Source organism: Tympanuchus pallidicinctus, unplaced genomic scaffold (genome assembly GCF_026119805.1).
Source record: "Tympanuchus pallidicinctus isolate F22 unplaced genomic scaffold, pur_lepc_1.0 scaffold55, whole genome shotgun sequence".
Lineage (NCBI taxonomy): Eukaryota > Metazoa > Chordata > Aves > Galliformes > Phasianidae > Tympanuchus > Tympanuchus pallidicinctus.
Genome location: NW_026294775.1, coordinates 100,115 through 155,678, shown reverse-complemented (window position 1 = coordinate 155,678; position 55,564 = coordinate 100,115). Strand labels below are relative to the sequence as shown.

The 55,564-nt window shown below is 41.2% G+C and overlaps 3 protein-coding genes and 1 long non-coding RNA gene across 8 annotated transcripts in view; 2 read left to right on the top strand and 2 right to left on the bottom strand.

Moving 5' to 3' along the window:
* Positions 1-11,793: 11,793 nt before the first annotated feature.
* Positions 11,794-21,512, bottom strand: LOC128091921 (uncharacterized). Its single transcript, XR_008211541.1, has 3 exons — positions 17,676-21,512; positions 14,650-14,755; positions 11,794-14,063 (listed from the first exon to the last, which is right to left on the bottom strand). It is a non-coding gene; the product is annotated as an uncharacterized LOC128091921 (long non-coding RNA).
* A 55-nt stretch (positions 21,513-21,567) lies between these two features.
* On the top strand, positions 21,568-46,711 carry YBX3 (Y-box binding protein 3). Its single transcript, XM_052705337.1, has 9 exons — positions 21,568-21,872; positions 25,634-25,697; positions 27,590-27,623; positions 32,444-32,533; positions 32,841-32,963; positions 38,586-38,680; positions 44,670-44,841; positions 45,403-45,503; positions 46,184-46,711. The coding sequence occupies exons 1-8, from the start codon at positions 21,635-21,637 to the stop codon at positions 45,466-45,468; spliced, it is 882 nt and encodes a 293-aa protein (XP_052561297.1). The 5' UTR covers positions 21,568-21,634; the 3' UTR covers positions 45,469-45,503; positions 46,184-46,711.
* Positions 46,712-51,808: 5,097 nt separating this feature from the next.
* On the bottom strand, positions 51,809-54,946 carry SYCE3 (synaptonemal complex central element protein 3). 4 transcript variants are annotated; one of them, XM_052705332.1, is made up of 3 exons: positions 54,573-54,946; positions 53,309-53,417; positions 51,809-52,269 (listed from the first exon to the last, which is right to left on the bottom strand). In XM_052705332.1, the coding sequence occupies exons 1-3, from the start codon at positions 54,606-54,608 to the stop codon at positions 52,061-52,063; spliced, it is 354 nt and encodes a 117-aa protein (XP_052561292.1). In that variant the 5' UTR covers positions 54,609-54,946; the 3' UTR covers positions 51,809-52,060. The 4 variants fall into 4 exon arrangements, with proteins under 4 accessions (XP_052561292.1, XP_052561294.1, XP_052561290.1 ...); XM_052705334.1 differs by having other exon boundaries at positions 54,702-54,946; XM_052705330.1 differs by lacking the exon at positions 54,573-54,946 and adding an exon at positions 54,142-54,496.
* The window catches only part of STYK1 (serine/threonine/tyrosine kinase 1), a 22,974-nt gene continuing 22,355 nt past the window's right edge, over positions 54,946-55,564 (top strand). Inside the window, exon 1 of one of the 2 annotated variants that reach the window (XM_052705327.1) lies at positions 54,946-55,060. The gene's annotated coding sequence lies outside the window, so the exon portion shown is untranslated. Of the gene's footprint in view, positions 55,258-55,564 lie in introns of both variants that reach the window. The other variant, XM_052705326.1, reaches the window with a different exon arrangement.

Below are 55,564 nucleotides of genomic sequence, written 5' to 3'. Positions count from 1 at the left end.
TTCTCATTCCTATTTAGAGAATAATACAATAATAACTTCCTTTATTGTTGTTTTGCATCCTTCTTTTCTTTGGGACGTTTTGATGTATTTGAGGTAAACATTTAAAAACATACAAAAATATAAATTAGATGACCCTTGACTGTGTTAAAAGAATTCCAGCATATTGTTGACATATGAGTAACCTGTTTAAAGGTCCACGGTAGCTCTTCTCCTAACATCATATTAAAACCTTTTTAAAATCAATTAATATTTCAATTTGAGATATCCTGTTGCATTCCTCATTAAGAAAAATTCTGATCAAGGAACCTCTTTAACCCTATCCTTAGTAGAGCAGGGCTGGGATTTCTTCTAGTTTTTTTTTTCTTTTAACATTTTCTTGAATGTTTATTTTACATATGGTTTATATATGGATCATCAGTTGGCCCTACAGATCTATGCATAGGATTCCTCTCAACTTTGGGAAAAAAAAATAAAAATTAAATAATAAGATAGAATTATTTTCCCTCCAGACATTATTAGTGGTTTTGTAGCCTATTTGCAAAAGTACACATTAAATTCTACTTTGTTTGCTTGATCTTTTTGCAAAATGGCTTATTATTCTTAAATGTCTACTCTAGCGCGGTACTTGGCCTTTCTGATTTTAAGGTAAAATTTGGGAGATAATTTTTTGTCCTATTTTCCTTGAGTCTTTCTGTGATTCCTTTTTATCACTGTCTGTGTTGCTTTTACTAAATCAGTTTGTTTGCTGGTATTGATTTATTTCTATCTGCTCAGTGTAGTTCCGTAGATATATGAGCCAGCGATGTGCACTCGCAGCCCAGAAGACCAACTGTTTCCTGGGCCGCATTAAAAGAGAGGTAACCACCAGAGCAACTGAGGTGATTGCTCCCTTCTACTCTGCCTTCTAAGGCCCCATCTGGAGTACTGCATTTGGGGCTCTCTGCATTAGAATAATGCAGAGCTACTGGAGCAGGTCCAGAGGAGGGCCACAAAGATTATCAAAGGGCTGGAGCATCTCTCCTATGAAGAAAGGCTGAGGGAGCTTGCTCAGCTTGGAGAAAAGAAGGTGCGAGGAAGGACTTGACTGTGGCCTTCCAATACTTGAAAGCAACTTATAACCAGGAGGGGGATTGACTTTTTACATGGTCTAAAAATGACAGGACAAAGGGAAATAGCTTTATGCTAAAAGAGGGGAAATTTTAGGTTAGATGTTAAGAAGAATTTTTTTTATCAGAGGGTGGTGAGGCACCTGAACAGGTTTGCCCAAAGAAGTTATGGATACTCCAACCTTGGAAGTGTTCAAGGCCAGGTTGGATGTGGTCCTGTGCAAAATGGTCAGAGGTTGGCAACCCTGCCTACAGCAGGGGGTGGAAAGCAACCCTGCCTACAGCAGGGGGTGGAACGAAATGATCATTAAGGTGCCTCACAACATAAGCCATTCTACAATACTTAACATTAATGTGAAGTATTAGGAGGGATGCTGAATTAAAGTATAGTATGGTCATTATTCTAGAGAGACTCTTTAGTGTTGTTAGTTTGAACCATATCTTGAGCATTTCTCAGAACTGCATGAGGTCTTTTCCATCTTGTGGGTATCATGACACATTGCAAAAAGCAGCCATGATGCTATCTGAAATTTCCATCTCTTCATTAGTAAGTTAGAAACATAAACAGACCTTGTAATAGTCATTAACAGTATTAAGGTAGTTCTCAGTGCCCTCAGGCTGAACTGCAAACTTAGCACTTTTCAGCCAGTAACTGTTGCATAAAGGCACAACTGTTGCTGCCCTCCACTGGCTGAGACCTCTGTTCTCTTAGTCCTTTTAATGTAGTTGAGAAAAAAACTGAAGGCACCTCTTTCAGTGCAAGAACTCACTACAGAACTGAAGGTGTTTTTCAGATATTGCATTAATTATTCTCCTTGTCCCTTCAGGAGCCAATTGTGTGGAACCATCTCTTGAAAAGCTCTGCTTTTATTATGTACAACATACTTTCCCTCATTGCTAATGTGAGGCAGTTAATGAAAGGTATTGTTAATGTAAATAAAGATGCATTTGAGCTGTAAGACTGCTAAAGACTAGTTGATAGAGGGTGGTCATTATTATTTTAGAAATTCCAGATTTTTTTCAGCTCTTGGTTTGGAGTTCCCATCTGCGATGGGATGGTAGGGTCCAGTTGTTCCTTTTGGCTATGAGTCGGTAAGTATCTTTGCTCTTGGTTGAATAGGCATCTGGATTACAGAAGAAAACCACTACCTGCTTATCTTTGCCTGCTGAAAAACAAAGCAATGAAAAATAGCTCAAATACTTCATAATCTCTGGGAGAAGTGGCTAAAAAGTAAATATAGTATAATCATTTGGGCAGTATGCCCTCGCAGTCCAGAAAGTCAACTGCATCCTGGACTGCATCAAAAGAAGAGTGGCCAGCAGGTTGAGGGAGGGGATCCTGCCAAGCTACTCTTTGCTGGTGTGGCCTCACCTGGTGTACTGCATCCAGATGTGGAGTCTTCAGTACACGAGAGACATAGGCCTGCAAGGGAACAACTCTCCTACCAGGACAGGTTGAAAGATCTGGGGCTGTTCAGCCTGGAGAATAGAAGACCCTGAGGTGACCTGATAGTGGCCTATTAGTATCTAAAAGGGAGATACAATAAAGAAGGGGACAGACTCTTTAGAACAGTCTGTGGTGATAGGATAAGTAGAAATGGTTTCAAACTTAAAGAGCATAGATTTAGGTTGGACATAAGGAAAAAGTCTTTTGCAGGGAGGGTGGTAAAGGCACTGTCACAGGTTGCTGAGAGATGTGGTGGAAACCCTGTCCCTGAAAACATTCAAGGCCTGGCTGGACCAGGCTCTGAGCATGCTAGTATAGCTGATGGTGTCCCTGTTCACTGCAGGGGAATTGGATTAAATGACCTTTAAAGCTCCCTTCCAACTCCAAGAATTCTTCCAAGAATTTTATGATTCTCAGAGAGTTTCTTAGGGCTATAAAGCTGACATCTTATTATCGGTGTTGTGGGAGTTCATTCACAACATTATATAAACACACTTGGAAAATGTGTGGGATAATAATTATTTTTTTTCTCCTCACAACAGCTTCAGATTAGATGTGTGCCTTTTGGATTGCACAGCTAGGCATTCAAAGTAAGAGTGTCTGAGGGAACTGGGATTGATTAGCCTGGTTGTGCCAGGAGAGATTGAGGTGAGGTTGAATAGTATGATAAATTTCTTCTCAGAAAGAGTAGTCAGGTGCTGGAATGGGCTGCCCAGGGAGGTGGTTGAGTCATTGTCCCTGCAAGTGTTAAGGAATCATGAAGATGTGGTACTGAAGGACATGGTGGGGATGGGTTGTTGTTGGACTTGGTCATCTTAGAGGTATTTTCCAACCTTAATGATTCTATGATTCCAAGGTTTTACACGCTTCATAGTGGGTACTTACACAGTGCTCACATTTTTCTTCACAGTTTCCATAATTTCTATGGTTGTATAGGTAAGACAAAGTAGGCCAACTGTGGAAGAAGGTAGCTGACCCTCCCCATCACTGAAGACAGCTACCCCAGGCAAGAAGCCTTTCAGATGCCGCATGTAATTCTGTCACTCAAAGGGATTAATTTGGGACTGTGAGGAAGGCCGTGTGGGCATCCTCTGTGGTGTTTTAGAGGAGAGGAGAACAGGCTTTGCTATTGCAGACAGAAGACATGGTAAAACTGATCACAAGGTGAAAGATAAAAGAAATGCTGGTGACCTGGACCAAATCTTTTTAACTAGTAATTCATATTTCTGCTTCTCAAAAAATGATCATTTCAGAGTTTTCATAATAAGGATAAATGAAGGAAAACAGACACTTGCCAGCTGTTTTTTCATTCTTTCTTTTATGTTACCGTTATCTTAGGAAAGAAAGCACATGAGATATGTAAACATATCTGATAATTTGAAGCTTAAATGGACTATTTCTAGCTATCCTCAACTGTGGAATGTCTGGATGCTTTCATGAGGAAGCTTCATCCACGGAGTCTTTTCATTTCCAGGGAAAAAACAAACAAACAAACAAACATTGAAACCGAAACTATTGCAGAGTCATTCCCAAGGAGATGAATTATATTGTGACCTTCTCATAAAATCAGTCCTTGTTACTTCATGATTCTCATTTGGCCAACCAGGTAGAATTGACAGTTGGCAGTATTCTGTTTGAGAAGATTTTACAAGGTACATCTGATCCTGCTAAAGCCAGTGACACTTCCGTAAACCAAGACTGCAGTATGTGAAATGACATTGGTGATAAGCAGGATGTCTGCTACTTTTTCTGATCCTGACTCTAGTTCCTGAATTTCCCATGGATTCTAAGAACCAGAAGTCAGTCGAGATAAAAAGAATCAAACTGAACAATAGTAATTAGTGGGGGAAAAATAAAAAGGAAAATATTCTTCATTCGTCACAGAGATGTACTCAACCATCTCTAAACACAACAACTAAACCTTCTAAACACAACAAATATGGTAAGTCATGAGGTAGAAGGATAATACATTTAGGAACAGTAGTAGGAACCCATAGTTTATTAGTTTGCTCTCAGGCCTCACAGGAATCAAGTACTCATCTCACTGGTCAGTCTGAGGAGTATTGCCAGGCAGAGTGTTTATAAACTGAGGCTGAAGCATATACATATGAGAATTTTTTTTTTCTCAATTTACCTGAGAGGAAAAAAATCCTGTGTAGTCCAAAATCCTAGCATATGAATGATACTACCCAAAGTTTAGTAGATTGTAGCTGCCAGAAGGCATATAAAGTGAAAAGAATATAACATATATAACATATAAAGTGAAAGAGAACTGTGGTACATAGAGGATCCCTGTAGGTTGAGGTATTCAGGAACTGCTGAAGAAGGTGATCCATTATGTAAAGATGACAAGGGAGTGAAGTAGGCAATTATTTCCTATTTCGAATGTCTATAGCTGGAGTCTGTGGATAAAGGAAGAGAATATTTATGCAGACTTTGTAAAAAGAGCTGTGTAACAGTGATAGCATATACTTAAAAATCATAGTGAAAAGGATTTATCAGTGAAAGCAATTCCACAATACTTTGGTGATAGGAAGGCAGCTATAATCTACAGAGACCTAGCATTAAGTAACATGAAAAACAGTATCTTGGGGAATATTCAACTGAACTAACTGATAGTCAGGAATATCAGGCTGAGAAATTCACAGTGTATGAATTTCAGTTAGCAAGCACATTATTTGTGCTCTTTCAAAACAAGACTGAATCAGTGAGGAGGGAGCAAGTCTACAGGTAGATCTGCTACAAGGAAGAAGACTATTCAAGTATGGTTTTACTGAACACAAGAGAATTTTGCCAAACCACTTTCAGACTCTGAGATATCTCCCATTTCCTCTCAGCACAATCCCTATTTCTAACACTAACATACAGCCAGAACATACATGAAATTGAAATTACTGTTTTGACCTGTTGTTGTTGTGCTCTGGCTTAGGACCAGATTAGCTGTGCTACAGAAGTCCAGCTATTCCAGATTATAGCAGTGTCACTCATGTTGACTTCAATTTTAAGAAAATTTCAGAATATCCTAGTTACCTAAAGAGTCAGTGGAACATACCTCTGTGTTGTGATGACAGGTTGCATGTGTGTCATTGGGTCTTGTTAAAAAGAAAGTTTGTTTGCATTATAGGAAGGAGAACAGTGGGTTGGAAGACACATAGGTAAATATTTTTCCTGTCAGTTCCTAGGCATGTGTCAGAAGCTGAGTAATGGGATGAGTCAGTATGGAATAGTCATCTGATAAATATAGTTTTAGGACACAGTGCGGTTTGGTAGATGCAAAAACTTGTTTCCGGCCCTTTTATTTTCCCGCTAGGTCTTCTCTACCTATATCACTTAGCAACTTCACTTCAGTCATGGCTGCAGCAAAGGTACAGACAGCCCAGAACAGTTAATCAGGTTCCTATAGATGCCTGAAGTATAAAGCAATAAGCTCCCAGGCTTACAATCCAACTCTCAGCCTTCTAGGTGACCATTTTAACATGGCTACTCAGTGGTGGCCAGAGAGACAGTAATCATGACTGGGTGGCTGCTTTAAGGTGCTGCAAGGTTGAAGCTAGATGGAGGTTAGAAGCAGCAATAGGGCTGAGCACAAAGCCCGCTGAGACTGGATTACTGCAAAATAGTTTATTTCTGAAATTAGCAAACTGATTCCTGAAGACATTACCCTGAAAAAATGGAAAAGTCATATACCGCTTACCAGTGGGGTGCCTAAATATTAATATCTAGAGCCATCTTGTACAACACAAGTGTTCCTTCTTGCTTCTGTCTGCCCTCACAGAAGGAAAAGGCCTCCTGTAGATCCTTTGAAATATCTGCCAGTTCCATATAGGTGTCTTAGAAATAGCGGTCATCCCAGATGAAGTACATGGCTGTATTCAAGCAACTGGACCTATCCACATTTTTTCAGAGATCAACAAAATGGTTCTTAATGTGATCTCTGTGTCTTCTTTTGAAAAAGAACAATTTGAAACAACCTTCTTCAAGTAAATCTTCATGAAAATACCATGATATGAGAAATTAATATGGAGAATTGCATCCCCACAGGAGCAACAGCCTTCCCTGAAGTCCTTGGGACTGTTGCTCTTGGCAGGACAGCCATGGAGCCTCTGGCTAAAGCTGGTGGTGAAAGAATCCCACCATTCTATTTCATTAGCTCTCATTCTGGCTGCTGGTGTTTGCTGGAGGAACAGCCTTGCTACTCATGAAGCTTGCAGTGGGAAGGCTAGATGTACATGAGATGGTCCTGTACCTCTTGCATAGAGAATACCCTTCTTTATTAATCCCATACCTTGCTGTTTTCCAGCCACACTGAAATCATTCTCTCAGAGGAGACAAGCACTAAAGTAAAAGAGGTGAAGCATTTACTACATGCAGATGCTGACAACACATATGCTGTATGCACAGAAGCAGTCCTAGTCCCAAGCAAAGATAAACATACTGAGGGAGTAAGTATCCAGGAGCAGCACAGAAAAAACAGGCTTGCTGCTGCTTTCCATGAAGGATGGCTTGCAAGTTGCTGCTGACAGGATTGTGCCAGTGGGAAGCAGGTGCCATTCTCCCTAGTCAGATGAGCAAGTACAGCCCTGGTGCACTCTAACCCTTACCTTTCCCTCCCACATTCCACATCCAAAGTCAGGAAGAGTCTGGTTCTTGCACTTTATTTTAAGACAACAAAATATGACTTTGCCTGCAGAACTCAGAATATTTGAATTGGCTCTTTGTCTGAAGAAGTTCATTCAGTTTACATAAAAATGTAGATTAGCTCCAGGAGGTTTCTAAATCTGTTCCTTATAACTGTCAAGTCTTTTCTGCAACCATAAGGCTTGTCCAAGGTATTGCTATCACAGCTTTATCAAACTATCCCCAGGCAGATTTTATTCAAACACAAACTTTGTATCATAGGATCCCTGAGGTTGGAAAAGACCTCCAAGATCATCTAGTCTAACAGTCCACATACAACATTAATATTTCCCCATTAAACCATGTTCCTTAATACCACATCTAAATGTTTCTTGAACACCTCCAGATACAGTGACTCAACTACCTCCCTGGGCAGCCCGTTCCAGCACCTGATCACTCTTTCTGAGAAGAAATTTTTCCCAATATTCAACCTGAACTTCCCCTGACACAACTTCGTCCTATCACTGTTACATGGGATAAAAAGCCAATCCCCACCTCACCACAACCTCTTTTCAAAGAGATGGAGAAAGCCGTAAGGTCTCCCCTTAGCCTCCTCTTCTCTTCTCACTAAACAATCCCAGGTCCCTGAGCCACACCTCATAAGAGTTGCGCTCCAGACCCCTCACCAGCTTTATTACCCTTCTCAGGACACACGCTGGGGTCTCAATACCTTTCTTGTAGCGAGGGACCCAAAACTGAACACAGTACTTGAAGTGCAGCCTCATCAGAGCTGAGTACAGAGAGACAATCACTTCCCAGGTCCTTCTGACTACACTGTTTTTCATACAAGCCAGGATGCTTATTGGCCTTCTTGGCTATCTGGGCACACTGCTGGTTCATGTTCAGACAAGCATCAACCAACACCCCCAGGTCCACTTCCTCCACATAGTCTTCCAGCCACTCTGCCCCAAGCCTATATCATTGCCTGGGGATTCTGTGGACAAAGTGCAGGACATGACACTTGATCCTGAATTTCATCCCACTGACCTCAGCCCATTCATCCAACCTGGGCAGGTTCCTCTGTAGGGCCTTTGTATCCTCAGGCAGATTGACACTTCCTCCCAACTGAGAGTGCACTCAACTCCCTCATCCAAAACATCAATCAAGACATTAAACGGGACTGGTCTCAGTACCAACCCCTGGGGAACACCACTCATGATTGCTTGCAGTTTGGATTTAACTCCATTCACCACTACTCTCTGGGTTTTGTCATCCAGACAGTTTTTTACCCACCTAAGAGTGTACCTGTCCAAGCCACAGGCTGCCAGCTTCTCCAGGAAAATACTATGAGAGAAATTTTCAAAAGGTTTGCTGAAGTCTAGGTAGACTTCATCAGCAGCCTTTCTCTTATCCACCAAGTGGGTCTTTTATCATAGAAGATCAGGTTGGTCAAGCAGGACTTACTTTTCATCAACCCATGCTGGCTGGGCCTGATCTTTCAGTTGTTCTGCACATGCCGTGTGATCTCACTCAAGATGATCTGTTCCATACCCTTCCCTGACACCAAGGTCAAGATGAAAGGCCTGTAGTTCTCCAGATACTCCTTATAACCCTTCCTGTAGATGAGAGTCACGCTGGCAAGTCTCCAATCCCCAGGGACCCCTCTGGTTGACTAGGAATACTGATGGTGGAAAGTGGCTTGGCAATCATCTCCACCAGGTCTCTCAACACCCTCAGGTAGGTGTAATTTAACTCCACAAGAGTTCCCCTGTGATTCATTCCTTAATTTGGTATTCAGTTTTAACACTATTCTGGAGGACTACTGACCTCCAGATTTAACTGCAGAATGTACTTGGCAAGACAAAACCACCTCCTCACTAGGCAGCCATCAGAACTTGCTAGCAGCTGTCATGGCATTACACAAGAAAGAAATTATTGCCATCAATAAAGATCTGTCTGGGTGTCTCAGTGCATTACTGCTGCATACACTCTAACTCATATAAGCTTGATGTAAACTCATAGTCTTGTTTAAACAAAACAGGAAGGGGAATCATGCGTAGCTTATGCTGGTTCTTTGCAGAGGCTGAAATGGGAACAAGTAACTATATTAAATAATGGTGTTTCACTGAATGCCTTCAGCTCTGCCTTGAATAAACGACAATTTCCTTGACATTCTATGAGCTTTTCAGTTGACTTACAGAACTGTATTAGATTTCTCAGCTCTACAAGAAAATCTATGTGACTTGATCAAACTTTGAAGTTTGCCCCACTTTAGGCAGGGAGTTGAACTAGATGACCTTTCTCCCACACATATTTTTCTGTGCTTTAAAATGGAGATGGTTGTGAAAAGGAAAGGAAAAGGAACAATAAAAAGTACATTTCAAGGAGAAATTCAAACAAATTGGTACTTACCAAAGTATCTTGTGGAAGTGTCTTCAGAGAACATGTATCCCTCTGGATTTTGGGCTGAAGTCATTAAATTAAATTCAGCCTTCCACAGTGTGTGTAAAGTAGGTTTAACTTAAACCTTTGTAGGGCCATGGACATGAGGAATCTCTCACTCTCAGCAGGGACAGGACCACTATAGAAAACTCAGGAGTCTTTGCAGTAGCTAGTGATTCAACAAAGAATGCTATTTCCTGTGTTATATATAGCTTGTGATTAAATGGCTTTCCCCTGAGAAAACTTTTCTGTGGAGTGAATGCTTCTATTTTCATTGGAAAAGTTTATCTGAAAAGTTTTACCTGTCAAAAAATGTTCATATTTTGAAGCACTCTGAATTAATTTTCCTCTTATTAGAAAAGATGTGAAAAGATGTCAAACTGCTTTCAATCTGAACTGCACATCTTATTATTCAGATTTAGATGTCATTAATTCTGTATTTTCTATACTGTATTAGCATAATTATATCATGTTCCTTGCAGTTTATATGATTATATGTCATAGCTGGAGCAGAGTGCAGCACAGTAGTATGAAACACTACAGGTGGTAATTAAAGGACATTCTGGGGAGGAGGTAAACAAACTAGTTTAAGGGTGCAATGTGTTAAATCTTCCAGAAGTGTAATGTGGTGAGAATACCTGCAAACTCAGGGTAGAACAGCAGGGACCCAGGATTCTCTCCAGGTTTATACACTTATGTTTCATCCCTCTTGCTATGGCAGAAGATAGTCATGTCCCTTATGCCCAGGTGGGAAGGGCTCAGCTATTGCAGAGTGACACCGTAACCAGCACAAGCTACAGTGCTGAGTGTTTCATTCAGTTCACACAATGCATGCCTATGCAGTATTCTGCTGCACAAGGCTTTGCTTTGTATAAAATGCACAGCCTGGGCTTTGACCACTGCACTTGTTTAAGGTCCTGGGATTATTTTTCTTTGCTATACTCAATTTGCTAATCCAAACGCTGACCAGACATTACTGTGGACAAATGGGCTCCCAGTTGCTTCCACTGGCTATCTGTACGTCAGCAGGCTGTAGTCTTCACTTTCTCCATGAGCTGTTGTTCAGTTGATGGACCACACCTACTAGTTACTGGGCCTTTGAGGGGAAGCTGAGTTTCAGCAGTTTGTGGGTGATTCTATCTATAAACTGGTCATTGTGCTTGCGACATTCCTACAGGGAGTCTTGTCTGTGGAGCTAAATTGTTAAATTTATTGTACAGACATGTTGAGGTTTCCTCTGCATCCAAAAAAACCCAAGGAGAAAGATACTAAACATAAGGAAAAATAGCTTAGAGGGAAAGAAACCATGCAATGCAGTCTTCTGGATCTAAGTGAAAACAACAGCGTATCAGGACAGCAGTAAAATCCCTGCACAGAAATAAGAATCCATAAGACATTTCTGGATTACAGGTTTAATCTTCATTATTCCTCAACTTTTACTGCCATCTATTGGCTATGACCAAAAGACTCACTGTTGGCCCTTAAACATCTCTCTTTTGCTCTATGTATGTAAGAGCTACAAGTTTTAACACAAATCATATCTGCTTCACTTAGGAGGTTTGTCTTTCTTTCCCACTTAAATCACTTTGATTCACTGTTAGCTTTTAAGCACAGATACTGAATGGTATCTCTGGCAAAAATGGTGGCAAAAAAAAAAAAAAAAAAAAAAAAAAAAAAAAAAGAATTTTGACAGGTAGAAATTACTGTGAAATGTTTATTTTCAAAATGTGAACAAAAATGTACCTCTGAAATGACACAAAAATAAGAAAACCACTACAGTTTTCCAGCCTCTTAAAGTTTCATAGATGAAAAATATTCTTGCTAAGAGCTAAGCTACTTTTCAAGTAAGTAGATATGATACTTCTGTACTTGTTATCATTACTGGGACATGGCTCCGAGAAATAAGAGAAAAGTTATCTCTGAAGAGCAGCCCATCTAGAGGAGAATCACAGAGCTCAAGTCTGTGGACACCTTGTTCCTTCATACAGAGCCAACAGCTGCCATTCATCCAGTGTTTTTAAAACGGTAAATAAATAAAAAAATATGGAAACAAATCAGCATGACTGTCACCTCACAGTTCAGTGCTTGAGTGAATAGATTCCTCACCTTGATGAAGACCGTCCTTCTGTCATTCTGTGATTCTGTAATTCTGTGATATACTTAATACTCAGAAAAACGTTCTATTGTGAATTCACTTTATGTAACATTAATCCATGTGACACTGCATGAAGTCTTGGCTGGATAAGTGATAAAAGGGAGCATCCAGAGAAAAGAAATGGAGGAGGAAGCCAATGCAGATTTAGGTAGGGTAGAAGGAAAGGATGAGTTCTGTGCCTGCGGCAAGGACAAGATGCTAGAAGTCACAGGTAGGGGAACAGGCTTTCCCTGTGTTAGCTGTACTTAGTAGCTTAGAAAGGAGCCAAAGACACACAAGAAGGTTCAGTGCATGTATGTGCAATTCAGCTGGCTTTAAGGTTCTACTACTAGAAGATTAACACAGAGGCTTCTTTAGTCTGTGCACACTAATGCTTGTACTTTTTTCAACATAATTTGAAAATACTACACTGTAGTGAAGGGTATGAATTATCCTGGAATATAAGCCTCTGCATTGAGAAGAGCTCTCTTCTGAAGGATAGTACAAAGCAGGGAAGCTGAGTGAGGACAATGAGTCAACAGAGGCATCCTGGGCACCAAGTGAGCCTGAGAACAACTCTAGCAAGCTTGTGCTAGATTTCTTCCTCAGTTTCTTCATTAAAAGGCATACTGGCATGGCAGTACAGTATTATATTTTAGCCTTGTCAGCTATCCAGTTTTTGACAGACTTGGGAATTGATCAAAATTTTTTAGATGTAAGTTTGTCAACAGAGAATTTTCCACAGCCTTTGCAGACCATTGGTCTGATCCTTGATCTCTTAGCAAAGAAACTCTTATTCTCTAGAAGCAGCAGCTTTTTCTTGAGTGCATGTCTTTCAACTCTGGCCTGCAAACAGGTTCTTGGTATTTCAGAGCTATCCAAATAGTCAAAATGACATTGCTCATAAGCTTTCCTGCATTTTGTTACACACAAGGCCTGCTGGAAATACTAACAGCCCATTTAAGTCCCTCCATCTGGATTGCATCCAACATTATTTACAGGCAATAATTCTCAGATACTGCAACCAAATTTGAACTACATCTTCTGGTAGAACACATCAGTCCTTTGATCCAACACTTCCTAGCACAGTGTGAAGCTGAGGGCTGTTCTGTGATGGACTGTTCTTCATTTGCCGTGCTGAAGCAGCATAATGGTATGTAGACTACCAACACAACCATTTAGCACATTCAAATGAATTCTTTAACATTTTCGTGTACTTTGTTAATTTTATTTTGGGTAAATACATTGATGAATGCAATCCAATTTCACTGTATTCTCAGATAAATTGTCTACTGAAAAAAAAAGAAGTCCCATGTTCAGCATCAAGTTTCTCAGAGTGGGTTTGGAGATTCTTACAGGGCAACACGAAGATCAATCAAAATGACTGCTGGAGTCTTTTGCTTTCCTACCTATTATATATATATATATATTTCCAAGAGAGACTACCATAGCTTCAAAGTGGAATATTTGTTAGATTAGATTCTTTGTTTCTCTCCTACATCATTACTAAAAATAATGTGTATTCTGAACACAGGCTGGTGGAGCAGCATTTTGCTTTCATCTGCTGTGTCCTGCAGATATTTAATCTATAAACTGTTCTGACTCTTTCTAGATTAAAGGACTTACAAGCTATCAATATTTTACAATAAAGTCAGTGTGAGGTACTTTTTCTTAATAGAAGTCTTCAATAATAAACAAATAAAACAACAACATCACCCCTCCCTCCAAAAAAAAAACAGAACACCAAGATACCACAAAACCAAAGTGGCTGGATTTTGCAAAACGTCAACAAATTGACTTCAAATCAATACTAGGTATTGTGTTTAAGAAATACTTCTCAAATTTCTGTTGGTAACAGAAAACTGTGATGTAAAAGTAATTAAGATCAGTACATCAATCCTATACATTTTAGATCCTATCATACACTTCAGGCTTAATCACAAGTTCATTCTTCCACTGACTCAGTAGATCAAACCTTGCATTTTAATTGTTGTTGTTGTTACATGAATGCCATAACCTTAAATTTTCCATATGGAAGGTAAAGAGAAGAGTTTAAATGACCTGCCTGTGGCAGATCATTGTATTACCAATATTAGGACAACATCAACACATGTACCAGCTGTAGTGAACATAAGGTCCTAAATATGCTAGCATGTATGTAAGAGCATACTGTAGGACAAATTCTATCTTGAATCTGTGGTTTAAATTCATGTTTAAAGCACAAGTAGTCTCTTACATTTCCAACTAGACCAGGGAAGATGGATGTTTTCCATTTTAAAGTCAGTTCTTCAGCTTTGAATGTCTTTATTTTCCAAAACTGGAAGAAAAAGGGATATTTCTTAATTTCTTAATTTTATGATACATGCCCCCAGAAAAATACAGCTTACTATTAAAAGAATATATTTTTTTATTTGTATTACAGAAAATAATTTCTGTTCATGAAATCATTTGGATATGCTGTATTTAAATACTACTTTCTGCAACTGCTGAAACAAAACCATTCCACTTTATTGAAAGTTATCTAATTTTTTTCCAAGAAATACATTACAGAAGTTATTTTATATCTTCAGATATTTCAGTTTCATTTAACATTGCATTTTCTCATTACAAAACTTGTTAGCTTGATCTGTATACCACATACTATGCAAAACCTCCAGAACTCCCCTTTTCCTCTTCAACTCCTCAGTAGAAACAGTGGCCCCTAAAAAGCTACTTTGTAAGTGGAAAATGGTATTTATCTTTAGAAATCATCAAGCAGACTCTATCTATCTGATCTAGAATTCTTATGTCACACCTCTATAAATTCTCATAACTCAAAAATCACTCAGATTGGTTTAAAATCTTTTTTTTTATTTAAGAAATGATTTTTTAATCTCTTTTATTATTTATGTTTAAAGCAGTACCTTTTCCACAGCTAGCACAGAGTAAGCAAGTTCTGTACAAAGGAATGCAATCACAGACTTTCAGGTTATAATAGGACTTGAGAGGCAAAAATAATGAAACAGAGCCCTGTGGGAAAAGTGTAGTATTGGTCATAAAAATCACAAAGTATTTTCTAATCAAATGCAGGTACCTGAGGGATCCAAAACATGGAGTGCAGTTCCCTGAGGAGCTCACATGGAGCACTGGAAGAGTCAGTGACTTGAGGAGAGGAACTCACTGCACACAATGAATCTATGCTCAACAGTGTGGAAGAGCAAGAGAAAAGGTGGGGTTCAATGCCAAACTCAACAAGAAAGACGGGCTTCCAGCCTGACATGGCAGCAAGACATCACTCACTCAGGATCTGCAAAAGCAACCATCCCTGGAGTCAGGATGTAAAACAACCTTTCCTCAGCATACCTAGGGGCTACCCTGCTCTCCTCAGCCTGTGTGCTTCCTGGTGCAGCCAAAACTCTGCTTTGTATAAACAGTATACGTCATTCAGTGCGTAATGACATTGTGCTTTAGGGTATCTTGCCTAACCTCCATCTGAAGGTATGGATCTCCTCTGTTCCTGTTCCACATGTCCCAGCCTCATGCAGGTGTTTCATATCCCACCCAAACTGTAGAAACAGCAAGTGACTTGGAAAATAAATAAATATGTGTTCAAGCAATTACCCAGAATCAGAAGATAGTTTAAAAAAGTAGCAATAGTCTCTTTTTGCCTCAGCTCCCCATTTCCAGAATGGTGGTTAAAATGCATTCAGTAATTCCTGAGAACCATGGATACATAGCAGTAAAAGCCCTGCAGGATCCCAAAGGAAGGTACAAGTAGAATCACAGAATCATAGAATCATGGAATTGCTCAGGATGGAAAAGACCTTGAAGATCATCAAGTCCAACCACAACCTAATCATACTACCCTAACTGTAACAACCCTCTGCTAAATCATGTCCCTGAGCACCACATCCAAGCTGTTTTTAAACACATTTTTCAGGGATGGTGACTCAACCACCTCCCTGGGGAGCCTATTCCAGTGCTTAACAGCCCTTTCTGTAAAGAAATGTTTCCTGATATTCAACCTACACTTACCCTGGTGCAACCTGAGGCCATTTCCCTCGTCCTGTCACCAGTGGGAAGAGACCAACCCCACTCTCACTGTCAGCACCTTGCAGTTATTGGAAGAGAGCAATACTGTCTTCCCTTAGCCTTCTCTTCCCCAGACTAAACATCCCCAGTTCCTTCAGTCACTCCTCATAGGCCATATTCTCCAAGCCCTTCTTAAGCCTTGTTGCCCTTCTTTGGACCTGCTCCAGCACTTCCATGTCCCTTCTCAGTACTCGAGGTGAAGCCTCACCAGGGCCAAGTACAGCGCAGGATGACTTCCCTAGTCCTGCTCACCATTCCATTCCTGATACCAGCCAGGCTGCCATTGGCCTTCTTGGCCACCTGGGCACACTGCTGGCCCGTATTCAGCTGACTGTCCCTCAGTACATCAAGGTCCCTTTCTGTCACTTTCAGCCACTCCTCCCCAAGCCTGTAGGGTTGCCTGGTATTGTTGTGACCAAAATGCAGGATCCAACACTTGGCCCTATTGAAACTCATGCAGTTTAACTTGGCCCATTGATCCAGTCTATCCAGGTCCCTCTGCAGTGCCTTTCTCCCCTCTGACAGACCAACACCTCCCATCTTGTTGTCTGCAAACTTACTGAGAGCGCACTCAATCCCCTCGTCAAGATTGTTAATAAAGATGTTAAATTGAAGTGACCCCAGTAAATTCTGCATCTATTCTAAGGGTTATATAATATGCATTAAATAATAGCTTGATCTGCACATTTAGTGAGGAGGCTGAAAGGGATCGCTGAAAGCTCACTTGCTGAAAAAGGCAGGATTCTGAGAGAAGAGGAAGGTGTGATCATCTAATTAAGAAATGTATAATTATCCCTACACAAAGGGGGGGCTGATCTTCAAGCTTAAAAGTAATCTCAGTTCTAGCATTTCTTAACTTTTCCTTACATAATTTTGCAGCTTCAGTGTCTTTTGTAAAATGTGTTTCAGTTCCCTTCTGAGAGTAAAACCTGAATATACTGGGGAATAGCACTTTTGTCCCACACACAGCCACTCTGACTACAATGTGTGGGAAGCAGAGTCTGGATCTCCAGTGCTTCAGCTCAGAAAGTTTCCACTTGAGGATCTGAACCAACAGCAGGCAAAGCACACAGGACACTAAACCAGGCTGGTGGGCTGCCCCAAGGTGGTAACTGAATCTGCAGCATCCCAAATACTTAGAAGGGTGCTCCTTCTTCCCTGACTTATTCATCATCAACTCATCACGTTCACTCCTCCTTACTCTTTCTTAGTTCCTCCATCTCTTTTTGTTTGCTGCCAGTTCTTTCCCTCTGATCTCTAAGCCTTTGTTTTCTCTTGGCTGCTGCCTTGGTATTTCATCTCCTGCTGACAAACATCATCCTGGATGTTTCAGTCCCTGGCAAGCCCTGTTCTTCAAGCCCTGGAGCCTATGCTCCCCATCCACCTTTTGCTTTTATTGTAACCTGGTCATCAGGAGGCATGTAAAAGGGATAGTATTCTAGCTCCAAAAACTGGTGATGCTACCACATGACGCACAGGAGCTGCAATTGTAAGAATGACCTGCTCAGCTGTAGATGACCCACCAGAGTGTCCTACAGTGATCTTGCATGATTGACGTAGAATTCAAACAGCATAGTCAGTGCACCTCCACACAGCAGCTTCAGGCAATTTTTCAGCTCAACTCCACAAGTTGCTACTGATCATGTTCTAAGTGGCTTTTCAGAAGACAACTACCTGGAGAAATTTAATTGCTAATAATCTGATTGATTTTGTTTTCCTCTCATGAAGGAAATAAAATAAGTACCCCTAACACAGCTAAATTTCAACTTTCCATTCAAAAACGCGGAGTCACTGTAACTTACAAAGATAAGCCTTACATCAATTTAAAATGAGAGAAAGCAAAGTATTTTAACCTCACCTTATTTTCAGAGCTGAGTATCTTCTGCTGAACTTTTCACACAAAAATTATGAATTTCAGTCCAAGCCATTACAGTTTGGTCAAATTATGAGCAACTAAAACTACATGCGTTAGCTTGACATTTCCCCAACTTACAGTGTTAGAAAGATGTTGATGTGCTATGGACCTATGAATTAAGAAAGAGTGGCCTGAAAATAATTTTTAGAAATGTCTAGGGGTTCTTTTCCATAAAAATGCATCATCTGTTCATTTTGAGGTGATGGTCAAGGACTTGGTGATCCTCCATCCTGCCAAAGAGGGAAAACAGTGTGAGGAGGAGGAAGGGACTATATCAACAACTGGTTGCAGAGCTGGTGTTTACAACACGGTTTCGATTTCTTCTATTATTAGATCCCACTGGAAGATAAAAATCCCAATAGACCATTTCTAAGAAATCAGGATATAAGGTGCCACTATGAAATGCTTGCTCAACAATATATGCAGCATGGGGAATAAACACAAGGAATCAGAGATGCGCGATTGCACAGCTATCGTCTCATAGGCATCAGAGACACATGGTAGGTTGCCTCATATGACTAGAGTGTTTCAGTGGAGGGATGCAACTGTTTAGGAAAGGACAGACTGAAAAATGAGGTAGAGTTGCCCTTGATGTGACAGAGGAGTTGGTGTGCCTGGAGTTCTGCCTGGGAATGGATAAGGAACCAACACAAGATGTGAGTAATACAAGAGATAAAGAGCAAACCATTATGGGTGACATTGTAGTTGAAGTCTGCCACTACAGACTGCAACTACAGACAATCTGGCCACCTGACCATCTGCCTGTCTTTACAAATGAATGAGGCCTACAGTTAGTCAGAAGTAGTACCCATTGGCAAGCCCTGGTAATCATGGAGATTTTTAAACACGCCCCATGCCTGTTGGAAGGACAATACAGCAGGGCATAAAGAATTCAGGAGTTCATGGTTATATATGACATGGACATTACTGAGGTACTGAATGCCTTCTTTGCCTCAGCCTTTACCACTAAGAGTGGCCTTGGTTAATCCCAGGCCTGAGTCCAGGAGAAGGCTGGAGCAAGGCATATGTAACCTTTTCAGGGAGAATTAGATCAGGGAATACTTAAGTACACTGGACATAATAACAGGCCATGATGAGATGCAACTACGAGAGACTTGGCAGATGTCACTGCGAGATCTCCTTGATAATCCTTGATTAATAATGGCAATGTGTTGAAGAGCTCAAAGACAGAAGGAAAGCATATATCACTCCTGTCTTCAAGAAGAACAAGAAGGAGTTTTCAGTAAACTACAAGTCAGTCAGATTCAACTCAGTCCCTGGAAAACTGGTGGAGCAGGTAAACCTAGAAACCATTTTCAGGCATGTGAAGGACAAGAGGGTGTCTTTCAGGAATAACCAAAGGGAAGACAAGTTTGACCATTCTGATAACCTTGTATGATGAAATGACTGGCCTAGTAGATGAGGAGAAAGCACTGGATATTGTATTCCTGGACCTCATTTAGTAAGACTTGGACATTGTCTCCAAAAAGATCCATATAGAGAAGTTAATGATATGAGCAGACCAAAGTGAAGTGAAAACTGGCTGAAGGGCCAGGGCTAACAGGGCTAATTCTGCCTTTTGCACCCACCACACACACTCAGTTGTATCAGAATGGCATATGTATCAGTATGGCATATTACGTGTGCTTGTGAACTTGGTAAGTAAAACATTGTGATCACTGATAATAACATTGCAACCTACCTGCACATGTTTGTATCCAAGTTGTATCCACTTTCTGTACATGCAGACACGTATGCTTTCTTATTTAATTATTAAACTACAGCTTGTGTTATTCTGTAAGATAATTTAATAAGTTAACACATTTATTGTGGAAGAAACATCTAGAATAGCTGTGTGGTACCAATACATTTTATAATTTTCAAAGTCTCAACAAGAGTACAAAAAGTACAAAATAATCTGTAATTTTTTTTTGGTGGATTTCACCACTAATTTTAATGAGTTAAACATGCATCTTCATAGTGAAAATCAACTTGTATGTGCTATGTTTCAAACTGTAACAGAGTCTGAAATGAATATTAAATGCTGGCAAGCTCAAGTTCTGGCACATTTTATGCATTTTGAGACATTGGTTGAACACAGTTCTATAAACAGTGAATATGCAGCCATGCTTTCTGTTTTGATAACAGAATTTTAGAATAGATTTCAAGATGCCAAAAAAAATCATCTTTTTTTGGTATATGCACAACTCCATTTTCAGTTGATGTACGTTGCCTGCAATTTTTTTAGTGGAATGTATAGAGTTGCCATCAGATATTCAAGTCAAAAATTTGATGAAGTAAACTTTGATCAGACCCGCCCTATCAGTTGTAAAATATCTCTCACTTCACAATCACACCTTATTTGTGTCATCACTTTTTGGCAGCATGTACATCTGTCAACAGATGTTGTCAAGGCTGAAATGCAGGAAGCACAAAATTTCATCAAAAATCTTTGATGAACACCTCAAGAACTCATGGAGAATTGCAACCGCTTCCATTGAACCAGACACTGATGCATTAGTTTCACAAAACCCAGGTCAAATATCCCACTAGTTTTGTTTTGTTGTTTTCCTTTTCAAAATGTTTCAGTAAAAAATAAAAGGAGTTTTGTTACTTACATACATTATATGCAGTCCAAGACAATTCCTCTTCACTCAGTGAAGCCTCAATGTGCCAAAAACTTTGGACCTATGAAGTGCCTTGCCAAGGAACATCTGAGACTTTCTTGGAGTCAATGTTGGTATTGCTGAGTGATATTCAGCAGGGGCTCCTTTAAAGACCTTTATTTTTGTTATGAAAACTATCAACTGATTGTCAAGAAGTGGGACACAAAGGGAGAAATGAATGTGACCCCATGTTCTTTGAGCATTCATGAACACAGAGTAGCAAAGCTGAACTTGAAGAAAGTGGAGAAGACAAAGGTGCATGATGCATGAACAGATGTTCTCTACCTTGTAGGGAATGAAAGATTCAAGGCAGAGGGAATAACGTACAATGGCTATGCGGCAAACTGCAAAAGTGCTCTCTGAGCAGAAACATCATCAAAAGGCCACTTAAGGAGGCTGTTCAAAAACTGGGAGGAGGAGGAAAAAAAGACAGGAAGGAAGGTGAGAGAGCTAGAAGCACAACTGCAAGAGAAAGAGGAGGCAGTGGGATGAAAATAAATTCGAGGGGTTGCAGATTATACCACGGGTAAGGAAATAGCAGCATGGAAAGAAACAGGGGCAACAAAACCAACACGCACGCACTCTTAGGCTCACCTCATCGAGCCGTTTGTTCCCAACGGAGAGCACACGAACTCCCGTCCAAAACGAGCCGTTCTGCCCATACAGGGTACGGGGCAGATGTGCTCACAGACACCGCCGTCAGAGCACGTTTGTCTGCACACGCGTGGGAGCAAGCAGCAATATGCGGCCACGCGCCTACTGACATCTCGGACTCTCGACTGCAGTTGTGTGTGCGTATGTATCTATACACAACCCCACGCACAGAGGGATTCTTGCAGGTACCCACAGATACGGACGGGCATACACGCGCGGTGCTCAGCTCAGCTCAGCTCAGCTCCGCTCAGCTCCACACGCACACTCTCTCGTACCCACAGCCGCACTCGTGCGTGCACACACGGCCACCTGTACATCGCACGGCCACATTCACGCGCGTACCGCGCCCGCGCGCGCCCCTCACCTCACCGGGGCCGATCCCCACGCCGTCCCCCGCTCACTCGGTCCAGCCGCGACCACGGTGCGGCCCCTTTAAATGCTAATGAGGCGGCGCAAGTCCCGGCGCCGGCCCCCGCTGACTGTGTTAAAACTTCGGCGGGGCCATTTTAGGGGCAGTAAGACCCAGCGCGGGCCCGAGGAACAGCTGCTCAGCGCCGCGCACCCGTCCTGCTGCCAACCAGTATGAGCGAGGCGGCGGAGACCAGCACCGCTAGCGGCACGGCGCCCGCCGCAGCTGCCCCCGCGCCACCGCCGCCCCCTGCTGCCGCCCCTCCGGACGTCAAGCCCAAGAGCCCCGTCAGCGGCGCCGCGCCGGGAGCATCGGGCGGCGAGGTGGCACCCGCCGCGTCCGGCTCCGCGGCCGCTACTGCCGCTACCGCCGCTACCGCCGCCGCAGGGGAGACGGAGAAGAAAGTGCTCGGTGGGTGCTGGGCGGGTAGGGCGGTATCGCGTGGCGGCTTCGCGCTCGCCTCGCTGCGGGAGGAGGGTTGATGGCAGCGCACGCTGTGCTCCGGGCCGGGCGGAGCCGCCGCCCGCTTGCGAACGCCCTGCTCCTCCCCCCGTTCCTCGCTGCCGTGAGTCAGGCTGCGCGCGGGGTGGCGGCGGCGTCGTGGGGAGCCGCCGGAGGAGCGGGGCCCGGCTCGCACGCAACTCGGCGCGAAGTTGGGCGGCGCCGCCGCCGGTCGTGCGCGGAGCTGGGGCGCGGCTTCGCGCTCTGATTCTACGAGGCCCCGTGCCGCGGAGAGTCGGGCGGGGGCTGCGTGGGCAGCGAGGAAAGCGAGCGCAGCCATGATGGCGAGCGGCGGGCGGCAGGGCAGGCTTGCCGGCACCTGCTGCGTGCCCGTTCGCGCTGTAGGGAGAAGCCACGGTTGTGCGGGCTGAGCGTCCCGGCCCCGCCCGGAGCGGTACGGGAGGGCGCGGGGCTGCGAGCCTACTGCCGGAATCGGCTGCTGGCAGAACGCGTGGATGACCGTGAGCCCGGATCTCTGAAGTCTTGGCAGAACTTCTTTACTCTTAAAGGACAGCAACTGCTTCAATAATGTCTCTTGGATATATATATTTTTTAAATTATTTCTTTCACAATAGCAAAAGCGAAGTGCCGAATTGCTGTCTCAGTACTCAAGCCGTGTACGTGCATAGCGTGGTTCTTTCTTTTTTTTTCTGTTTGAACTGTAGCTAAACAGGACCAACCTGTTGAAATGGTCTGGGTATAAGTCTGCGTTGGAATTGTTCTAGTGGAAGCAGGCTGCTGTTCATTACCTATTTATCTTGCCTATAATCTACTATTAATAACCACTTAACTTTAAGAGGCTAGCAAGACAAAAATAAGGCTTACTTCTAATACCTGAGCTTCAGTGAGGAAAGACAGCATCTTCTCTCTAGAAGGTTTGAAATCTTAGTGCAATAGATAAAGGAGCAGGTAGAGACCTCAATGGAACTGCCATGGCAAGGAGCCTAGCAAAGTAAACTGGTAGTATGTTTTTGGTAATGTTTTCATGCAGATCAAGCCCCTGCTTCCAACCTTTCCCCCCCCCCGCCATTTCCTGGAGGGGGCAAAGAAGGAGTGAAGGCTCAAGTGCTTTTCCTGGTCTAGTAGGAAGAATAAGCCCCATGATGATGCTTCTGCAAATGGGCCTTAATGTTAGGCAAGCTTTTTTCCTCAGACATGAGGAAATGATGCAATTAAAAATGGACTCGAAAGTACATAGTAGTCTAGTAATAGGTCTTATGGTACAGTGCAATTAAATCTCCTCTTAAAAAGATATCACATTGGAAGCAAGGTTTGAGGCTTCCCCAGTGTTTGACTTTGAGGTATAAGGACAAATCAGCTTTCATGTGCTTTTCGTTGCTGAATTAAGAAAAACAAGGCTATTTAAATGTGGATAGGAGTGATTGATCATTTCCCTGATATGTGCACAGCATTTCATAGGAAATATGTGAGCTTTTGCTTGCCAGTGGGATAAGACTCATCATGTTAACTGCTTTCTTTGAATTGTCAGTAAGACTGGTTATGGCTTCCTTTGGGCTTGTTCCTTCTACCTGCCTGATCTCTCCACTATGACAACTCAGGCTTAACAACAGCTGTGCTGTGGTCACATGGAGATCAAGCATAATACTGACGTCTAATGTTCTTACCCTCTTGGTGATGCTTAAGGGGACATTGTTACACTAATACAGGTGGGGAATACTACTTCCACAGTATACCATCTTAGGAATGTACTGGAGGTTTCCTGCAATCTGTGACAGCTTGTGCAAAAAGAAGAGTGCTGTTCTACCTAGCTCTGAAGCTGTGTGCGCATTTATCAGTGGCCATGTACAATGAGTTTTGACTACCTTTCCTTCCGCTAGTTTTCTGGCTCCTCTGAGAGTTTTCATAAGATTGTCAGGCTTCTCATCCTCTTCCTGATCCGATTGAATAGGCCAACATATTCATGGCTATTTTGAGAGAAGAGAAAAAAATAAGGCAATCAGTGGTATTAGCCTATTATTGTCTTCTCCCCCATTTTCCCCTGTTAACTTGCACAGCGCAGTGAACTCTTGCCTATGTTCTGTACCTTCATAATATAGTAAGTATCTGGACCTAGATATGACCTGATGAAGCTAAACCTAGAAGCACTGCTGTAAGAGTGATAACTGTTGTCCTTCAGTCAATGCTGAGTGGCAAAATTTGGGGGCTTTTCTCCTCTTGAAAACAAGGGGAAAGCTGGGAATGGATGCTGTACTAGATACAGCCTTGTTTTCTCTAGTAACTGTCACAGTCTTCCATGATTTCACTTTTTCTGAGTATAAACATTTGCTCCTAAAATATGAACGCTTACCAAAACCTTCACTGAAGTGCAGTGATAAAGCACTGTTACTATTTCCAGTAGACCTCAACAACAGTGTAACAGTGGACTGCTACCAGCAAACATTTCTGTTGTAGCTGTGTAGCTGGAGGATGAGGTCACTTTTTGTCTGTCAGGAAGGTGTGCACATATATCAATGTCAAGGCTGTGTAGGACCAGAGGTCTGTTTAGCCATGCAGTTGCCCTGTGAATATTTAGGGAAGAATACAGAAGAAGGTAATTGTTTCCAGGATGTTTTCTTTTTGCCTCGAGCAGGCTGACTAAGGCTTCTGAACTGGAGATTATCCAGAAAACACTTTTCCCCTTTAATTCTTATTTTTTCCTGATTTTTTTTTTTCTTTTAGAAAGTTGGCATTTGTCTGACTAGATCCTTTACAGGTGTCTACTGTTCAAATTACGCAGTGTGACTGTTTGACATACTGCAACTGTGTAGCAGTGCAGTGTATTAAATAACATTTATAGGTCTCCAAATTCTCGCTTTCCTGCAGGTTTGGAAAGGGAAAATCTTGTAGTCCCCACCCAGTTGCTGACAAAAAAGGAGAGGTTGAACTACCTCCATCACAACTGAGTCCCTCCCACACACTACCTACATGTTGGTGGAACAAGTTCCACCAGATCCTTTAAGACACTACAGTCTGATTTCTACATGAGATGTGAGTTTAGTGTAGTGAGACAAGAAGTTGTCTTCTTTCTAGAAGCTTCAGCGTGGTCCATTTAAAGCTGATACTTTGTGGAAGAGCTCTGGAGTAAGGAATATGAACAGAAAACAAATGTTGGGCTTTTGTTTGGAGTGGGGTTTACAATGCAAGAGAGAGCTCATACGTAAAAATAAACATGTGCTGCCCTTCTCACATGAGATTGTTGGATGATATTTGGCATACTGCTTCTTCAGCCAGTTCAGGTTTCCAAGGAAGCAAAAAAGAGGGATGTTTGAGTAAAAGAGCACTTCTAAACAGTTTCTTTCTGCTAGATGTGAAACATACAGCTACTAAGCTAAAGAGAACTGATGGCTGGCGGTCATCAGAGGTTTAAATGTTCATTTCTTCTTTATGGAATAAGAAATAAAATAGAGGAGGAAAATAGATGGCCAACTCTGAAAATAGAGGGTGGACTTGACTGTAGATGGTGGAAGCTACCATGCAGCAAGTGAAAGCAATATTTCCTACTACTGCATTAGTATAAACTGAAATGGAGGTGAAGGTACATCTTTGGCATTAAGGAAGGAGACCAGGTCTGGTCTGAGAAATCACATGCAGCTATAAAAGCATTTCTGTGACACTTTTGTATTATTATTATTATTATTATAATTATTATTTGAACTACTTTTTTTTTCCAGCAACAAAAGTTCTTGGCACGGTCAAGTGGTTCAATGTCAGAAATGGATATGGCTTTATCAACAGGTATGTTTAAATTGATAGTCGTGCATATACTGCAGAAGGACTCATGGTATGGATAATATACCTTGTGTTAGTCATTCGAGCAGTGACCCAAGGAGCTGACTACAAGCTTGTGCACTTAGTGGTCAGGCATTCAGTAAACTTGGATTTTCTCTGAGGTGAATCTTTGCTCAGTGGTATGTGTGGGATGAAAATATAGTGTTAAATTCAGTATAAATTTGATCACTAATTGCTTCTCGTGTTTACTCATGCTACAGTTCTAATGAGCTGTATTATCTTTTGTGACTGTGTGGCTTTTTTTTTCCTTTTTAAGATGTGAGGAAGGAAGATGAGAAGGAATACCTCTGGCTAAGAATCTAGTGTGTTAAGATATTACAAAATAATACTCTGAAAGAGTGATCAGGCACTGGAATGGGCTGCCAGGGATGCGGTGGAGTCACCAACCCTGGAGGTGTTTAAGGAACATTTGGACATTGTGATGAGGGACATGGTTTAGGGAGAACTGTTGGTGATAGGTAGATATTTGGACTGGGTGATCTTGTGGGTCTTTTCCAACCTTGGTGATTCTATGATATTAGTCAAAATAATTATGTCTGATATTTTTTTCAATATTATGTAACTGAGAGTATTTTAGGCCTGGGTTTGGGGATCTTTCGTTTTTTCCTCTCTAAACACAAATGAACGTTTAAGTGGCACCAGTAATGGCTAGCTATAAGAGGTGTTTGTCATGCCTCCAACTTCAGATGCAGTGACAGCAGGGAACTCTGACTTCTAAGCCTGGAATATCTGTTAAGGGGCTTAAATGTATGATTTATGAGAAATGTTTCCTGCATAGTGAACGCTTAGTAGACTCATAGAACTGCTTGGAAAGGACCTTAAAGATGTTGAAGTTCCAACCCCTTGCTATGGGCAGGATTACTATCCAGTAGGTCATGTGTTTTACAAGATACATATTGTCCTGCAAGTCCCTGAATTGTTATGCAGATTTGGGTTAGTTGAACACTAGAATGGGATAGAAGAGTCCTGTTCCGTGGATCTGAAGCTCACTTTATTATAGCCCTATATCTGGAACTACTATCTGGTGCAGTGTAAAGTAGAAGGAAAAGCTTGAATTGAGAAATACTTTCCTCAGTCAGGTCTTTCAGAGCACTTTGAAGGGGGAGCTTTCTGCTGGATATAGTATAATAACTGTCTCACAAAGCTGAAATTACTTATTCTAAGCACAGGAAAGTTAGAATGATATGGTCTTCGCAAAGTCTTTGTGAAGGATACTTGCTCCTTCTGCAGGGATTTAAGTGAACAGACTAGACTGTAGAATCTAGGTTGTTTCTATTGTGTGAGGACACAGAACTGACACATCTTCAGGTGTTGCATGTGGGAGCCTGAACTGGCTGGTGTAGTCTAGACAACCATTTGAGTTGTTTTCTGGTTCTCCCTCCAGTGGATGCTCTTAGCACCTTGTGCAGGGTTGCTTTAAGATTCACTGAAAGGAGAGCTGTTAACAGCTGTGGCCAGTCCTGTTGGTAGTGTTGCTTGACCTCTGGGATAACAGATCAGGTTGCAGGCACTGTGGAGGTTCTGGGAGGTGGGATAGTGGAGTAGTGAAAGGCAAGTAGCCCAGTCATTACTTATTCAGTGTTTTGTTTCAACACAAAACGCTTCCCTATGAATTATAGGGCACCTTCCTCCTGTTCCCTCATTGTCCTTACTGCTATTAAAGGTAGGATCCTCAAAAAATCAGACCAGCATCTTGACAGCATAGCCTAACACAGAATGTGTGGAATCCAGGCGATGTTTGATGGGCTGGGGGAAGGGAGGCCTTACTTGTGAAGTCAGAGATCTCTATTTAAGTCTGTTAGTCTGAACTCTTATTACTTTTTCATTTCTTTTCGCAGAAATGATACCAAAGAAGATGTGTTTGTTCATCAGGTAAGAGTGTGGTATTTGTAGTTAGAGATAAGCATTGTCATGGCCTACAATCTTTTTCTAGTGTAACTTCTAGAGCAGCTGGGTCGCTGGGGTCAGCTTACCTTGGCAGCTGCTTAGAATATTTACTTCAAATATCTCAAGTTGGCCTGCATGTGTTTCAGGGAGGAATACAAGGATATGTTTCTTCCTCTTTCAAAGTCATATTTGAAAGAGTAGATACTGCAAACCTTCACTCTGTCTTGTGTCTGCCTTAATTTGAACATTAGAGTTCCACCCACACCCAGCGGAGATGATGACTCTGTTTACCTGTCCTTCCCCCATTTTCCTCTACTTCATCACTTTCCTCCTGTGTCTTGTTTCTTCCCACCATCTTAATCTGTGGGTCTGTTCTGTCTGCCCTCCCTGGTATTGGAGAGAAAGTGATCTGGCCTGGCTTTTGACCAGGTTGGGTTGCCATCAGCTGTTGCTGCATGAGGCAGCTGTTCTTGAGAAGAAGGGGTGGAAGGCGGTGTGCTGAGTGCGCCCAAGGAGGGAGAGGCTGCCAATCAGCCCGCCATTGGCTAACCTATGAACTGTCAGTGGGCTGTTCTAAGTTTATATCATGAGTCTTGGATCGCAGACAACTTGTGGGAAGGCAGAGGATGCTGCTTGCATTCTGGTGCTAACTGATTGGCTGGTTTAGATCTGCTTTTGCATCGCCCGAAGCTTTAGCAACAAGTGAAATATTGCACTTGGAACTTGTCTCATATGGAAGATCTGCTGTCTATGTGATTGTTAAAATCATGAGAGTCCTCAGTAGCTCCATGGAAATATAGCTGGTGAAATTACCCTCAGAGTTGGTCACTGATAGAAGAGGGTATGTGCGTGTGTAATTAAAATTGCTGCTGAATGTCAAGTTAGTCATGAAGCCACAAACTAGACATCATAACTGTTTCTCTGAGTCAGGGGGTTTAGACTCATTATCCCTAAAATGGATGAAACTGAGTAAGGCTAGTGCCTGGAACAAGTGAAGGTAGTGTCAGTCCATGTTCTCAGTATGTGTTCCTAATTCAGTTAGTAGAATAGTAGTGAGAGCTCTCAATGCATATATGAATTTCTCAAGAGGTCTTAATTCATAAACAAAACTGTTAACAGTCACCCTCCTGTAATGACCATGTGTTTTGTACACACTGATTCATATGTGTATCTTTTTCTAGATACACTGCCACTGTGCTGATACACAAGTTCTTGTAACAAAATATATTTTGCATAGGCAACATTGTAAAACTGCCTTGAAAACAAGGTATCCCTGAGATCTGTGTGAGGATATCCAGCTATCCTTCTGATGGCAAAAACTACTTGGAGCATCATTTTCTGTGGGAAGACTGCCTGTGAGGGTGTCAGAACAATGAAGGCTAGCAGCAAGCTACTCTCTGTGCTGTTATATCTGTAGAGATGATTATTTAACTCTTTGTAAACTGATGGTGGAACTTTGCTGGTTTTTTTTTTTTTTTTTTTTTTTTTTTTTTCCACCACAGAAGATGAGATGTTCTAGATGCGAACACTAAAGCAAAACTGGCTTGATGTTTTAGAAATACCACATATATCCAATGTGAGCTTGCATGCTAACTTGCCTCTGGGCTCTGCATGACAGAGTATGTTATCCCAGATACAGCCTGCCTCAGCTGCAGTCAGATATTCTGAAGCTTCTCTGTTTTGAGTTGTTTTACTACACAGAAGCAGAAAGTGAGGGTATAAAGGGGTGGTGTGTCTTCTTTCTCCTCCCGTAATGTGCTGGAAGGAGATCCTTGTTCCTGGGGCCTTGTGGCCACTGCTCAGTGCTGGACAGCCCTTCTTGGGTGGGGGAGCCAGATCTGTTGGGCTGTGAAGAAGGAGAATGAGTCCTCTGCAAACGTCCTGCTGGGAGCTCCCTGTCTTTGGTGGTTAGTGCATATGCAGCTCCTCCTCCACTTCCCCTGCACCCAGCTTGGGATGGGCTGGATTATACAGCTAATCCTTTAAGAATAAGGTTGACCTAATTGAACAGAGACCACCCCCCTCCACTGCCCATGTGTACACACACACACACAGGAGGAAACAGCCTGGTCTCATGATCAGGATAGGGGGTTAATTCTCAGTGTATGGCTATTGGATGCTATCTATAAACTGAGCACAGATTAAAATGCTTTTCGCTTTAGGACATGCATGGCTTGCTTTGAGTTAACCCTTTGTCTTGCGGAGGACCCAAACAGTAGTATGGTGAAGGGAGAGTCTTACTTAGCTTTGTCTTGCTTGCATCTTTGTGCAGTTGGCTCATGTGGGGTGCTGTCTTGGTGGAGTGTGTTGGGGTGTCTTGCAGTTTAACCCTATTAAAAGTATGCACAGCCAGAGAAGTTAAAGTTAATGAGAGAGTTGGAATCAAGAGGCAGTGAAGATGAAGCTAGTGCAGCAGATGAGATGAATGGCTTTCTTTTTCTTGTCTGAACTGATCTGTGTTCCTCTTACATTACAGTGCTTATAGTGCAGCCTAATACAGATGTATCAGTAACTGGTGTGGCAGATCGTGGCTTTCACTGTGACAGTGCTGGATGTAAACATGATGTGATATCTTGTGTGGGAAGAACTTTTCTAAACAGAGGACTGAACTAACTGAAGTCTGTCATAGCCTTCTGTTCATCAGTGTCCCTTTAGAAAAGATCTCAGTTTATTGTTCAGTGCTGTCTTTGTTAATACAGAACATCTGTCCCTTGAATCAAAGGCCCTAAGCCTGCAGGTGATGAACAGCAGCAGGAAGAACAGCATTCTCTCCTCTCTGGGTATATTGAGTAAAAGTCTTTCCATCAAGCTTAAAGTTCAGGCCTCTTATTTCTTCAGTGTTTACCTACTGCTGATGTAGCAGTAGGAAAGTCATATGGTTTCTACTCTGAATTTTAGGATGTACTCAGAATTATTCCTGGTTGCCTTCAGAAAACAACTCAGTCTACCAAGTAGTAGCTTCTATCTTCTGTCCAGTTGCAATTCTAAATCTTGAAATCTCTGTACATAGGTCTGGAATAGTAGTTATGAAGTCCTGTTGAATTTATCTTCCATTACTTTTCTTGAAAGTTTGAGTAGCTTTACTTATCTTAATTATGCCTTTTGTTGAAAAGGGGTCTTTCTAGTTCTCTTCCCCCTTTGCAAGAAAGAGGACTTGAAAATGCAACTTGACATGTCATGCGGAGCACAAGTCTGCTGAGGTCATGCCAATTATTTCAATACAAGTGAAATAATTAAACCTTTAATCTACTGTAAGATAACAATTTTTAGTATTAGTATGTTTTTTTTTGTTTTTTTTTTTTTTTGAAAAGCTAGCAATTCCAGGTGGTTTTAGTAATGGGCTGTTACTAATATGTTAGCAAGAAAGCAAATTGTCTGTACTGGACAGTGGGAGTCTGCCTGTTGTGGTGTTTCCCAAAAGAATGTACTTGAGCAGTTCATTCTGTTCCTATATCAGAAAAGTTCTTGGTTTGTTTATTGCTTTGGTATCAATACTGTCTATGCTCTCACGTTCTTCAGGGACACTGTGGGGTGCAGAGAATAACTGTCTAGATGTGCAGCTGCAGTGCTACAAGGACATCCAGGCCTATTGCCTTAAAGGAAGGGGGGTGGTTTTTCATCAACAAATAGAAGTGTCTTTTCTAAACTGGTCAAGCTGGACTTTAAGCTGACTAGAATTTTTCATTTGGTACTTCAATAGACTAAAATATTTCTCACTGTTGATAGAATGACTATAGTTGCCATGCACTGGCAACAACTTGGCTGTTCTTCATTTGGCCTGTTTTTTCTAAACTGCTTATGACTCTTTCTGTTTTTGCCTTGTATCTGGTTTTTAAGTGGGATTTGTGTACTTCTAAGTACTAGATCTGTACCTACCTCATTTATGCTAACAAGACACCTGTATCAGGGAACTTAAATTACATTGGTCTTTAATTGAAGAGTACTTCAGTAAAAAATAAATTACTGGCTCAGTATATTGACATCTTCACTGTATGTGTTGTTTAGTGTTCTTCAGTCTCTTTAAGTTTGTAAGCCCTTACTTAATGAGCTGACAGTAGCCTTGCCTTGCTTTGCCTTGCTTAATGCATTTTAGGAATCCTAGAAGCATGCCTCTAACTGGAAAGCACCCTAGAATGATTTTCAGCCTATCAACAGTGGATGCCCAAGTGTTTCTGTGAGTTTAGAGATTGAGGGTAATACCAAGTGGGTCTAAACAATGACATTAATAGCATTTTTGTGTTTGTCTGCAAGGGATGTCTGAGATAATCTGTTCTGGTACTGTTTCACTGTGTTAAGTAGGGACTCGCTTAACTTTCTGGGGTCTCCCTTACAGTGCTTAGGTAAAATGCTTATTTCTATTATTTCAGAGTTACAGTAATTCTTTAGTTACCATGGATTGCCAAAATATCTTCTTGTTGATGTCACCTCCTCCAAAATGCTCTTGATTTTTAAGCTCTTTGTAGTGCTCAGTGTGTCTCCTAATGACTGCTGCAGTTGCTATCTTGGTAGAGCATGCAGGAAATAGAGAATTCATGCAGAATGGTCCTGATATGCTGTAGGCTTGAGAGAAGGCATCTTGGGGCAACAGCTATTTTGTAAGCTTATGAGTATTGAAGGGGTAAATTTTGACTCAGTAAGGAGGTTCTGTGAAAAGAGAGATCTATGTATCTTATTTATTCTGGTATGGTGGCTAATTATCTGGTATGTGGTTTTGAGACTGTAGCAGAAAGACTACTCTTTCCTCATCCATGAGGCTTTGAAGGAATGAAATGAACTAATGTATCTTTCTGTATCTTTATTTAAAGACTGCTATAAAGAAGAACAACCCACGGAAGTATCTGCGCAGTGTTGGTGATGGAGAGACTGTAGAATTTGATGTGGTTGAGGGAGAGAAGGTGAGATTACTGTGGCAAAGAGGTGTGATCCAACAGAGTTCTTAGTGTTACTTCTCAGAAGAATACAAGTTTTGCTGTATATCTAGTCTTTTTAATGTATTAATCCCTGTGGTGGGTGACACATTCTCACTCCATAACACCAGGATTATGAATAACAGGCCTGCTTTTGCACTACCTGTGAGGAAGGAATCTGGATAGCTAGGAAATGTTATATGCATAACATGTTCATGTTTTATCTTCCTTCCCCTTCTTGCTGTACCTGGCTCTTTTCTTCCATACACATGGCTTACATTTTTTTAACTTCCAGGGTGCAGAAGCAGCTAATGTCACTGGGCCAGATGGAGTTCCTGTAGAAGGCAGCCGCTATGCTGCAGACCGACGCCGCTATCGACGTGGCTATTTTGGCAGACGCCGCGGGCCACCTCGAAGTGTAAGTGTAATTTTTATTTTATTTTATTTTTTTTTTTCAACAATGGTCATCCTACCTCCATAGTAATTCTAATTTTCTCAAGAGAGGGAGCTACAGGTTTGACTCAAGTTAATTAAATTGTGAGTGTTCCTCAGTAATATTCTAGCTTTTTCCAGCATGTCACTGATGTTGTTGGTGATAGCTCTGCTGGGTGTCTGGTAGGCTCTTTCTTTTCATCCCATTCCAGAACTGTCTTAAGTATCTTTTTGGGTGTTAGGATATCTGCTTGTGGAGAAATAAGATACCTAGGCAGTTAACCATGCCCTTTACATGAAGCAATAGGAGGAAGTATTTGTACTGACCTAAGTAAGCAGTGTAATAATCACTTGTGAAGGTTGAGTAGAGAAAATTTTTTCTTCAAAAGCTCATTGCTTTTGTATGGCACAGTAGTAGTTTAACAAACTAGTTGCTACTCTCACTTAGCATCCCTTAATAGAACTCTGTCTGAAGCAGTGCAGTATAAAAATGCATTTTTCTTTAAACTGACTATCTAAACATGTTATAAACAGTTGTGCATAGGTTTGGAAAGCTTTCCTTCAAGATTTTGCAGAGGGGAGGTCTCACTAAGTGATAGGTGGCTGTAGTTCTGACAGTTACCACTATCTGTTTTGTGCTTTTGCTGCATTGGTGCCTGGAGTAATCCAGTGACTTGAACGTAGTGCAGACTTGACAATTTTTTTTTTTCCTAACAGTTGAGTCTGATCATCATTTACAGGAATGTGGTGTTCTAGTATGAAAGTCTTGCTTCATCCAAGCAACATAACTCTCTTCATCTTGTTCTGCAGTTGCCAGTGTGGAAGCATCCTTCTTTATACCCTAGCTGTTGATGCTTGTCTGTTGAAGTATTTTCTTTCAATGCTGTTAGATACCACCAAACTTTAAATATGTGAAAGGTGTTCTTTGAATGAAGCCCTGTAGACTGCTAGAAGTTGGTGATAGCAACTGATACTTTATTACTGAGTGTGTCTTTGTTGTGATAGTTTGCAGCTTACCCTTTCATTCCACACAGCAGAGAGCTAAGAGTTGATGAGCTAACAAACTAGAAATGAGGAATATACTAGATATGTTCTAGTATCAATTCTGTTTCCTTTTGCTCTGCTGAAATTAAAATCTCATTCTACTGTCTAGTGAATGCTTTAGTTATAGTATTTAATTGTCTGGGACCTGCTTCACGTTTCAAATGAGCAAGCATATGAGGGTTTTAACACCCCTCTGCACTGCTGAGTACGTAAAGCAGCTCTTTTCCTTTTGCCTGAAGAATGATTGTGTGAGGCTTATCTCAGGCATGGGGAACATTCATTCTGTAGGTTCTTGTGCTGAGCCATGTTTTCTTAGATATCTGATGGAAACTCATTAAGATTAAACTCTGACTGGCATGTGACAGTATAACACACTTAAATTCCAATACTTGAAGGTATATGGAGCGAGACTGGGAGCAAAATTGTGGTTCCATATTGTTTTCCTTACACTTGCTTATATCTAAATCCTCAGACTGGTACCCAAAACACAGCAGACCTCAATGGTTATGTGTCTGGGGCCTGGAAATCTTGAGAGAGAGACCTCTTATATGAAAAAATTAATATTTTAATATATTTAAAACTAGAAGCATACTGGTCTTCCTCAGCAGTTGATGATTCTGGAAGAATTGTAGCCTTCAAAACGTGCGGATGATCACTGCTCATGAAGTTTTTTTGTCTTCCTCTTCAGTTTAAGATTCCTCTGAGTGTTCAGCCTGCCCAACAATGCATTGTTCCTTTAGAGTTGGTCATCTGTGAGCTTAAGAGTAGATTCTGTTCTGCTGTCAGATGTTGGAGTTCTTACAGTACCATCCCTTAATATGCCTGCCTTTAGCAGATAACCAAGTGAACTCCATGATTGCTGTAACTTTTCAAATACAATAGTGGCCAGTTCCTTGAATGCTCTTAAATGCATGCTGCCTAATCACAAACTTGGATGTATGTGATTTGCTTGAGTGATACCTCACTGTGAGAGATGACTCAGTCAAGAGTTCTGAGAAAGAAGTGGGCAGTTATGCGTACTAAACTTTGTGTATATTCCTTTGGGCAATTCTTGCATTCTCAGCTAGTGAGGACTGACCAGTTCTGCTGGGTGCTGAGTTCAGGCAGCTAATTGACAAATCAAAGCCCTACTCTGGTAAGATCTTTTTAAGGACTGCAAGGGGCTCTCTGTAGGGACTGTCTCTGAATTGTCCTAGTGTAGGTCAGTGAAACCACTCTTAACTTACCCAAATCTTGTCATGCTTTGTTTGCTTGGTTTTGATCAATTGCTTGTAGACTGAATCATCAGAAGCAATTAGCATTTATTTTTGGAAATTTCTTGCATCAATTAACATACTCTTCATTTGGCAGTTTGCAGTAGAACTGCAGTTCTACTGTATTTCAAAAGAAGCTTCTCTTTAATGACACTTTCTTACCTTCTCTTCTGATTTGCAGAGGGGTAGAAAAGTTAGCAATGTCTGAGCTGTAAGGAACCATTCACAGAGAATAAAGGTGGTGCCTCTCTGAGTCCTGTAAGATAGTTAGATGGAAATAACACCACTTTTGAGACTTAAATTTAAGTTACTGATAGTACACTCAGCCTTCTGTGTCTAAAGAGCACCTCAAGGAATAGACTCCATTGTATCTAGGCCTGTTGTTCTTCTGATGTACTGGGCTACAGAGGTGAAAGGTTTTTCCGCAACTGAGCTGCTATGTTGCTGATACTGCCTACAAAAGGGGGGAAGAAAGAGTTGGGGGGGGGGGGGGGGGGGGGGGAGGAAAAATCAATACAGTAGTTTATGGATTGTAATAACACTCAGCTTTAACATACTGAGGTGACTTCCAGCCTTCTAGAGCTTCTAACTGCTGTCACTTAACAACTCCAGTCCAACCTTCTAGTCTAGCAAGACTGATTTCTCCTTGTTTAACTCCATGAGCATTGGGAAGTATGCTAGATGCTATCTTCTGTTAGCCATTCTAGCTCGAATGTCTGTACTCTAGACATAACTTACTTGACCTAGTTTTGAATATACTATATGGATTTTTTTTTGAGGGTAAAGAGAATCTTCAGCAACCTGAGACTTTTCACCAGCTTTAATGGACATTTTGAACTGTTTGGGGAGTTCTGTGGAAAGCAGTACTTTTTTTTTGTATTGTAATCTTCAGTTTCTTTCTCTGAAGACAAGAGGCTGCAATCTTCCACAAACTGTGGTAGTGTAGACATGACATGGAGGTGTAATCAGAGTACTATTACAGGCAATGGATCATGAAATAACCTTGAATTGATATCTTCTTTTAAGTACTGCGTGCATTACTAACGAAGTTCTATGCATGGATCAGGTAAAATCTCTTGGGAAACATTTTAAAGGTTGACACTGTTTCCTGTAGAGAGAATGTGAAAACATGAGCACTGCTGTATGAAAGTTAGAGAGTGATCTGAAGAAATATAAAAACGAATGAATGAAATTGAAGAGACAGGTGAAAAAACTCCTTGTGGTTACAGTTATGCTTAAAAACATTCTGTTCAGGGGAGGGATTAAAACTCAGTGTCTTCATGAGATAATACAGCATGCTTACCTATTTTGGTAGCCTTCAGAGACAAAAATGTGAGTGAAGCTGACCAGTTCTTTACATCCATCTTTTAGGATGACCTAGTGTATTATTAAAAGGTAGGATGTAGAGTTGGAAGGTTTTAGTGGAGAATGTTAAGTGTATCATGTAGTAGATCACGTATATGTTGCAAGTTTGGTGCTTTTAATAGTACCAATGAAATTCTTGCAGTAAAAAAATGCTACTTATTGTCAGTATAATAAAGCAATCTTAAAGCTTAGGTTCTGTTTTCTGGTTAAACTGTATTTAGTGATTTCTGGCAGCATAGCAACTTTATTCAGGAAGCATGCTTTACTTCAAACTGGCAGATCTGAGAAATTACTAGATATACGAATGTGCTAACTGAACTTTTGTGATACTGTAAAGGATGCAGGAAATAGCTGATATTTCTGGGCTAAGTAATTCATGTTTTCAACTAACTACTTAAAACAAGCCCACATAAAATATTCACATATCAACATCCGATTCAAAATGAACAGGGAAAGTGTCTGTATTGTTTTTCAGTAAAAGCTTTATCAAGGTTTCTTGTCACTAAATGAGCTGGAGACTGTTCTTTATCTGAGATTTCAATGCAGCATTCTGTGGGGAGGAATGCATTTGGGCTGTGCTATTAAAGACATTGGAATTCAATACTGTCTTTAAAGAGCAGTGAATTTAATACTAATTGTCCAGTGCTATAAGAGAGCTTTGGTTGATGAAGTCATGACTTTGCACTCTTCCTTACCGTTGAGTTGGCTGATGCTTTGTTAACCTCTGGTCCCTTAGTCAAGACCTTCTAGGCTTTTGTGTTTTCATATGTTTGACACTGCAGCACTAGAATTTGAATTGTTTGGTCAGAAATCCTGGAGAAGGGAAACTGTGATTGTGCTGAAACTTACCCAGAATCACAGTACAAGGGAAATAGTAATATATTTGCTTTGATTTTACTACTTTTGCTTTCAGATAGTGCTTTTTCTTTGGTCTCCCATGTCTGTGCTTTCCCAGACTGAATAGCCACCTCCTTCCTTTATGGAAAGGAAATGCCAAGACTTCAGAACTGTTATTAGCACACATGCTTCACTATGCAAGGCAGACATTGACCTCTTCTCTCATATTTTAACTGTCAAGTTGCATAGAACAGAGAGTCTTAATATAAACAGTGCCAGAGTGGTAATGCAAACACTATAATGCTTAGAAATGTGTTTTCTTCAAATAATTAAGTGGCTACAGAATGCATTGGGAATAAATAGCTTTTGTTACATGCTGAATCAGATGCAGAAAGCATTCTGTTTCCAAGTCTATTTTTGAATCCTTTATTTTGGAGCAAAGAATAGTAAAACTAGAACTGTAAGGCATGGTAACCTTGTATGCCAGTAGTGTCTTATCTTTTGGAAAAAGAGAATGCTGTAATACAACTCTATCAATTTTTCAGCTAAAGAGAGAGTCTCTCAAAGGCTGATTTTGAGTGAATGTATGAACTGAGTATTTGACATGATGCAGTAATTTTCTGTCTTTGAACTCAGTGTGTTTTCTTTTTGGAAAGAGGATTTTACTTAATAAAGTCAGAGTAGTGTCTAGCAGTATTTGGCATGACAACTTTCAGTCTTCTAAATTCAGAAGTGTCCAGGTCAACTGCTGCTTTTCCATTGCATAGTTTACCTTTTTTGAAATTCAGTGTCATGTCTTGAAACCTATTTTTGTATGTACTGGGGAAATATGACAGGTTCTTTACCTTTCTCTTGAGGCAGGGAGGATGCACTAATAGGTGGCTTTCTCCCTCACTATGAGGAACATGAGCAGCATAGCTAGCTCTCGTTCTGCCCCTGATCTTTTCTTTGCCAAAATAAAAGCTTTGGCTTAGTATGTTGGGGTTTCTGTACAGGCTTACTGTTATCTGAGCTCATGTTCAAGTCTCTGGGCTATACAGTCAGTATACTGCCTGAAGTAAGGCTATCTGTCCCTGATTTTTGTTTTGTTTGCTTTATTTTGGCTTTAGGGTGTTGAGGGAGAAATCAAGGATGGGGTTACGGAAGGAGGACAAATTCATCAGCAAGTCCAAAGGAATCCTACTTATCGTCCCCGCTATCGCAGGTTTGTGCTGTTTTCTTTGCTTGTCATTGCAAATCAATGTAGTCTATAAAAGCTTGCAGAGTGAAAAGCTGAATTCCCAGACATTTGAGTACATGTAAGTGGTAGAGAGAATTGGAAGCATTTAAATTACCAGGAGGAATGTGTAACTTTTAGGAATAAGGAAATAGTTGTAGAATTTGCTTGATCTAATCGTGTGTTACTTACTACCAGGAGCAGATCAAGAAAGGGCAAAGTTATTTGTATCCTGTACCAACTCATTTCAATATGTTGCTCAGCTGTGAGAAGTTCCATGTCTTTCCAGCTCGAATTCTTGTAGTACTTCAGGCAAGCAACTTATCTAGATCCTGCTTGACATGGGGCAGGTTGTCCAGTGTCTGCAGGATCAAGATGTGCTTTGTAAAGCTATCTGTGGACTGCAGTCAGTAGTCTAGCACTATGTTGCTTGTGTACCCAGGATTGAGATGGTTGTATCACTCAAGCATAGGTGTAAGCAGTAATGCTGTTTGTATGCACAAAAGAGCCTGTCTCTTCAGGAGAAAAATGAAGTCATGTTCTGTCCCCTACCAAACATCAGATACACAGTAGGATTTCAGTATTGCAATTGCAAGTGCCCAAGGGCTGAGGCTCGGAGGTGGAAGGGAGAGATTTTAAAATCATAAAATAGTTTGGATTGGAAGGCACCTTTAAAGGTCATCTAGTTCTAACATCCTTAATAGGAACTTCCTACTAGGTCAGGTTGCTCAAAGTCCCAATCTGGTGTTCTTGAACACTTTCAGGGGTGGGGCTTTCACAACCTCCTTAGACAACTTGTTCCAGTGCCATCCACATAGTAAAAAAAATAATTTTACTTAAATCTAATCTTCATCTACTCTCTTTGATTTTTAAAACCATTATTCTTTGTCCTATCACTGCATGCCCTAGTAAAAAGTGTGTCTTCAGCTTTTCTGAAAGCTACCCTTTAGATTCTGAAAGCTTAATATCAGGTATCCCTGGAGCCTTTTCTTCTCCAAGCTTGACAATCCCTACTCTCTCAACTCCAGCCCTTCTTCACAGGAAGGGTGCTCCAGCACTGTTAATATTCATAGTCCACATCTGGACTTGTTCCAGAGCATCCATGGTGTTGTGCTCAGGTCCCAGGGAGGAGCCCAGTACTCCAGGTGGGGTCTTGCAAGAGCAGAGTGGGAAAATCACTTCCCTTAATCTGATGACCGTGCTTCTTTTGATTTAACCCTCAATGCAGTTAGCTTTCTAGGCTGCAAACATGCTGCCACCTTATGTTTATCTTTTCATCCATTAACACCCTGTATAACTAACAAATATACAGGTATCTACAGATTGTATAGCTAGAAAGATTATCATGGTGGAAAGGGATAGTCAGAAATAAAATGCTCACCTGTGTCCTGGGCTTACAGAAAAACTCTAAAGGGAGTAATCTCCAGAAAGAGATCTTTCCTCAGTGGCAGTCAGCCCTTAAATGGGGTCTAGGAGAGGTGGAGCCAGGCTCCACTTGTGCTCACACAGATGAATTGCCTTCACCTGTGCTCCTGCAGCTGATTCAGTGCTTGCCTCAGGTGATCAATCAGAGGTTCATGCTGTGATTCAACAGTTCTCATACACACCCCCAAGTCCTTGGCTGGTCTGCTGTCAATGTACTTATCATCTAGTTGGTATTCATGTTTGGGATTGCCCCAACCAGTGTGTAAGACTTCTTACATGGCCTTGTTGAACTTTGTGAGGTTCTCACCTTGAAAATCTGTTAGCATTTCTCTGGAAGGCAATTCTTCCCTCTAGTGTCAGCTACACCACATACCTTGGTGTCATCTGCCAACTTACTGAGGGTGTACTCTTTGTCCATGCCACTGACAAAGATGTGAGTAGTCCTGATATCAGTCACTGAGGAATGCCCTTGTTGCTGATCTCCACCTTGACATCAAGCTACTGACCACAACTGTTTGAGTGTGTCTGCAATTTATTATTATTGTTATTTTTTTTTAATCCACTGAGTGATCCATGTCTCTGATTTGAAGAAGGCAGGCTGAGGGAGCTGGGCTTCATCACTCTGGAGAAGAGAAGGCTCAGGGGAGACCTTATTGCAGCCTTCCAGTATTTGAAGGGAGATGAAAAAGGAGAGAAACTGACTTTTTTTTTTTTTTTACACTGATAAACAGTGATAGGGCAAGGAGGAATGCTTTTAAACTAAAGGAGGGGAGATTTAGATAAGATGTCCAGGGGGAGCCTTTCACAGAGAGGGTAGTGAGGTAGTGGAACAAGCTGTTGAGACAGGTTGTGGGTGTCCCATACATGGAGGTGTTCAAGGCCAGGTTGGTTGGAAACCCTGCTTTTGTGGCAGGGGGATTTTAACTAGATGATCTTTGGCTTGAGTTGGAAGGGACTTCATTCTGTGAATTACAATGGATAGTTTCTTAGTAACTTCATCTGCTAGTGTTCCCTTGGGATCCTTAAATGCATCTTACCAGGTCTTGTGGACTTCTGCAACTTCAGGTTGCTTAGATGGTCTCAAACTTGATCTCTTCCTACAGTGGGTGGTTCTTCCAGTCTCTTTGTTTTCTGGAGTTGGGCAGTGTGAATAGAGCATTTTCCAGTGAAGATTAACGAGGGGAAAAAAATAATAATCAGGGAGTACCTCAGCCTTCTCCTACTATTTTCTTACAAAGAGGGCCCACTTTTTCCCTAGTTTCCTTTTATCACTGACATACTTAAAAGCCTTTCTTGTTGTTCTTAATGTCCCTGATCAGATTCCGTTCTTTCAAGGCTTTTGCTTTTCTAATCTGATCCCCTGGCTGTGCAGACAATGATTATGTTCCTCCCAGGTTAGTTCCATCCTTGTTTCTGATCTCCATGTATTTCCTTTTTGTATTTAGGTTTGTCTGGGAGCTTCTTGTGTTTTTTGCCTGACTTCTTTTTAGTTGCCTTGCACTTGAGCTTGTAGGAGGTGATTATTGAATATTAATCAACTTTTCTGGGCCTCTCTTCTTTCCAGGGCTCTATCCCCTAGTTCTCTACCAGGCAAGTTCCTGAAATCTGTTCTCCTGAGCGATAGTGAGTTTACTGTGTGCCCTCCTTGTTGCCGTAATCATTTTGGGCTTTACCATTTTGTTGTCATTACAGCCAATTATGGAATCATCAGAGTTTGAAAAGACTTCCAGGATCATCCACTCCAATCATCCACCTATCACCAGTATTTCCTACTAAACCATATCCCTCAGTACAACTTCTAGACACTTCTTCAACACCTCCAAGGATGGTGACTCTCACCTCTGTGGGCAGCCTGTCTCAGCACCTGATCAATCCCTTGGAGTAGTAGTATTTCCTGATGTCTAACCTGAATCTCCTTTGTCACAACTTGAGGCTGTTCCCCCTAGTCTTACTGCAGTGCTGCCCTTGAGTTTCATGTATCTCACCAGGCCTTCCCTGTTGGTGAGAACAGGATCCGATGTAGCACCTGTCCTCTGACTCCTCTGTTGCTTTGAAAGAAGCCAGGATCAGTGCATTCTAAACCTGGATGGCTTATGTCTTGTTGTGCTGTCCTTCCAACAGATACTGGAATAGTCAGAGTCTCCCATGAAGATCAGGGCTTCTTGAACATGAGTGCTTGTTCTCCGTACTTCATGTTTGCATAGAGGCATTTAATTTGGGCCTTTAAACAAACTGGCTTACTGCCTGGTGTGGCTAAAATTCATTTGTGCTCATCAAGTGTTCTTCCTTTGACCTGTGGTCCTGTTGTCTCCCAGGCTTTCAGAATTGTGAGTGGTGTGGGAAGATTAGATGAAGTTTCATTATTTCATTTCTATTTTATTCTGACATAGGAATAAGCTGTGAGGAGGCATCAAATGAAGGAAGTGAGAGACATGTTGAAAAACGTTATGTTTGAAGCATACAGTTAGAACTTCTTGGTGCAGGATGCTGGGAAAATACAAGCTTGTGTAAGCTTAAGTGGTGTGGGTCACATAGCGAGAAGAGAACGCTATTGCAATATTACTACATAGGCAGACTGTATCTAGCTGAGGAAATCTCCAGAGTGGAAAACAATTGGACATTAGGGGACTAAAGAGAAATAGGCTTCTTTATCCTTGCTTTTCCCTGGGGATCTATGGAACTGGGTTAAAGGGGTCCTTGAAGACCCAGTAGGACTTTAAATTTAAAAAAAAAAAAAAAAAAAAAAAAAAAACAAAAAACCTAAAAGCTATTTGGATTTTACAAGAACACAATACTTTCCAGTGCGATAAGCAGTTAACTTGCTGAGTCACCTGTTAGTCATCCTGTAAATTGGCTAGTATAGGATTTCTATATTTCTGTCCTTAATTTTCTATTACTAATTCTGACATGACCACTCCAGTTTCAGTCCTCCATGCTGAAGGAATGATTCCATAATTGAGTGACTCAATATAGTTAAAAATATTAGCATGTGAAATATCCATCCTCTGACTGATATGCATTTTGAGCTGTTGCCCAATTTCTTTAAACTTCTTGTTAGTAGTAAAGCTCATAAGTCACAAAAAATCAGATCATTTCCTTTTGGAGGATGTGACAAATGTGATGCCTTATGGAGACTACTCTTAAGGAGCAGAATTGCATTAGTCTGCCATACAACATACCTTACTTGGTCTTCCTCATCTGGTCCTTTTTTTTTTTTTATGTAGCTTATTGAGATCAGGTTCCAGCTTTGGATTTGGATAGATGAACTATGAAATGGGTACAATTCTACTTCTTTGTTGCATGCTTACTCAGAAGCAGGTAGGAAGGAGCAAAAGAATAATGCAAAAGAAAGAAGGAGTTGAACTTCATAGGAATAACGGGGTGGTCCTTGATTGCAATGACAAGTTCCATGCGGAGTTAAACTTAACACTCTTGTGCATGCTGAGTCTACAACTATAAGCCTTCCTTCTCCCCTCTGAGGTTTTCTAGCACTTAACAGAGTCATCCTCAACACAAACATTATCTGGGACTGCAGGAATGTGGATAATACTGACACTGTAGCAATCTGATATGTATAAACTACTGCTGAAAGTCCTCATTAGCATTGGGCTACCTCCTGTAAGAAGTAGCTTAATATGTACATTCCAATGTCAGTGAATTATGTTTCTGTTTAGGTTAACAGTACATGTAAGTACAAGCAATACCTAAATCTAGTGATACTAGTGTTTCTGTTAGTTTTTTTTTTTCCTTGAGAAATCTGAATAGCCTTTTGAAACTGGGTAACTGTGGATTAATTAAGCCACCTAATGGGAACAAGATAGTAGGCAGTGACTTCTAGCCATATTCTGACACTATTGTGGACAGAATACAGTAAGTAATCTTTGTTCCTGAAGTACCCAAGAAAGTATTGCATTTCCAGTGGAGAGCTGAAGGTCACTTACTTGAGATGCATACTTTGTGGTCAGAGAGGCAACACTGCATTGGTTTGGTTACTTGTGAAATATTCCTGGATATTCAAACTTGTCAAGAGTAAGTGTAATTTCCCGGGAACTGTGGCATTCAGTTATAAGGCTGGGCGGCTGTGTAACTAGTGCAACCTGACTGGCTTAATTGGTCACTGGCTTGTTTGTTGTTGTTTTTCTTTTTTAATTCTCTTAGCCAACAGTTCAGAGAACAGTTCATCAATATGGGGAGCCATGGGGAGCTGAGGCACTCCAGGTTGCCGAATGGATAAGGCATTGGTGGTTCAGTGGTACGATTCTCTGAGCAGACTGAGCAGAGTGGGGCTGACCTACCTTTTTATTGCAGAGCAGGCAGCAGGACATGCTGTTGTAATTCCAACAGTGAAAACACTCAGGCTGCATGTCTATCTCAATGAACTAGGATTTCCCTTGAACTGTATGACAGCGGAACTCCAAAGGAATTGTTTGCTTGCATTCTAAACTATGAAAGGTGGTAGTTGGCTAGTGAGGATTTTGCTGGGCTGAAATTAAGTTAGTTTAACAGTCTCAGGCTACTTTTGTACTTATATGCACTTTCCTGCCTCTTCAAGAGGGCCCCTGCGTCCACGCCCTGCCCCGGTCACCGGAGAGGCTGAGAACAAAGAGAACCAGCATGAGGCCAGCGCTGTGAGTCAGCAGCCACTTCGCCGTGGGTACAGGCGCCCATACAACTACCGGCGTCGGCCTCGTCCGCCCAACACACCAGCTCAGGATGGGAAAGAGGTAAGCATGCTCGTGGCAGAGGCTGAGTTCTGATGGGATGAGTGTGAAGAGGATTGGGCAGGGGGGTTTGATAAGTCTGTCGGTACGTTACAGAAAACTGATGGCAAGTTGGTGGTAAGGGTAGCTGGCTTAATTGCCAGCTTCTTAGGGACTTGTTTGAGCAGCTTACCTTAAATGAAGCCAGCAGTGGGATAGGAATTGCTTCATAGCTTTCAATTGGAGTCAGACTGTAATAAATACCTCTGAAATAGAAAGAAACGCCTTATCTTCCAGCTCTGTTTCCAACTATGTTTCTGAAACTATCCATTTCTAGGACAGGAGATGGATTTGAAAGTTCCAGATCAATTTTTTGAACTGCACAAACTAGATTTAGGTTAACCGTTAGTAATTAGACTTCACCTTAGTGAGGAGAAGACTTTATTATTCTATCCTATCCATTCAAGGTGGTTTTCTCCATGTCAGAGCTGACTAATTTTTTTTTTTAAAAAAAAACCCTGCTATTGGACAGTGAAGGGACTCAGTTTTACCTATAACAAAAACGTTATTGTCTTTGTGTCTCAGACAAAGGTGGCTGAAACACCTGCTGAAAATCCTGCTCCAGTGACTGAGCAGAGTGGTGCTGAGTAATGTCAGGTTCTGCAGGCACCTCTACTATCCCTCAGGTAAGGAATATAGCTAGTATCTTTTTTTGAGTGAAATGAGATTTCTAGAACTCCTGGCATGTTGTCACATATCTGTATTTCTGGCTAGATACTTGTAGTAACTTCTGAAAGCCTTTTATAGGTGAGTCAAGGAATTTCTTCCTCTGCATCTGTCTGTGTCTGTCACAAAGTAAAGTTTGCTTTATCTATATAGGTAACTCTAATCTTTGAAAGGGTAGGTAACAGCAGGACAAGGGGAAATGGTTTTCAGTTGAAGGAGGGAAGACTTAGGTTGGATATCATGGGGATGCTCTTTACTATGAGAGTGGTGAGGTGCTGGAACAGGCTGCCCAGAGAGGTGGTGGATGCCCCATTCCTAGAGGTGTTTAAGGCTAGACTGGAGGAGGCCCTGGGCAGCCTGGTCTAGTATTACTATGTGGTGGAGGGGGGTTGAAGATTCATGATCCTTGAGGTCCCTTCCAACCCTGGCCATTCTGTGATTCTGTGTGTGTGTGTGTGTGTGTATATGTACTTCATGAATACCATCTGTTGATGAGTTGGTGCTTTAGGAAGATGTGGTACTCAATTTATAAATAAGATATGCTGGTCATGCTTATCTTGCCATTAATAAGAATAGAATATTCTCTGCACTAAAAAAGCAAAACTTTAAACTGCTTTTTTAACTTGACTTTTTTCAACAGGTGTCCTAAAATATAACTCAGAAATAACACCAAAGAAACATTCAAGCAATAAATAAGCAACAGTGATGAAAGCAAAGATTCAAAACATCAGAACTAAAAGCAGGAGGAAAAAAAAAAAAAAAATACCAGCAGCTGAGATCCAGGGAACGCCTGCAAGACAGATGCATAAAGAGTGAGATTTGGAAAGAGCAACCTCCCCAGTTTCAAGAGCAACTGTGGGTTTTTTCTTGTTTAGAATTTCAATGTTTCACTAGTGTTGAATTTTTTCAGTTTTTCTTTTGGTATCAAACTGAAAAGGGGAAAATACCCAATGAAAGAACTGAAATAGAAATCAAATGCTTTTCTTTATTGGATGCTGGTGCTAGACCTCCCAGGTGTGTTGAGTATTTTTTTTTTTCTGTGCCAGTCCTGTTCACTTCAGGACATGGGGAGGAGAAATTTCAGCTTTCCTTGGTAAGATCTATTTGAAACTGTGCAGCATGGGTGACGTTCCTTGCAAATAAAAGTGATTTCAACTACCAAAACCAATCCATTGAAGTGTTTGTTTACCTTTAAAATCATTCATGCTCTAATCTTGCTGCTTCAGTATTTACATGTGAAAATGAGCTGCATCTCTTAATATGCAGTGATATGTCTTGTCTAAAACACTGCTGGATAATACATGTGCAAGGACTTGACTGGGTTAGTTATGGCTACTATAAAACAAGAACAGCTTCTGCAAGCTAATTAGAGCTATAACACTACACTACCCTCTCTGCATTTCTGATTTTAGGTTTTTTTGTTACTATATTGCAGCGCAGTTGTTTGTAATATCCAGAGTGGATTAGTGGGATATTTTTCCTTTCTGGTTTGCAAGGTTTTTGTTATTGAAGCAGTGGAATCCAAGCCTATAGGTTTCTCTCTGCCCAGACTTAGGCTGCTACCTCATTCTAGCAAATAAAGTTCCAAATAATGGCAGTACATTTCATTAGCCTCTACAGTTTTCCTTACCTGAAAACAATGAAATTTTTCCACCTGCTCCATTTTGTGTTAGTATAATTCTTTGGTTATTAATATGTGTGAGGCTTTTTTTTTTGTGTGTGTGTGTCCATCCCCAAACCTGGGCTGTCTTGCATGTTATCACACTACTGCCAGCTGCTGAGTATGGGTGTGTTCCTTCAGCTATCTTGTTGCATGCTTCATTCTCTGGCCTGGTATTTCTCACGTTCTTGCTTTTACAGTTGATGTTATCCTGACCTTGAATAATGTATTTGTTTCCTTAAAACGCCTAATTCTGCTCCTAGTGATACAACGCTTATCCAGCCTCTAGTGAATTTTGCTTCAGGTAAATCCCCTTTGGTATGGAGCAACACTGTATACATTTAAGACTAAACAAATGGAGAGATTTGTGGCAGGTGACTCCTACTACTGTCCCCCCCCAACCCCAGTTTCTCTATTCTAATAATTAAAAATCATATGAGATTCTGTGGGGTCTTACATTCCCATGTTACTCCTCAGGAAATGGGGAGTGGGGAAAGGAAGGGAGTCTTGAGTAGTGAATAATAAGGGCTGGGAGCAAATTGCTTTGGAGCCTTACTCCCTTTCTCTTCACCTGGTGTGAGGGAGGGATAAGGGAAGGCATGATGCATGGATTGCCCTGCCCCTAGCTTACAGTATTAAATGTTTCTTGGCTTACTTTTATGATCAGTGAGTTAAGAACTCTGAATAAACAGTGAAGTGAAAACGACAGACTTGGTTCAGGAATAAAAGTGCTTTTGCTTCCTTCGAGCATGCGCAGTGATGCACTCATTCACTGTAGAGTAAGCTCATATTGCAGCACTGATCACTTCCATGCCTGCTTTCAGAAGTGCTAGGTAGGGACTACTGTGAGATACGTTCTGTGCTGAAACCACTGTGCTACAGAGAAGAGAAGGAAACAGTGATCCTCATGGATCTTTTCTGGGAGAAAAAGAATATGGCTGTTCTGACAGATTAAAAACTTGACAAAAGCACACATACCTCTCAAAAATCCTTTAGTAGTACTAAATCCACTTCAGGCATATGGGTGCAGGGCTGTCTTGGTTCATTATAATCTTAATAGACATTCTTAGATGCTGTAGTAATGCTTTGATATTTACTGTACATGGAGGCATTACTTTTGGAGCAGCCTTATTTCATTCTATTGGCCCATGATGTCAGAAGCAGGTGTTGGTGTGGCAGCAGAGACTGAGCCTTCCTGCCAATATTCTTTTACAGTTTGTTACTGTGCGACACACGGCAGCTGAAGGGCAGTCAGACAAAATGGCATCTAAAATGGAAGGTGCTTATGAAGCAAAGGTAGGTCACGGAATTCCTCCTTGGGGGGAAAAAAAGTGGCACCCGCTGGCATTCACTGATGCTTGCTAAACCTTTATGGAGACCAAACACTGAATGTTAGGACAGTTTGTGTGTTTCAGCAGTGGCAACAGCAACATAAAAGACAAGCACATTCTGGATAGCCATACACAGCACATATAGAATTGCAGTCAGATATTCAACTCAAAAATTTGATCGTATCTCTTTACTAGGCTTATATCAGGCTTATCTCAACATTAAAAAAAATATATCCCTTGCCTTACAGTTATGTCCTGTTCGTGTCATTATTTTTGGTGGTACGTACATAAAGGCATAGGAAGTATAAAATAAGATCAAGTCTCTGATGAGCACCTTGAGAATTGTGACCACTTCCATTGAAACAGACATTGATGCCTTGTTTTCACAAAAACAAGGTCAAATGTCCAACTAGTTTTGCTTTTGTTCTCCTTATTTAATGTTTTAATAAGTAAATATATAAGAGAATATATAAATAAGTTTTATTATATATGTATATAGGCTATATTTTTAATATGATGCTTAAGAAGATTTCTCTTCATTCAGCAAGGCCCAAGCATGGTCTAATCATTTTACAGTGAATCATTTGTTGCTGCAAAGCTTGCCATAAAGGCTGAGAAAACCAGTTCTATGTGCATGCTTATTTCATGCAAGGACATGTGCTTCAGACTCCTTAGAATGTTCAAATGAAATTCACGATCTGGATACTAAGAGTTGTAGTGACCTTAGTTGTAGAGTAACAGCCTTGAATTCTTCAATTTGTAGATCCCTGGAAACTTTCAAAGATGATTAAGAGCTATACAAGAAAGTATAGAAGTATACAAGAAAGTATAGTTCAGAAAGTCTATTTGCAAATTCTGAGTTTAAGTCTTAGACGTTGTCCTTTCTATTGGTCTTTTTTTCATCTGTAAAACCAGTTGGCCCTCAGCATCGCTGTAAAGTTGTAGCAAGGAAGTATCTGTTCTGAGATGCTAATATATGGCTGGGGAAAAGCAGTCATACCAGCCAAAAGGGTGGTGAGAATTGGAAAGCACCAGTACTGAAAGAAAGAAATATTCTAACCAGAGCTTTAGGCTATATTTCAACAAGGAGTGAGATGCCTAAGTAAGTGAAATGCAGAGGCCCCACAGGCCCTTCTCAATTCTGCTTTATCTTGTCATTACAGGCTTTTTGGATGAGACAGCACATGGCTTAGTTTGCTACTGCTTGGATAGTTAATTCTTGAGCATCCATCCTTACCTTGAAGATGAGTTAGGTACCTAACTATGATCTGTAAATCTTGTTGTGATGAGCACTGTCTTTATTCATGCAATATGAATTAGCATTAACTAATTCTAGTGTCTCTCCAGATCTGTGTCTAAAACAGCTAACAACAAAGTTCAGCTGATTTGTGACTTGCTTATGAAATGTTACCATCAGAAGGTTAGGAAAGAATAGCTAAGGAAAAAATTCCTTATTCTTGCTCTATTTGGGCACATAGATTGGCAGTGCACCAGTGCCAACTTCGCTTGCTTTTGTGGCTGTTGTACAGAAGCATGCTTTTCTGTAGAATACAGCACAGGAAGCACTTGTGTATAACTGCTGTAAGGGCTGAAATCACATAAGTAGAGTTCACTGCAAGTGAGCATAAAGCTTAACTGTTACTGACACTTTTCTTTACATAAATATTCCATGATGGATGATAGAGATGTCAGCCCAGCAATCTTGATTACTGTTTAAGTTACGTGAACACTAGATGAAGGTGTTGATCCACCACCTTTTTATTTTTGTAAGTTAAATTTGCATTCCATACCCCTGTGACAGGACATCAGTTGGTTTCCGTTGCAGATCTAAGATATCTAACTGGGCTGAAATGTGGAAGATGGTGAGATGCGTGAAACAAAACTCACTCTTCCTTCAAGTTCATTATCAATAAATCTCAAAAAAAAAAAAAAAAAAAAAAAAAAATTGTTAGTAGAAAAAGACAAGTATAATAATCTTGTCCCTATTCTGGTGCATCTCCCCAAGTCCCGTGTAGTTATCATTATGCAGCTGAGAAGAAAGGTTTAGAGAGGAAGAGGCAGTTTGGTCTACTAAGGTAGCCAGATTCTCCATGTTCTACTCTCTCACAGTTCTAACCTGCAGTGTCTTGTTCTCTTCCCAACTTCTCTCCCTACCCCTCGTCATAGGTGGGTGTTTGTTGGGCATGTGGTTACTAGGGTAAGAACTTCCACAGGTAAGAAAAAGGATGACCAAAAAAATTACACCACACAATCATAAAATTCAGTAAATCTCTGCGCTACACGAGCAGTTAAAAGACTTGTAACACTTTAAAAAAAAAAAAAAAAAGAAAGAAAAAAAAGAAAGAAAGAAAAAGTAAGTTCTTAATGCAGATTTAAAAATGGAGGTGATGCGGTCAAGGTACTAAAGTGAAAACAGGCCATGAAGGTCCTCCAAGGAGTGATCAAATTGCTATTTTGCCCTACCTTGGCTGGAATGAAGACCTATCTTCTGCAACAAAAGTCAAGAATGTAGTTCAAATTTTCCATCTGCCTCTAGAAACAGTAGGTATAAATGGGGTTAGGGAGGGCAAGTTGACATTACTTTAGGGTGCTATTACTTGCTATGTTGCTGCTTGCCGCAAATCAGCCTGTTAACATAATGATTCTAATGGAAACTTACATGGTTTTCCAGCTTAGATAAAATATTTATGAATTAACTGCAAGCCACAAGGTGGTGCTCTTAGCCTGCATCTTGACTACAAGGGAAATTTTTTACTATTCCTTTTTAATAACATATAGAAGGAACATAGGGAGAAAGGCATGTTTTATAATAAGATCAATTTGGTTTCAGCAGCAATCCCACAGACTGTACCACACAAAGTGTAGTTTATAACTGAACAGTTTTTTCTTACCTTCAGAGAATTTCAAGAGAATAAACTTTCTGGGACAGTCAATTCAAATAAATGGCTGAAATTCCAAGGATATATAATGGAGAAAAAAAAAAAAAAAATTACAGATGAGCTACCTAATAATAAAATTCTGTTGATGAACACCTGGTAGGTAATCTCACATTAAACCTGCATGATGAATCTGCAAGTCTAAAATTGTTAATTTGGTAAAAAATGAATTATTTACTTTTCCTTGAAAGGCACATTGGTGTAGTTGTGTACTGCATACCCTCCCCTTCTCCCTCCACTCAATTTATGAATCAAAGAATTCCAGATAGGCATACTGACTGTGAAGTGAGTGTGATCTTCCAGGAAAAACAAAAAAAAAAAAAACAAAAAAAAAACACTTATAGCATCTTAAGTTCTGTATGCACATACGCTATACAAGGTGAGCATAATAAAAATTAGAAACATAGTTACCTTTTATCTTCAACAATATTAATATATCATAAAAATATTTCCATAAATGTAAACACATGCATAGTTCTTAGTAAGATGAACAGCAATTCCATGGTGTTTGTGAAAACTCCATGCCTGGAATACAAAAAAACTGGAGACTTTCCAAGCGATGCAGTTCTGCCAGCATGACTAAATTCAACTTATTCCTTTTTTTGCTCTTCACCTTTAGATTCTCTTAGCACTTCTTGCCATTTTTTCTCCATTTCTTCTCTGCAGTTCAGGAAGGCCTCTTCCAAGCGCCTCATGGAATTGGTCAGGTCAGGGTTGGTACGCATTACTACCATGTCATATGCCATCCAGGTTGCCTGAACTATAAACACAAGAAATACTACCAAGCCAGAAATCTTGGCTAAAAACACAGGGGGTGATAAAACAAAAAAATAAAATACATTATTATCAGTTCAGATTTTATGTTAGAGGCAGCCTGACATACAACAGAAGAAGCTGCCCACAATAATGCTCAAAATTAATAGATATAATAAATCTGATATTATTTCCTTATAAATGTCTCAAAATACTTCAGTATGGAAGTATACGGATGTATACACTGTAAAGTACGAAAGGGTGATGGACATTTTTACCTACAGTTTAGAACAAAGTGAGTAATTAAAAAGAAAGGCACTACAGGCTTTTTTAAAATAAATGAACTGAACCAAAGAATTCCCACCAGATCAGTAATGTTGAGGAAGAGGAAAGCAGTGAGGAAGAGGAGAAGTAAGAAGGCCACAGAATGGAGATGAAAAACTATTAAGAACAGTGAAACTAATGAGATCAATTCAGAAAAAAATAAGTATCTGATAAAGCAGAGGAAATTATTTCTGTATTTATTGATATTTTCCTTCTGTTTTTATCATAAACGGACTGTTGTTTTCTCAGCAACATTTGCAAGTTGCCACTAATTGCAAGTTGTTTAATTATCCCTTTCCATCTATTCATGTTGGTTGCATATAGTTTCTGATAGAACTGCTGCAGAAAATAAAGAAGAATATGCAGTCCCCACCATAGGTAAGGGACTAAGATTAAATTTGCAAAGGAATCTTCCATGTGACTAATAAATAATTAAATATCACACACTAACTTGAGTTACTGTACATTCCACCATTTTTCAAAATTAAATTTCATTTTATGTTTTTATCTGTTTTAATTGACAGTTACACACCTTAATATTATTTCTGTTCTCAGCCACCACTCTGAACCAAGCATGTTCTACTAACTTTTAGTTTGATTGCTTGCACTCCTTCTCTCAATTCAGGGCATTAGCTGATGGTGATTTTTCCCACTTACGTTTCTATGACATGGGAAAGTTCATAGCAATAAATATAAATAATACATCTTCAATGTCTTCACTCTAGTAAACAAATCCATGTTGTCTTAATAAAGACCTTTACCTGTCAGTTTTTCCATTTCCTCCAGAAGTTTTTCTAGGTCTCTGTTCAGGTCCTCTATCATCTTCAGCATATTGTCATAGTTTCTCTCTTGAGGTTCTTGTCTGGCCATCTACAAGGAAAGCAGGTGTTTTAGAATTTATTTTACTTTAAGGTGAGTTGATTTCCCCTGTTGAGGGAAAGCAACATTGCAGTACAGTTTATTATTTAAAATATATACAATTCTCAATTTAGATATGAATTCATTAAGAATGTGACCTGAAAGTAACCGGTTAACAACTGTCTGTTGCATGCTACTTATAATTCATTTTGAAATCATTTTCAGTGTTTCAGAGAGAATTACTCTCAATATGCTGTATTTGTGCCAAATAATGATTTTAGTATCTGCATCAAAGAGATAGACAATTTCATCTACTGTTCTGCTACAGTTGTCTTAAAGCCTCTCTCTTAAATATTCTGACACAGGGGAATCCCTGATTTCCAATATGAGCTGTAAAACCCCCACTCATGTCCAGTATTTCACACACACACGGTAGCACCAGATAACTGCACATACTAAATTCTCTAACTGTATATGCAGCTAAGCTGTGGGAGCAACCTCAGCTTAAATTTACTGAAAGCAAAATAGATCGACTCAACCTCATCACTGAGTTTCAGAACCTCGGTATTATCCGAAAAATGAGACCTTGCTTTTATTTCCTTTCCTGAAAACAAGGGATGGGGTGATACTATGGAAAGAGCTCCACTGTGGTAATTACATCACACAGTTGGCAAAGTTTTTGTCAGTTTTCTTTTAAATACATGTAATTGTTCAAATGCTATCAGAGGGTACCCACTTTCAGGTTTTTATTGTAGATAAATGTGGAAGAAATGCCACGAGTTACAGTGGATTTAAAGCACTTAAAGCACTTCAGATGAACGTCAAGCCTCATCGGGGTGCTTCGTGTTCAATCTTACTATGTAACCGCGCGCCGACAAAGCCAGGGCGCCAAGAGTCTTAAAAAAGTGGCCACGGTCCCGATTTCACCAGGACCTTCAGCCGGCACGGTGGCTGCAGGGCTCCTGGCAGCCAGCGCCGCTGCGAGGCCGGCCGAACACCCTTCAAGCAACAGCACACCGCCCGGACAGAAGGCAGAGCGCCGGCTTTGCAGATCCCTGCACCTTTGCGTTCACGCTCCGGCTCGTACCGCCTCTCCCTCGACCCCTCCGCAACCGACACGCCCGCCGCCCCGCCGCCGCCCAACCGATCGCCTGGGTTCCTCCCCACCCCTCCGAAGTCGCGTGCGCAGCGCGGTTCCCTCATGAGCCTAGCAGCAGGGACGGGCGGGAACGGGACACGAGAAAATGCTGTTCTGCCCTTCCTGTCCGCTCGTGCCTGCTCTGCCCTCGAGCTCACCGCCTCGGTTAATCTTCTGTTTCACGACAAGAAACACTTCGACGGGCAGTTAGGCGGCCGTGGGAAAGGAAGGGGAAGGACGCGGGGCTGGAAGTGGCGGTGCGGCCGGCCAGGTGTGACCCGGCGCCGCTACGGGAGGGTGCTCGCCGGTTCTAGCAGCGTCCTGTCCGCCCAGCCTTCCTTCCAGCGCGGTCTCAGCCGGCCCCGGGCCGCGTCAGAGCGGGCGCCTCAGCGGGCCCCCGCCGCGGTGCTCCCTGGCTATGGCCTCCGGTGCGGGCCTGGCCCGCTGCCTGCTGCGTGGTGCCTCGTCCCCGGCCTGCCACGAAACATAAGTGCTGCAGGAGGCCGGAGAGCAGGAGGTAATCCAACCTTACCTGTCTGCGGTTCCCCGGTTCCCACAGCCCTACATCCCCCGATGCTGGCGTCCTTCAGCCGCCCTGCCGCTCCGGGCCGGGGACCCCGAGCTGTTGCCGTGAGAGATCTGAAAATAGGTGCCAAGTGATGCCTCAAGCACAAACTCTCGAAGTTGGATACGTCTGCTTTCTTTCCTACAGAGGTACACCTGCCCGTCTTCATGATCTTTGTCTTTACAGTTATTGGAGAAGGTGTTTGCAGGGCTAGGCAAAGAAGGGCAAGAAATTTTACGATGGCTGAGAAACGAGGCACAAAGTTTGTCTGATTTGTTGATAATAGGCATTAAGTGGTATATAGAAGGCTGAGGGTCACATCCCTTTGAATGGCTCGCATCCCTGCTCATGTCCTATTCTCTATTCATATCCAAGCCTTACTATCTGCTTCTACTAGTATCCAAACCTTAAACTGCCCTCGTTTTTAAATAATGGAGTATATTGGTATTTTAATTA

Excerpts from the sequence above, each read along its gene's own strand:
- YBX3 (XM_052705337.1), top strand. The coding sequence starts at position 21,635 with ATGAGCGAGGCGGCGGAGACCAGCACCGCTAGCGGCACGGCGCCCGCC. Across the intron at positions 25,698-27,589 it reads GGATATGGCTTTATCAACAG|AAATGATACCAAAGAAGATG; the intron begins GTATGTTTAAAT and ends TTCTTTTCGCAG. Across the intron at positions 27,624-32,443 it reads AAGATGTGTTTGTTCATCAG|ACTGCTATAAAGAAGAACAA; the intron begins GTAAGAGTGTGG and ends CTTTATTTAAAG.
- SYCE3 (XM_052705330.1), bottom strand. The coding sequence starts at position 54,237 with ATGAGGCTTGACGTTCATCTGAAGTGCTTTAAGTGCTTTAAATCCACT. Across the intron at positions 53,418-54,141 it reads TCTACAATAAAAACCTGAAA|ATGGCCAGACAAGAACCTCA; the intron begins GTGGGTACCCTC and ends CTTTCCTTGTAG. Across the intron at positions 52,270-53,308 it reads GGAAATGGAAAAACTGACAG|CCAAGATTTCTGGCTTGGTA; the intron begins GTAAAGGTCTTT and ends CTGTGTTTTTAG.